Here is a 72089-nt window from a genome sequence, read left to right as displayed (position 1 = left end):
AAATGAATCACTTTGCTATATATATATATATTTACACACACACACACACAGATATATTATTTTCTAGATTCTTTTTCATTACCCCTCATTATAAAATATTGAGTATAGTTCGATGTGATATACAGTAGGTCCTTGTTGATTATCTATTTTATAGACAGTTGTGTAGATATTTTAATCCCAGGCTAATTTATCCCCTTCCTCCCCACTTTTGTAACAATGTTTGTTTTCTATGTCTGTGATGCTATTTCTGTTGTGTAAAAAGTCCATTTGTATCATTTTCTTCTTGTGGTTTTCATTCTGTTGGCCCTCTGATGGATAAGGTTAAGAAGCTTATGGAAGCTTCCTGATGGGAGAGACTGACTGAGGGGGAAACTGGGTCTTGTTCTGATGGGCGGGGCCATGCTCAGTAAATCTTTAATCCAATTTTCTGTTGATGGGTGGGTCTGTGTTCCCTCCCTGTTGTTTGACCTGAGGCCAAACTATGGTGGAGGTAATGAAATAATGGCAATCTCCTTGAAAAGGTTCCATGTATACACTGCTGCACTGAGTGCCCCACCCTGCAGCAAGCCAGGACCCACACCTCTACCACAGACTCCTGGACACTCAGGGTCAAGTCCAGGTCAGCCTTTTTTGGGGTCACTGCTCCTTTCTCCTGGGTCCCAGTGACACAAAGTTTTGTTTGTGCCCTCCAAGAGTCTGCTTCCCCAGTCCTGTGTAAGTTCTGGCGGTTCTATGGTGGGGTTAATGGTGACCTCCTCCAAGACGGCTCATGCCATACCCAGGTCTGCTGCACCCAGAGCCCTTGCCCCTGCAGCAGGCCACTGCTGACCCGTACCTCCACAGGAGACACTCAAACACAGTTCTGGCTCAGTCTCTGTGGGGTCGCTGGGTTCTGGTGTGCACAAGGTTTGTTTGGGCCCTCCGAGTGTCTCTGGTGGGTATGGGGTTTGATTCTAAATGTGCTTTTGCCCCTCCTACCATCTTTCTGGGGCTTCTCCTTTGCCCTTGGACGTGGGCTATCTTTTTTGTGGGATCCAACATTTTCCTGTCGATGGCTGTTCAGCAGTGAGCTGTAATTTTGGCGTTCTCTCAGGAGAAGATGAGCACATGTCTTTCTACTCTGCCATCTTGCTCCGCCATACCTAGATATATTTGTTTTTATTTACTTGGCTGCACCAGGTCTCAGTGGCAGCATGCAGGATCTAGTTCCCAGATGAGGAATGGAACTAGGCTCCCAGCATTGGGAGTGTGGAGTCTTAGCCAGTGGACCACCAGGAAAGTCCCCACTGTACTTTAACATACATGATTGTTTGTCTGTTTTTACTTTCCTAAAATATGGGGATACCATTTACATTTTTTATATTTGTCTTTTTAAACTTAACCGTATAGTTGTGCATTTCTTCCATCTGCACATGTGAATGTAATTGTTCTTAGGTGTGCAGTATTCTATTAATTGGCTAAGCTAGAATTTATTTAACCAGTCTGCTGTTGAAGAACATTTGGGCCATTTCTAGTCTTCCTCTATGATGCCACCATGAAATTCTCTTTCTACAGCGATGCATCAGCCAGAGTCTGAATATATAGGATTAATTTTAAGAAGTAGAAGCACTGCCTAACAGAACATGTACCTTGTAGCACTGACAAGTCTTACCTAATTGCTCACTGAAGTGGCCTCCCGATTTCCTCCCAACCCATCTCAGGAGAGACCTCAGCTGCGTCCTGTCTCCTTCCCCCTCTAACCCCCGCCTCCATCCTTGCCTTTCACTGCCAGTCTTTTGCACATTATTATCATTGCTGCTGCCCTAGGAAACCAGATGCAGTGTGAAGTTATTTTCTCAGTTATGCTTCTTAAGAATGAAGGTGAGATAGAATTCATCCTTTTAATGTATACATATGAGTCAAGGGTTTTCTTTTCTACTATTAAAAAATGTGGGGGTTTGATGCTGAAGTGATCACCACAATCTGTGTTAGAACACTGCAGTTGTCCCTAAAATTGAACAGGGCCCGTCAGTAGTCACTCCTTCTCCTCACCCAGCCTCCAGCTTCAGTTCAGTTCAGTCGCTCAGTTGTGTCCAACTCTTTGTGACCCCATGGACTGCAGCATGCCAGGCTTCCCTGTCCATCACTAACTCCCAGAGCTTGCTCAAACTCATGTCCATAGGGTCAGTGATGCCATCCAACCATCTCATCCTCTGTCACCCCCTTCTCCTCCTGCCCCCAATCCCTCCCAGCATCAGGGTTTTTTCCATTGAGTCCGTTCTTTGCATCAGGTGGCCAAAGTATTGGAGCTTCTGCATCAGCATCAGTCCTTCCAATGAATATTCAGAACTGATTTCCTTTAGGATGGACAGGTTGGATCTCCTTGCTGTCCAAAGGACTCTCAAGAGTCTTCTCCAACACCACAATTCCAAAGCATCTTTCTTCAGTGCTCAGCTTTCTTTATGGTCCAACTCTCACATCCATACATGACTACTTGAAAAACCATAGCTTTGACTAGATGGACCTTTGTTGGTAATGTCATGTCTCTTCTTTTTAATATGCTGTCTGGATTGATCATAACTTTTCTTCCAAGAAGCAAGTGTCTTTTCTTTATTTGTACAGATTTGGCTGCTCTGGATATTCCATATAAATACAATCATTCAATATGTATTTTTTAGTGAATAGCTTCTTGTATTTAGCATAATGTTTTCAAGATAATATTTTATTGTACGGATGCACCACACTTTGTTGATTGCTTCACTAGTTGATGGACATTAGGGTTGTTTCCACATTTGGACAATTGGGAATAATGCTGGTATAAACATTCATGTACAGATTTATGTGTGAACCTATGTTTTTTAGTTCTGTTGCCCATATATGTTGGAGTGGAATTGCTGAACCTTGTGGTAGATCGTGTTTCAATTACCTGATGAACGACTGCCAGGCTGTTTCCCACAGCAGCCTTACCATCATTACTTCCCATCGACACAGTATGAGTGTTCCAATTCCTGCATATCTTTGCCTCCACTTGTCTTCTTGTCACTATGGTCTGAGCCACCCCAGAAGGAATGAAGTGGTTTTGATTTGTGTTTCCCTAATGATTAATGATGTTGAACATTTTTTCAATGAACGTCTTTTCATTGAACATCATTTATTTCCTTGTCGGTCATTTTTATGTCTTTGGAGAAATATGTATTCAAACTGGTTGCCAGTGTTTTAGTTAGGTATTTGCCTACATACTATTTAGCCATAAGGGTTTACATATTCTAGATACAATTTTCTGAGTAGATACATGCTTTGCACTTTCTCCCATTCTGATTGGGGAGGGGGTGGGGGGAGGTGGCTTCAATTTTCTCAGTATTTACTTATTTTTAATTATATGTTTGGCTGCACTGGGTCTTAGTTGTGCCATGTGGGATCTAGTTCCCTGACCAGGGATCAAACCTTGGCCCCCACTGGAGCACGGAGTCTTAGCCACTGGACCGCCAGGGAAGTCCTGGGGGCTTCGATTTGAATGGAAAAACCAATTTACTTTCGTTTCTTATGCAAGTTTTGCATTAGAGTTGCCTTTCAAACTAACTTGATTTAGTATCCGTTTAAAGATAATCACTTTTTTTTCAGTTTATCTACTGACTACAGACAATTAAGAGGTTTATTTTTATCCATAAAAATAGAGTGTAGCCATAACTCTGAAAACAATGTTGTTGAAGCATTACTTACATGTAGACTTTTCTCATTAGTTGAATGGGAGACTTGCTTGTGATTCAAACTATTTTGTGAGGCAAATTGTTTTTCCTGACAATAAGCTCATCATCACAAGAAGAAATATTGCTTGTCAAAGCAAGCTCTTATTTTGTTAGATTACAAAGAATCGGGGCTGTGCAAAGAAAATTAAAAGAAATTAAAAGATGCTTGCTCCTGGGAAGAAAAGCAATGACCAACCTAGACAGCATGTTAAAAAGCAGAGACATTATTTCACCAACAAAGGTCCATCTAGTCAAAGCTATGGTTTTTCCAGTAGTCATGTATGGATGTGACAGTTGGACTATAAAGAAAGCTGAGCACCAAAGAATTGATGCTTTTGAACTGTGGTGCTGGATAAGACTCTTGAGAGTCCCTTGGACTGCAAGGAGATCCAACCAGTCCATCCTAAAGAGATCAGTCCAGTGTGTTCATTGGAAGGACTGATGTTGAAGCTGAAACGCCAATACTTTGGCCACCTGATGTGAAGAACGGACTCACTGGAAAAGACTCCGATGCTGGGAAAGATTAAAGGCAGGAGGAGAAGGGGACAACAGAAGATGAGATGGTTGGATGGCATCAGCGATGTGAAGGACATGAGTGAGTAGTCTCCGGGAGTGGGTGATGGACAGGGAAGCCTGGCATGCTGCAGTCCATGGGGTCGCAAAGAGTCGGACATGCCTGACCGACTGGTCTGAACTGAACTGACTAAACTGAAAAATAAAGTCTCTCACTGTTTCCATTGTTTCCCCATTTGCCATGGCAAATACCATGAAGTGATGGGACCGGATGCCACGATCTTAGTTTTCTGAATGTTGAGTTTTAAGCCAACTTTTTCACTTTCCTCTTTCACTTTCATCAAGAGGCTCTTTGCTGTAAGGGTGGTGTCATCTGCATATCTGAGGTTATTGATGTTTCTCCTGGCAATCTTGATTCCAGCTTGTGCTTTATCCAGCCTGACATTTTGCATGATATACTCTTCATGTAAGTTAAATAAGCAGGGTGACAGTATACAGCCTTGATGTACTCCTTTCCCAATTTGGAACCAGCCTGTTGTTTCATGTCCAGTTCTAACTGTTGCTTCTTGACCTGCATACAGATTTCTCAGGAGTCAGGTCAGGTAGTCTGGTATTCCCATCTCTTGAAGAATTTTCCACAGTTTTTGTGATCCACACAGTCAAAGGCTTTGGCATAGTCAATAAAGCTGAAGTAGATGTTTTTTCTGGAACTCTCTTGCTTTTTCAATGACAGAATATGGGCTTCTTTTTGAAGTGATGCACATGTGCTAAAATTGACCTTGATGATGTTTGCACCTCTGTGCAACTGCATCAATACTTGTGAGTATAATAAAAAAATCCAACTGTACACTTTGAATGAGTGAATTATATGGAATGTGAACTACATATCAATAAATCTATTTTAAAAATATGAAAAGATATTCAACTTCACTCATACGTAGAGAAATGAAAGTTAAAACCAACAGTAGCAACCATTTTTCATCCATCAGATTTGCAAATATTTTCAAGCCTATAATATTTAGGACTCGGTGAGGGTGTGGAGAAGCTGTGCTCTTGTACTGTGGTGGGAGTAGAAATTGAGGCAACCTTCTTGGAAGGAAATCTGGTAAGATCTTTCATGATTTAATATATATATAGATCTTTTGATTTAGTCATTCCACTCCCAGGAATTTATTCCTCTGTACAGTTATCAAGTATAAAAATGATTACTGAAACATCAATTACAATAATAAAATTAAGAAACAACCAAAAGTAAATTAATAAAGAACTGAGCAAAATAAATTATAGATCCATATAAATTATGAATACCATGAAGCATTAGAAGAATAAAAGTATAGAACCTTATACATATATATTATGCTTCTGTTTTATACAAAAAAGGGAAGAAAATAAGAATAAAAAAATACACATATGTGTGTTTGACATAAAGAAGGATACACAATAAACTAATATAAATGTTTACCTGGTTGACTGGGGACTAAGTACATGGTAGATAGAAGCGCATGTGATATTTTTCATTGACTACCTTTCTACATTGTTCTACTTTTGAGGTTTTTGAATATCTAACTTAAAAGAAATTGAATTAAAAATTAAGACTGTGACTGAGATAAAAGAATAAGGCTTATCTACAACAAGTAAATTACAACTTGTACAAGATATGTTAAGTGACAAAAAAGTCGCAGAATAATATGTACAACACTCTTTTCATTTATTTATTTAATTAACAAATACTTTTGGGTCCCTAACTTATGTTCTAGATCCTAGTGATATGGAAGTACATCAGGCAGCCAAAGTTCCTGTTATCATGGAGGTTACATTTTAGTAGTGCATAGACCCTCACAGATGGCTCAATTCTGAAGAATCCACCTGCCAATGCAGGAGACGGGTGTGATCCCTGGGTCTGGAAGATCCCCTGGAGAAGGAAATGGCAGTCCACTCCAGTATTCTTACCTGGGAAATCCTATGGACTGAGAAGCCTGGTGGGCTACAGTCCATGGGGTCACAAAGAGTCTGACATGCCTGAGTAACTAAACAACAATACAGTAGGCAAACATTTAAATAAACAAGGTTAATTTCAAACAGTGATAGAAGCAGAAGGTAAAACTAATGGTGACAGAGAGTGACATGGGCTGGGGAATAGTTACTTGATGGGTATCACAAAGACTGAGAGTCATTTCCTAGGCAGGTTGATAAGGAGTCTAGGGGTCCCCAAGGAGAGAGGGGTCTGGAATTCTCAAGGAGGAAGAAAGGACAAACTTTTTTTCTTTCTCCACATTCCTTAGGATTATATAACAATAATGTATCCTGCCTAAGGACAGTCTTTGGATTCAACCTTCTGTTATCTTAAAATGTAAATTATGGGAGTAGACCTGGTCTTTACAAGGATGTATCCTGCCTGAAGACAGTGTGGTGGATTCATTTTGATATTTGGCAAAACTAATACAATTTGTAAAGTTTAAAAATAAAATAAAATTAAAAAAATGTAAATTATGGGAGTAGGTCTGATGAGGTCTTTACAACTTCCAGACATTCTTTGGATTCATTGGAGAGTATATAACTTCATTGCTAACACTAGCAAGTGGGTACTCTTTCTGCCCCCTTCTGATGCCTATGTCAGAAGCTTTCTCTATCTCCTTTATACTTTAATAAAACTTTATTACACAAAAGCTCTGAGCGATCAAGCCTCGTCTCTGGCCCCGGATTGAATTCTTCTCCTCCGGGGGCCAAGAATCCTGGTGTCTTCGCGTGATTCAACAACAACCTTTCAAGACCTCTCTGAGGAAATGACATATGAACTGAGTCCTGAGTGAGGATAACCTGGGAGAAGTAAGCGGTTCAAAATGATAATGTAGTGAGTGCAAAGGTCCTGGAGCAGATTGGCAAGTTTGAAGATCTAGAATATTGTCTGTACAGCAGGCAGAGCATGGTAGGGGGTGAAATCAAAGTGCTAGTCAGGGGACAAATCATGGGTTTAAATAAAAGAATAATACATATGTTTGTATACAAACTGAAAACATCTGGAAAGAGACACAAAATCTTATTAACATTATTAAGTGGCTATTTTGTGGGGATAATGGTTAGTAGGATTCTAATTTTCTATACCACAGCAGGATCTGGATTTTTTTAAGGGGGAGATGGTATTCTAGCTTTTTAATTTACCCCCTTTTACAGAGAACAAAGTAGAAGAGATAATACAGGAGAATCTGGATTTTTAAAAGTATTTTAAAGTGCAAAAAAAGAATATGTTTCAAGGGAAAAAAATGTTAATAGAGTATTGAGTAAGAATCTAAGAAGGTGAAAATTGTACCCAGAAGCTTGATGATTCCTTTGGTTCTAGTCCCTCTAGCGGCAAGCATGGGGCAGTCCTGGTGACTGAGTACAAAGCACAAACATTCCATTTCCAGCTAACGTATCTTTAACAGAACTCTGAAACACTCAGACGTTTGAATTCTTGAAAGCCTTGCCAAAGGATGAGTGGGAAATATCCCAAAATCTCTACAGTGATTGTTACAGTCATCTACTGTATATCCTAAAGCAATGGACAAGTAGTCTTTAGAGTTCAAAAGTAAACCATGAGGAAAACGCTCCAGTGCAGCAGTCTTACAATGGTTGTGGCTTAAATATTCAGGCCCTGATCACCATCTCTTCCGAGCCTCTGCTCAGGCCTATCTTGCTTTGTCTGTTCTCCATGTGAACAATCTGTATCTTCCACCCATCTTGGTCAGCTCATCCTTCTACAAAGGTTCCCCGACAACTCACCGTGTGTGTGTGTTAGTTGCTTAGTCGTGTCTGAATTTGTGACCCCGTGGACTATAGCCTGCCAAGCTTGTCTGTCCGTGGGATTTTCCAGGCAAGAGTACTAGAGTGGGTTGCCATTTCCTTCTGTGCCCCGTCCTTAACTCATCCCTTGGCATTTCCTAACATAAAAATAACTGATGTTTAGGGAGTTGTCATTGGGTACCAGATATCATGTTAATTAATGTTACCCTGTTCAACCCTCAAATCAACCCTGGGAGGTGGTGCTATGAGCGATTCCCTTGTACAGATGGAGAAGGTAGACCTGAGGCATTGGGCCATACGCCTACGTATGGCTGGTAAGTGGTAGCTTGGAACTGAATCCCTGTCTGACTCAAGACCACAAACATTTAGCTAGTACTTGAATATACCTGAATATAGTTATTTATTTGGATACCGAACATATAATCAGTGTAGATCATGAGGCATAAACTCAGATGTGTATAGGGACCAGGATGTGAAATACGGGGCCTTCTTGCTCTATTTTTTGTTGCTCTACATTTGAAAAATGGGGATCAAAAATATTTCACTTTCCTCTTAACTTTATCATAAAAATATGCGATAACGCCTGGCAACTGATTATTAACTTCAGTATCAGAAAGCAACAGAGAGTATGGAGACTGTGGCAAACTCAGCAGCATGGATCTCACATAAAGGAGGTATTTATTCCCAGCTCAGCTTCAGAAAAATGCTGCCATTGGGAGTGGCAAGTGAGGTGAAAGTCACTCAGTTGTGTCTGACCCTTTGTGACCCCATGGACTACATAGTCCATGGAATTCTCCAGCCTAGAGTGGGTAGCTTTTCCCTTCTCCAGGGAATCTTCTCAACCCAGAGATCAAACCCAGGTCTCCCGCATTGCAGGCAGATTCTTTACCATCTGAGCCATGAGGGAAGCCCAAGAATACTGGAGTGGGTAGCCTATCCCTTCTCCAGCAGATCTTCTGATCCAGGAATTGAACTGGGGTCTCCTGCTTTGCAGGTGGATTCTTAACTAGTTGAGCTACCAGGGACGCAAGTGAATCCCAAGTCATCAGATCTTCCGATTTTTTAAGAGAAGATAGGACCCTGGAGTTTTATGCAAAATCTCCCAATTTTAAAATGTTGGCAATGAATTCACAACATTTTAAGAACATGGTTTGGCAGGACTGATTTGATCAGTGGGTGACAAGTTCATTCTTGTCTCTAATTGCAATGCAAGTTCCTTGTGAGAAACTGCAAAAACAGATTTCTTTTCTGTCTCTCACAGTGGTAGGCACCAGCCAAGTACTCAAAAGATTTTTGCTGAGCTTTGAAACTGTTCATGAGTATTATTCTATATTTAGATTTCAGTTCCTTTTGGCAAACATACACTGTACTGTGAATTTATCAGAGCCAATGGATTCTTTGAATTTACTAAAGAGGATGATGGGGCCTATGACACGAAGTATTCATTAGAAGTTTCTTGTTTTTATTCCATTTGTACTTGGAATAATCCTGGTATCCGATTGATATCCTTAGTCTAGGTCATACCTTGATGCACATTTTAATCTCTGGTGATAGCCTTAAAAAAAAATACCCATGCCTCAACCCCAGGAAGTCCATTTTAATTGCTCTAAAGAAGGGTCTTGGCACTGTTGTGTATGTAAATGTATATACACATATGTGTATAAATATGTGTGTGTATATATATATATATATTCACCAAGTGATTATTTTTGGCCAGGTCACATGGCTTATGGGATTGAACCCGGGCCCCCTGCAGTGGAAGCCCAGAATCCTAACCACTGGATCACCAGGAACTTCCCCACCAAGTGATTTTAATGTGCAGCCAGACTAGAGAGGGTCACTGGTCTGGTATCTGGGAATCAGAACTCATAAGACCAGATAATCTTGATCTTACTGCCAGAAGTTATCTCATGAGTTATTTGGCCCAGTTTCATGCCCTTAAGTCACTATTTTCCTAAAATTGCCGTTATATCTTATTTGACTACTATACTGCTAATATGGCTTCCCTTGTGGCTCAGACAGTAAAGAATCTGCCTGCAACGCAGGAGACCTTGGTTCCATCCCTGGGTCAGGAAGATCCTCTGGAGAAGGGAATGGTTACCCACTCCAGTATTCTTACCTGGAGAATTCCATGTACATAGAGACTGGCAGGCTATAAGTCCATAGGGTTGCAAGAGTTGGACACAACTAAGAGACTAACACTTTCACTTTACTAATATATTTGTCTGTAGTTCTATTTGAGAAGAGGAGGAAAAAGCTGAAACCTCAGGGAGATATTTTAGTGCTTGTTTCCCAAACATAATTGAGTGATTGTTCATGGAATTTCTTTCTGTTTAAAAGAAATCTGTGATAATAACAGGAGGTCTAAACTAAAAACCTGGTGATTTCTGCCTCACTAACAAGTGACATATTAAGCCATTTTTCAATAATTAAAAATGAATTATTTTTTAAAAAGAGAAAGCACACATATAGTGAAATTACAAAAGTTATAGAAGTATAACGTTTACCTTCCATTCCTGTATTTGGATCATCAAGTCTGCTTCCCTGAAGGTAAGTACTCTTATGGGTTTCTTGTGTATCTTTCCAGAGACACTATAGTCTACAGTTATTTTTAATTTTCACATTTTGGCTTCAGATAGGAATCTGTACTTCAGTCATTCTCCTTTTAAACATATCTTTCCATATTTCCTTAAGAGCAAAGGTGCTAAGATTAGAGTGGAAAAGAATGATCCATGCTGAGTGTTAGAATTTAAAAGAATCTCAGAGGTCATTCTGTCCTTTGCTACTCCTGGATTAACAGGGACTTCAGCTGGGGGAGTGTCAGAAATGCAGAATCTCAGACCTCTCCCAGACATCCTGAAGCAGAAGTTGCATCTTCACCAAATCCACGTGATTCATGTGCACTTTTAAGTTTGAGAATCATTGCTCTGGTCTTGAATTCTCCTTCACAAATCGAGGTGGTGTGGCTCAACAAGGAGCCAGTGGAGAGCTGATACTAGAAATCAGGTTTCCTAACAGCCTTGTCAAGTGCATTTTCTGAAATGCTGAAATTCTGGCCAAATAATCTGATGCAGTACTTTTATGCATTATGTTCACTAAGAGCTTTGGAGTCGGACACAGCACAGTTCAATTGCTAGCTTTATTCATGGCATACAGTAGGAGCTCAATAATGGTGATTATTCTTCCTGTTGTTACTGTTATTTTATTTTTAAAATTAATAAGTAACTTTGAAGAGCAGTTTTAGGTTCACAGCCAAATTAAGCAGAGTTCCCTTTTATCCTCTGTCCCTCACTATCAATATCTGCACACATTAACAAGAGGATTACTAGCATTTGTCACTGCACTTTGCACTTGACTGAAGCTTCAAAGCAATGTTTCAACAGCCTTAAACGAATCATTTACAGATTCTATTTTACTTCTGATTTAACAGAAAGACTTTTTCTTTTCTTTTTTTGTTAAAAAATATATCCTTTTCCTGTCTCAGAATGTTCTTTTGCTCTGGCAAGCAGGCCTGAAAGAGTGAGGTTAAGGTCTTGGCAGGTTCCGTTTTCTTTCCACTGAATATTATTACGCTGGAACGGAGCAGCAGATTCTGAAGAAAAGACATTGAGAGGTAGGAGCTAGATAAAAAATGAGATTACGTTTTTAATCAGAGCGCTCAGCTGATGTCCAAACCCCAGCTTGAGAAGGGAGCAGGGGCCCGTGTTGTGGGAAATCAGAACGAATGATTGCAGGCTCTTTCTGGAACTTGGGCTTTGGCGTCTTGGAAGTTCGGGGTCGGAAAGACCGCAAGGGCAAGGTGCCGATTTCATTCTGCATAGCAGAACTTGGCGCTAGACTGGAAGGAAAACGGAGTAGCTGCTAGGAAAGCTGCTAGTCTGAGAACGACTCTCAGAGTTGTCCGCGTGGAGCCCACCTAATTTCTATGGGCTCCCTAATTTCTGTTCTCGCTCGGAGCTCCTAGGGCTTGGAAACTTTTCTAGACTTTCCGTTTGAGCTCTTATATAGCTTTTTTTTCCTCACTTAAAAGCCTCTGAAATCTGTTTTTTTTTTTTTTTTTTAATGCACTTCCGGAGGGACATTTACGGGAGGCCGGAAGTAACTGGGCTTTCCTTTGTCACTCCTTTTACACGCCAATTTCCGCGATGTCTTGTGGGAGCTGTAGTCCTGGGACGGCGATTGCCGCCTGGGTTGTAGGAGACTGGGCGGTTTTTCTGGTTCCGAGGCTGGGCCTCTCACGGGCCACATGCGAAGAGCTTTCGCTAAGTTAAAAATCTCTGTGTGATTTCTATATTTGGTATATGTATTTTTTTTAAGTTAATTTTTTTTTCTTTTTAATCAGCTTGTGTAAATTAAATTGTATTTGTTCTTTTAAAAAGCATCCCAAGGGAATTCCCTGAGGGTGCAGTTGGGTGGGGATCCCTGCTTCCACTGTAGGCGGCCTGGGTTCCATTCCTGGTGGGGGAACTAAGATCTCGAAAGCCGGGCCAGCAAGGAGATAGACACAAATTATTAAATAGAATAAAAAGCATACAGAAAACAAAAGTGGTAGGATGACTATATTGACTTCACACTAACAGTTCTGAGAGATGTAAACTGAAATTAAAGGCTTTCTGTACCTGCTCAGCACCCTCCCTTAAAAGGAATCCGTAATTTGATTTTTAAAGAAAAAAATCAGGTGCAAATGTACATATAGTTGACCCTTGAACAAAATGGTCTTTGAAATGCAGGGATCCACTTATACAGGGAATTTTTTTTTTTTTGGTCAATAAATATATGAATTATGAAAAACTGTGCAAAAGAGGTAATGACATCATACTCTTCTTAAACTTTCTTTTTCATTTGATAATTCATCTTAGAGATCTTTCCATACTGCACAAAAAGAGCTATCTTACTCTTTTTTAAATGCTTGCATGGTATTTCATAACAAAAATACCATAATTTATTCATCCATTGGTCTCTTCTTCACCATCCCATTGAGGGACATTTTGATTATTTCCAACTTTTTTCTGTTGAAAACAATTTTGCAATGACTGCCTGGAACATATTTTGGTGTAAATCCACAGGATAAATTTGTAGAGAAAAATTATCGAGCCAAGGAGATATATGCTTTATAAAAGTTTACAAATATCACCAAATTGCTAAACTGTACCAGTTTACACTGGAATTTCCAGGTGGCTCAGTGGTAAAGAATTCACCTGCCTGTCCGCCATGCAGTGGACACGAGTTCGATCTCTGGGTCAGGAAGATTCCTTGGAGGAGGGCATGGTAAGCCACTACAGTATTCTTGCCTGGGAAATCCCAGGGACAGAGATGCCTGTTGGGCTACAGTTTGTAGGGTTGCAAAGTCAGACACAACTGAGCACGCACACACACACTGATTTATAGTATCCGGCAATGTATGAAGGTGTTTGCTTCCTCCCTTCTATTCTAGCACTGGGTATTATCAACTTTAGAAATTTTGCCTCTCTGAGAAGTAAACAATGTATCTTCTTTGAATGATTAGCAGTTTCATAATTATGAATGAGGCTGCACTTTTCTTGATCCATTTAATGGCTATTTATATTTCTGAAAGTAATCATATCCTTAATCCAGTTTTCTCTTGGGTTGTTAATCTTTTTCTTACTGATTTTTTGGTACTTTTTGTAAAGTAGGGAACTCAGCCTTTTGTCTGTTATGGGAATTGTGAAATTTTTTTCCTTGTACATTATTTACCTACCTTCTGATTTTACATTTGTATTTTTTTTTTTTTTTGCCACTACACATCTGCATAAATTTTGTACAGTCATGTTTATTAATTTTATCCTATGGCTTCTGGGTTATTTGGTTATCTGTAACTTACTTTGGTGTAAGGAGGAATGGCTCTACCATCATCATTTTTTCAAAATACTAGCCAATGGCCCCAACATGATTTTTATTACCTTTATCATTAGAGAGAAAAACCCAGTGAACATGAAAAATATACCCTACCATAAGATGCTGCAGCAAGTTTAGAGGTTAGTTTTGGGGAAAAGAGTGGAAATAAATAAGTGGTACTCTACTTTTCTCCAAATACATACTTACCTTATATTATTGCTTTTTCAAACAATACCCCAAAAAGGTTGCTATTATGTTTATACTATATTTATATAAAGTATTATTTATTTAATATTTATTAAAGTAATGAAGATTTATAATCATTATACAACCTGAAAAATAAAAAATATGAAAATGATTTTTAAAATTATGAATGATTGAAGTAGAATTCCCCAATTGAGAGAGGGTTATGTATGTTCAAATATAAAGGAAACTTTTCCCCCAAATCATCCTTTAGAAGAAAATGTAGATACCTTATACTTGTAACCTTACAGAGTTTCTCATACAGGGAGAACAGCACTATTCTTAATACAGTTTTTCATAATATAGTATTTTAAATATATAGGTTTAAGTAAATTTAAAAAGCTGAATATTATAGGTCATTGGATCATTTTACATATAGCTAAATAATGAAAATTAAGTATTACATGTAAGCATTTGACTATTTTATATAAATGTAGACACTATATTGGAGAAGGAAATGGCAACCTACTATAGTACTCTTGCCTGGGAAATCCCATGGATGGAGGAGCCTGGGGGGCTACAGTTCATGGGGTCTAAAGAGCCGTCGCAACTGAGCAACTAAGCCACCACCACTACCATATATACTACATTCACATGTAATATATACAAATATGACCCCAAAGTCAACCTTTTGGGGGGGGGCAGATTGTCTCACTGGTGAGACTTAGGCTTTTATTCAGGCCTGGATAATGTATTCTTGTCATTTTGCTATTGTCTGATCAAGACTTTAGTGTGGATACAGTGGTGCAATATGTTGAACTTAAAAGAAATTCTGAAGTGTAAACATCATTTAAAAACATGGTGAAAAATACAAGAAGAAATAGCTAAATGTTTTACCATATTTGCCTCTAGGCAGAGGGAGATACGAGGCAAGTCTTCTGTTTTCTGTTAAAACCTTAGAATATTATGTCCTGAGGCATGTGGGCTCAATAGTTGGATTCTCAGGCTCTAGAGCACAGGCTCAATTGTTGTGGTGCATGGGTTTAGTGCTCTGCGGCACGTGGGAACTTCCCAGACCACAGGTCAGACCCGTGTCTCCTGCACTGGCAAGCAGGTAGTTTACCACTGAGCCACCAGGGAAGCCCATTTTTATAATAAGAAAAACATGAGGATGTATGGTTGGGCACTCCCTTTTAAGATTTTCTTTTTCTCTGATTATAAAATCACATTGTATTCATTTTCATCAAGACTTATCAAACTCAACATTTTATGTAAAAATAGGAAAAGGAGTACATCAAGGCTGTATATTGTCACCCTGCTTATTTAACTTATATGCAGAGTACATCATGAGAAATGCTGGGCTGGAAGAAGCACAAGCTGGAATCAAGATTGCTGGGAGAAATATCAATACCTCAGATATGCAGATGACACCACCCTTATGGCAGAAAGTGATGAGGAACTAAAAAGCCTCTTGATGAAGTTAGTGAAAGAGGAGAGTGAAAAAGTTGGCTTAAAACTCAACATTCAGAAAACGAAGATCATGGCATCTGGTCCCACCACTTCATGGGAAATAGATGGGGAAACAGTGGAAAGAGTGTCAGACTTTTATTTTTTGGGGCTCCAAAATCACTGCAGATGGTGATTGCAGCCATGAAATTAAAAGATGCCTACTCCTTGGAAGAAAAGTTATGACCAACCTAGATAGCATACTGAAAAGCAAAGACATTACTTTACCAACAAAGGTCCGTCTAGTCAAGGCTATGGTTTTTCCAGTGGTCGTGTATGGATGTGAGAGTTGGACTGTGAAGAAAGCTGAGCGCCGGAGAATTGATGCTTTTGAACTGTGATGTTGAAGAAGACTCTTGAGAGTCCCTTGGACTGCAAGGAGATCCAACCAGTCCATTCTGAAGGAGATCAGCCCTGGGATTTCTTTGGAAGGAATGATGCTAAAGCTGAAACTCCAGTACTTTGGCCACCTTATGCGAAGAGTTGACTCATTGGAAAAGACTCTGATGCTGGGAGGGATTGGGGGCAGGAGGAGAAGGGGACGCCAGAGGATAAGATGGCTGGATGGCATCACTGACTCGATGGACGTGAGTCTGGGTGAACTCCGGGAGATGGTGATGGACAGGGAGGCCTGGCGTGCTGCGACTCATGGGGTCGCAAAGAGTCGGACACGACTGAGGGACTGAACTGAACTGAATATAGGTGGTGCTAGTGGTAAAGAAACTCTCTGCCAATGCAGGAGACATAAGAGACCAGGGTTTGATCCCTGGGTCAGGAAGATTCCCTGGAGGAGTGTATGGCAACCCACTCCAATATTCTTGCCTGCGGAATTCCATGGACAAAGGAGCCTGGTGGGCTACAGTCCACGGGTCACCAACAGTTGGACACGACTGAAGCAACTAAGAACACATATAAATATACTAATATATATTTAAATATATACAACTAAGTTATTTTACTAATATATATTTAAATATACAGTAAATTATTTGTGACATGCAGTGATATTTAGTTTCAAGTGTACAACATAGTGATTTGACTTTTTTTTTTTTTTACCATACTGTGTGGTTTGTGGCATCTCAGTTCCCCAATCAGGACTGAACCTGGGCCAAGGCAGGGAAAGCACCGAATTCTAACTGCTAGACCACCCGGGAACTCCCATGATTTAATATTTTTATATAATCACCACAGTAAGTCTGCTGCTGCTGCTGCTGCTAAGTCGTTTCAGTCGTGTCCGACTCTGTGCGACCCCAGAGACGGCAGCCCACCAGGCTCTGCCGTCCCTGGGATTCTCCAGGCAAGAACACTGGAGTGGGTTGCCATTTCCTTCTCCACAGTAAGTCTAGTTACCATATATTGCCATGCAAAGTTGTTACAATCAATATTTTTATTTTTGGGATATGATCTTGTAACCAAGTCATTCAGTACTATTATTAATAAAAATAACAAAACCTCAGAGGCTTAAGACAAGATGGGAAGGAGCTTTTCACTGAATTCTGACAGTGAAAATAAATGTGGAAATATAAAAATGAGGAAAATAACCAGTACAGCCATGTAAAACTGTAACCTCACAACATAAAGGACACCTTCAGCTGGGTACTTATTGAATTATGAGCTCTTTTTAATCCTTACCTTTATCCTAAGGGGTGCTGTGAGTTGAGGGCACTAGGGAGGGAACCATTCAGAGCCAAGGTGGCAAACATGTAGGCCACAGTTTAGTAAATAATATGATAAATAACACAATATGATGCAGATGTATTCTATTTGTGCTGCTGCTACTGCTAAGTCGCTTCAGTTGTGTCCGTCTCTGTGAGACCCCATAGATGGCAGCCCACCAGGCTCCCCCGTTCCTGGGATTCTCCAGGCAAGAACACTGGAGTGGGTTGCCATTTCCTTCTCCAATGCATGAAGGTGAAAAATGAAAGTGAAGTCGCTCAGTCGTGTCCGACTCTTCGTGACCCCATGGGACTGCAGCCTACCAGGCTCCTCCATCCATGGGATTTTCCAGGCAAGAGTACTGGAGTGGGGTGCCATTGCCTTCTCCGGTGTTCTATTTGTAGAACTGCTTAATTTTAGGTGATTAAAGAAAGGAATGAAAACCTTTAGTTGATTTTATTCTGCCACATACATTATGCTTACATGAAATAAAAATATTGATAAAACTCAGCTATAGGATGTAGGGAGAATAAAAGAAATTATCAGAGTTCTTTGGAAAAAAAAAAAAGCGCAAAACTACAGGTACTGTATAAGTGTATAGACAATAGGCTCTCAGTAAATCCCTACTGACTTACATATATGTCAGCTTTCTTTTCTAAAAGATGTGCAAACAAGAGTGAAAGAATCTAAGAACAAGAGTATTCAGTGCAGTATTTTTTATTAGAGCTGAAGATTTGAAGTGTCTGACACTAAGGAATTGAGATTAAAAAAATACATATATACATACACACACACACACACACATATATTTACCAAAATGCATATAATGAATGCAAAAACGAGACATTGTTGGCAGTGGTTATCTTGGTTACCTCCAGGGAATAAAACTGGTGGCTGGAAGACCCAAGGAGGGAGGGACACTTACCTTTCATGTCTACCCTTTTATAACTTTAAAACTTTGTTGTATGTGCATGTAGTGCCCATTAAGATCTTCCCAAGTGCCTCAGTGGTAAAGAATCTGCCTGCCAAGCAAAAGATGTGGGTTCAATCCCTGGGTCAAAAAGATCCCCTGGAGAAAGGAAATAGCAACCTGCTCCAGTATTCTTGCCTGGGAGGTCCCATGGACAGAGGAGCCTGGTGGGCTACAGTCCATAGGGTCTCAAAAGAGCTGGACACAGTTTAGAGACTAAATATCAAACAGCAGTGCCCATTAAAAATATATAATTCAATTAAAATTAAATTTAAATTCAAAGTGATGGTTAAGTCATATTTGTCAATGTTTTCCGGTTTTCCTTCCTCCAAATGCACACAGCCACCAGATTAATCTTAAACCTTCACTTTTAACATGTCACATGCTTAAGAAGCTACAGCAGTTCCCTGTTGCCTCCACACTTGTTCAGTGTCCTCTGCCTGATCCTCAAGGCTCTCCATGTTCTGGCCCTCATCTTCAGTACTGGTCTCAAATGTTATTTTCTTCAACACACTCTGCTGTAAAGTTGTTTTCTTCACTTTATCCTGAATATTTTTCCTACAACAGCTTATGCATTTTGTTCCTTCCTCCTTCTCTCCATTTATTCTGGAAATGCTTCTGTGGATTTCTTTTAAGTTTTCCCTCTAAACCGTACAGTTTAACATTTGATTAGGTAATATGCTGGGCTTCCTTGTGGCTCAACTGATAAAGAATCCGCCTGCAATGTGGGAGACCTGGGTTCGATCCGTGGGTTGGGAAGATCCCCTGGAGAAGGGAAAGGCTACCCACTCCAGTATTCTGGTCTGGAGAATTCCATGGGCTGTATAGTCCATGGGGTCGCAAAGAGTCGGACACGACTGAGTGACTTTTACCTCACAGGTAACATGCTAAAGCTTAGTTTGAGTTAATCTTGCATTCTCAGCTAAATTAATTTTCTGATATGTCAGGTGTAATTAGAGCATAGTTCTATTCAAGGAGTAAGGAGCAGGGTTCAGCAATGTCTTCATTGCCCTGTGACTCCTACAAGATCATAGGAAAGGATCACTCAAGACAACAGTTGACCTACAGTGAGCAAGACACACATGAGGGGGGAGTTCTCTGATGGCTGGATTAATTTCCTTCTTTGTCCAACTGCAGCACCGTGTAGGGTGCTTCAAGGGTGAATTGTTCTTGTTGTTTTAGTTTCTGGTTATGTCTGACTCTTTTGCGACCCCATGGACTGTAGCCCACCAGGCTCCTCTGTCCATGGGGTTTCCAGACAAGAATACTAGAGTGAGTTGCCATTTCTTTCTCCAGGGAAACTTCCCGATCCAGGGATCAAACCTGGGTCTCCTGCATTGGCAGGTAGATTCATTACCATTGAGCCACCAGGGAAGCCCTCTTGAAGAGTGAATAAATTGGCTTACAACATGCAGTAGAGCATGCAACAAACCGAACCAACTGAAAAACAAATTCTTGAATAGGGCCCTCTGAATTGTCACCCCTTCTAAATCAGTAAATAATAGCTATGTGATACTTGGCATTTTGCAGTTTTTACTGACTTGTTTTTTGTTGCTTTCTTCTTATTACTAGAATAATATATGTTTATCTTAGAAACTGTAGATGAGGAAAAAGAATAAAAAATCACCTGTGACTCCAAAACCTGGTGTATATGGTTTTGCATGTTTCATAAATATACATACCATATACAGATGGTCCCTAATATACAATAGTTCAATTTAGGATTTTTCAATTTTATGATAGTGCAAAAGAAATATAGTACAATAAAAATGGTACTCTGAATTCTCAATTTGGATCTTTTCCTGGGCCAGGGACATGTGGTATGATATTCAGGTATTTAATAAGTTATATGAAATATTCAACACTTCATTATTAAGTAGGCTTGTGTTAGATGCTGTTTCCCGCTTGTAGGCTAATGTAAGTGTTTTGAGCACATTTAAGGTAGGCTAGGCTAAATTATGATATTCAGTAGGATAGTTAGGTTAAATGCATTTTTGATTTAGGATTAGTTTATGGTGTCAAAACCCCATGCTAAATTGAGGAAGAGCTGTATATTTATAAAACAGGAATCATACCATACTTCTAAAACTTAAAATTTGTATTTTTTCCTTTTTAAATTGAGATATAACTTATGCCCAGTAATTTGCATAAATCTCAATGCTCAGTGAATGTTTACATAATTGCTTGTTACCTTTTTTTCACCTAACAATGTGTGAACATTTCCCAGGTATTAAATATGTTTCTACATTTGAAAAGACCCTGATGCTGGGAAAGATTGAAGGCAGGAGAAGGGGACGACAGAGGATGAGATGTTTGGATGGCATCACCAACTCAACGGACACGGGTTTGGGTGGACTCCGAGAGTTGGTGATGGACAGGGAGGCCTGGTGTGCTGCGGTTGATCGGGTTGCAAAGAGTCGGACACGACTGTGCAACTGAACTCAACTGAACTACATCTTTTAAAATGACTACATGATATACTACTGTATGTGGATCATTATTTAAATGATTGTTGGACAGTTAATTTTTCTACAAAACTTTCATTATTGTTAATTGGTAATGATAACTATCATTATTGCTGTATCTTTATACACATTCTTTTTTTTGGCTCCACCATGCAGTATGTGGGATCTTAGTTTCTGGAGCAGGGATCAAACTCTCTTCTCCTGCATTGGAAGTGCAGTCTTAACCACTGGACTGCCAGGGAAGTCCCACAAGTCACTGTTTTAAATAATCCTGTTTGTGTCTTGTCTGCCTCTCTCCGTTGCACTGTAAGCTCCCTAAGAACTGTTTACCACATCTTTTTCTACAATCATGCTGAGCACAAAATAGGTCCTCAATAAATATTTGTTGAATGAATAGATTATCAAATGAATTATCAAATGATCTCTTAGTCTATTTCTTTCTACTCTCGTGTATGTTAATTGCTTAATCGTGTCTGATTCTTTGTGACTCCATGGACTGTAGCTCTCTAGGCTCCTCTGTCCATGGGATTTTCCAGGCAAGAATACTGGAATGGATTGCTATTTCCTTCTCCAGGGGATCTTCCCGACTCAAGGATTGAACCCCATCTCCTGCATTGCAGGCAGATTCTTTACTGTCTGAGCCACCATGGAAGTCTGTCTACTCTTAAGCTGTTTTAAAAATTATGAAATATTCTTAACACTCAGGAAAGTGCTCACTACTCATATTTAACAAATGCTAAGATTTTACCATAATGCTTCAAATTTTTTTCTATTCCTTAAAAAAAAAAAAGAGGTAAAAATATATCAGAGGTGAAAAAATGGCCAATTTGAGGAGTATGTAAAAATGGATATTGTTTATCAACTTCTAAAAGGAATGGTTCATTTACATCACTTACATAAACTCAAACTACAGATCCCAGCCAGCACTGCAACAGTTCCGCATGTGGGCTATTCTTTTCTCTTGTATAAACAGCCAATGAAAACTAGAGTTTACAAAGGTCTAGGATGACAGCTGGTGTGTTGACTGTGGCCAGCCTTAAATCTAGTTAACTGCCGTTTGGAACGCGCTGCTGTAAACCAGATCTCAAAAGGCGTTTCCTGTTAATTCTCAGTTCATTGTGCCTCTTGTTTCAAAGGGAAGAAAAACTGGTTTAGTCATCTCAATGGATGCGATACTGAATTACAAGTCGGAAGATACTGAAGATTACTACACATTACTGGGATGTGATGAACTGTCTTCGGTAAGCAATGAATAGTGCTGTTCTTTTTCACAACAGTATTTCAAGTTTTATTTAAGGTTTTAAAATTTTGAACTTTAAGTCACATTGCCTAAAAACCTAATCATGTATTATTTTAAAGCTCTTTTGGCTCAGAGAAAGTTAAGGACTTAAAATAGAGTGTTGGGTCTTTACTTGAATAGTGTCCTCTTTCAATTTTCTGGACACTTCTGATTGAATATGTGTATTCTGACACATGGTCATAGACTGTTTTTCAAATATACTAAAAATGTATATTTGAAATTTTATTGTAATTGCTATTGGCAGTGTTTCATAGTATATACATAAGCTATATCTTTATTATGGTAATGTACACTGTAATTGAGATGAAATTTAATTTTCTAGTAATGATTTAAAAATGTTTCATGAAAATATGTAGTCTTACATGAACTTAAATTATTTAAACCAAGAAACATCCTTTTGGGTTAATAATTCAAATTGTGTAACAGGAATTACTTCTTTAAACTGTGGCTTCTGGAACAAAATATGTGACAACTCTGTAATTGTTCATTTGATCTACAATGGAACAATGTTTTAAAGGTCCCTATGGATAATTATAAGGTCATAAAAATTTTTCACATTATGAAAAGTTCATTTATAATTTTACCTCCCAAAGGTAACATTCTTAATGTTTGGTAAATTAGTCTCCAGACTCTTTCCTATGTATGTATTTTTGAAGAACATGTTTACTTTTTACCAATTAATATTATAATAAGGATTTCTCCATGCTACTAAAGGTTCTTCATATGTGGGTTAATGATTGCATAATATTTTATTTTACTATTGTACCAAAACTGATTAGTCTCTTATTGTTAAACATTTCATTTACAGTTTTTTTAGTATTTTAAATATTGTTTAGATGAGTATGAAATATATTTTATTACATTATTAAATATATTCACATTGTTTTATATTTATGTAAGTATTAAAATATTTATTTTATTACTAAAATATAGCTATTAATATTAAATGCTTTAAAGCGAATTAGTTTTCTATTTATCTTTGTTTTATAAGGCTGGAGTTAAGTAATAAAATGTACTTAGTTTTGTTTGGCAAATAGAATGCAGTATTGGACACAAAGATTAAAATCTCTATCTTCATCAACCTGAGGAAGTTAGCTTAGGTACCTTGTAGTTAAACACCCACACACAAAAGAGGTTATAATATTCTCTTAATTGCATATTTCTTCTTTAGGGTAATATGTTACTTTTGTTTTCTTTAGGGGTGGTTTACTTATATTAATTGAGAAAGCTTATCATGTGTTATTCATACTTTGAATTATACTCTTGCCAAATAATTTTTTGAAGGAACTATTTAAATCAAAGGAACATAATTTAATTTGAAAAGTTTCACAATTCGGATTTTTAAAAAATATTGTTATGCTAGGTTATAAAGTAAAGGTTGTAATATCCCTTAAATAAATCTCTTTAGTCAGGCTTTTGTAGTTATGTTATTGTCTTTTCAGTTTACAAAAAATGATCCCATTGTTTATTTATAATGTTTATAACAATTTCATTTTGTCGTGACCAGTTATAATCATACTTCTCTGTGTATACTGTGGCATATATTAAAAGAAGAATATGTCAAAAAAAAAAAAAAGGTGAATGAGAGCTCTTGACATTCCTTCTTCTGGATATATTTTACTAATTCTGTCGTTGCATAGTATTTGTAGATAACAGTCACTTATCTAAAATGAAATGACCTGTCGCAATTTTATCCATTCCTTTTATACATTATCTTTCTCCTCTTTTTATATGTATCCTTCTCATTTACAAACATCTTAATGCTTTTCGGAGAAGGCAATGGCAACCCACTCCAGTACTCTTGCCTGGAAAATCCCGTGGACGGAGGAGCCTGGTAGGCTGGAGTCCATGGGATCGCTAGGAGTCGGACATGACTGAGCGACTTCACTTTCACTTTTCACTTTCATGCATTGGAGAAGGAAATGGCGACCCACTCCAGTGTTCTTGCCTGGAGAATCCCAGGGATGGGGGCGCCTGGCGGGCTGCCGTCTATGGGGTTGCACAGAGTCGGACACAACTGAAGTGACTTATGAGTAATGGTTTTTTAAACTATTATTGTGACATTTCCTTTACTTGATTTGTGTTGTCTGGATTTTCTTTACTTCAAATATTCCTTGATTTGATACTCTAAAAAATTAACCAGAACTGTTTCTATCCAAAAGCAATTTAGCAGTTATAATTTCAAAGCAACTTGATATTTTGATACTACTTAAAACAATTGAGACACACACATAATTCTTTTGCTTAGTATACAAAGTTCTTACACTTTAAAGCTTGTGTTGGAAATTAATAAATGACATAAGTAAGGCCATGGAAGAATTTCCATGCTGTTGAGTAGAAAACAAATACTCCCTGTTCAGAAACATTTACCAAAATTTAAGGAAAGAATATCTGAAAAGACTTCGGAGAAGAGATGGGGTGTGCAGTCAGAATGGCTGCAATCCAAAAGTCTACAAATAATAAATGCTGGAGAAGGTGTGGAGAAAAGGGAACCCTCTTACACTGTTGGTGGGAATGCAAACTAGTACAGCCACTATGGAGAACAGTGTGGAGATTCCTTAAAAAACTGGAAATAGAAATGCCTTATGATCCAGCAATCCCACTGCTAGGCATACACACTGAGGAAACCAGAAGGGAAAGAGACACGTGTACCCCAATGTTCATCGCAGCACTGTTTATAATAGCCAGGACATGGAAGCAACCTAGATGCCCATCAGCAGATGAATAGATAAGAAAGCTGTGGTACATATACACAATGGAGTATTACTCAGCCATTAAAAAGAATACATTTGAATCAGTTCTAATGAGGTGGATGAAACTGGAGCCTATTATACAGGGTGAAGTAAGCCAGAAGGAAAAACACCAATACAGTATACTAACGCATATATATGGAATTTAGAAAGCTGGTAACAATAACCCTGTGAACGAGACAGCAAAAGAGACAGTGATGTATAGAACAGTCTTATGGACTCTGTGGGAGAGGGAGAGGGTGGGAAGATTTGGGAGAATGGCATTGAAACACGTAAAATATCATATATGAAACAAGATGCCAGTCCAGGTTTGATGGACGCTTGGGGCTAGTGCACTGGGACGACCCAGAGGGATGGTATGGGGAGGGAGGAGGGAGGAGGGTTCAGGATGGGGAACACATGTATACCTGTGGTGGATTCATTTTGATATTTGGCAAAACTAATACAATTATGTAAAGTTTAAAAATTAAATAAAATTTTAAAAAATTAAAAAATTTAAAAAAATAAAATAGCTCAAAAATAAAGAGAAAAATGGACTTATAAAAAATAAATAAAACTATTTTTAATTAAAAAAAAAAAGAGATGGGGTGTGAAACGATTCTGCATCAAAATTTAGATGCATGGAGGGAGACACAGAGGGCATTTGAGTGGCCAGGGTAAAGCTGGAGAAGATCCTTTCAAGTGGGAATCAAATTAGTCCCTATTGCACATGAGTATTTCCTGGCGCAGAGCAAAATACTATGCTATTAGGATATGCAAAAGATAAGCTTTTAAGTTTTAAAATTTAATTTCTAAAATTATATATGTTCAATAAGGACATGAGGAGTATAAAGAGAGCATAGGGAAAAATGCCAACCCAAACGCTTAATGTTTGAGACTATGATATATGCATGCCATTTTATGCATGCATATATATATATAATTTTGTATAAATAAGTACATGTACATATGTATACATATTTATATGTTTATCTTTATATGTGGGTTCCCCATGGCTCAGGTGGTAAGAATTTGCCCGCAATGTGGGAGACCTAGGTTTGATCCCTGGGTTGGGAAGATCCCCTGGAGAAGGGAAAGGCTACCCACTCCAGTATTCTGGCCTGGAGAATTCCAGGGACTCTAGTATAGTCCATGGGGTCCTGTGTCTGGAGTCAGACAGCCTGAGTTGAAATCCTGGCTCTGCAACTTACTAGCTCTGTGACTGGGAAAATTACTTTCCTATGTTTCGTTTCCCTAATCTGCAAAATGGGAATGATGATAGCACCCACCTCATAGAGTTGCTGTGGGAATTGAAAGACATGCTATATTTAAAGTACTTAGAACAGTACCTGGCACACAATAGGTCTCAATAAACCTTAGCCATTAGTTATAATTATTTTATTTTATTTATTTGGTGTAGCTCACAGAATCCTAGTTCCCCAACCAGCGACTGAACCCAGGCCCATGGCAGTGAAAGCATGGAGTCCTAATTACGGGACTGCCAGAGAATTTCCTCATTGTTTTACATATACACACATATACACATATGTTACATAATTCCTTTTGAGTAAAACATTAAGATTTTATACCTCACACAATGCTGTGTAGCTTACCTTTTTCTCATAGGATGTTTTATATAAAATTTCTCAGATTATTAAAAATCTTCTACTACAAGAAGATTTTTTTAATGACTGCAAAGTATGCCATCCTATAGCCCTATTACAATTAACTTTAGCAATATCCTATTACTAGGCACCCAGGTTTTTGTTTAAAATGTATAACTTTTTATTCATTGAACCTTCTTATAACTAAATCCATTCCCTACCTTCAATTATCCTCTTAGCCAAATTCCTATAATTGAAATGGTTGGATTGAAAAGTATGAAAAAAATTAAAGGATTTATATATTTTGTTGTTGTTGTTCAGTCGCTAAGTCATGTCTGACTCTCTGTGACCCCGTGGGGTATAGCATGCTAAGCTCCTCTGTCCTTTACTATCTCCTGGAGTTTGCTCAAACTCATGTCTATTGAGTAAATGATGCTAACTAACCATCTCATCCTTTTCCACCTCCTTCTCCTTTTGCTTTCAATCTTTCCCAGCATCAGGGTCTTTTCCAATGAGTTGACTCTTTGCATCAAGAGGCCAAAGTATTGGAGCTTTAGCATCAGTCTTCCAATGGATATTTAGGGTTGATTTCCTTTAGGATTGACTGGTTTGATCTCCTTGCTGTCCAAGGGACTCTCAAGAATCTTCTCTAGCACCATAATTTGAAAGCATCCATTCTTTGGTGCTCAGTTTGCTTTATGGTCCAACTGTCACATCTGTACATGACTACTGGAAAAATCATAGCTTTGAGTATATGGACCTTTGTCAGCAAAGTGATGTCTCTGCTTTTTAATATCCTGTCTACATTTATCATAGCTTTATATATGTATATCTCAATTGATTTATAGAAAATTTGCTAAAAATGTTAAAAGAACATTTAAATTCTTCACAGGAAAGCACAGGTGACTTCATTTCCTTGTACCCTCAGTGACACTGGTTATAATAATTCATGGATGTTTTGACTTTTTGATTATGAGTAAAGTTGATATTTATTGTATATTATTGGCCAGTAGAATAGACAGCTTTCCAGATCATTGGACATTGTGTCAGAAACGCAAAATTCAGTGGACTTTGACATGAAGGGCCTCAGTTGTCCATGAGCTGCACTTGGCACCAGGAACATGGGGTGGTGATGCCAGGAGATAAATAGAATGTGCCCAAGACAAACTAAGCCACTTTATTGGTTAGTTTTCCCAGAACCAGCCCTACACAGAAGATCTGTAATTAATTCTGTGGTAGTAAAATATGAAAAGTAATGATAGACTGATATGCACTTTTCTTAACTTTTAAAAATTGGATAGGAATGAAATAAACAACAACAAACCCCCCAAACTCTCTACTTTTGATATATAGGTATAGTTTTTATCCATTTGTGCTATTAATTTCCCCGAGATAGATACATAAATATGTAATGTGTATAAAAATGTGTTTTGAAGGATTCTATCATCTTAGGGGAAAAGGAGAAAAAGTGTTTTTAAAATTTTATTATGTTATGTTTGGCTGCACTGGATCTTCGTTGCTTTTTGGGGTCTTTTTCCAGTTGCGGTGAGCAGAGTCTACTCTTTGTTGTGGTTCAAGGACTTCTCATTACTGTGGCTGCTCTTGTTGAGAAGCGCAGGCTCTAGGCATGTGGGCTTCAGTATTTGTGGCACACAGGCTCAGTAGTTGTGGTTTGCAGGCCCTAGGGCATGGGCTCAGAAGCTGTGGTACACCGCCTTAGTTGGTCTGAGGTATGTGGAATCTTCTCCAATCAGATATCGAATTGGCAGGCAGATTCTTATCCATTGCACCACCAGGAAAGTCCAGGAATAAAGGTTTCTTAAAAAATATTCTGTATTGATGGAAATCTTTTCAAAGAGAGTTTGTGAGTACTTATAAATTACTTGTTAATTAAAAAATGCTATTAGATTCTTTAAAATATTTAATATTTAAAAAATTTAAAATCTCAATTTTCTTTGTTTTATTAGCAGGTTATGGTGACAGGTAAAGGGAGCACCCAGGAAGAGGAAACATAACTCTAGTTCTTACTAGGAAATCTATCTCTTCCTGTTATTCCAAGGGTCTCCCAGAACATACTTAACAAGGAAGAGAACAGAGATATCAATCTGGGCTTTAAACATACTCATATCTAATACTGTCTTTGATTGTAAAAGTGAAGATTTTTTTTATGAGAGTTGATTAAGGATGACAATAGAGCTGATAAAAATATTTCTCCCATGATTCTTATGACAATATTGAACTGAACTGCTTGAGAATTTAATTCTCAAACGAGGTAATTTGCTATCATGAATTTGTGCATAGTAAATGTGGAACTTGTTAATAGGTCCTAAACCTGAAGAACTGGCCCATGTAAAACAGTGGTTAAAATGATGGGATTTGGGGATTTCCCTGGCAGTTCAGTGGTTAGGACTCCTCAATTTCATTTCATGGTTTGATCCTTGGTTGAGGAACTAAGATCCCACAAGCTGTACAGCCAGCCAAAAACCAAAAAGAATTATTGGATTTGAATTCCAACTGCTTAGTTAACAAAAAACTCAGCTTTTTTTCCAGTAACAAGTTAAATGAGTTCAAGGAACTTAACCACTGATGCTTAATTAATAGCTATTAAGTTCTTACTGTGATCAGGTTTTGTGTTAAGTGCTAGAGTTACATTATTCATGAAATGTAAAGATGAGGAAATCTAAGCACATGGAAATTATATAACTTGCCTACACTGACAGGGCAGAACTGGGATTTAAAACAAAGCAATCAGATAGTCGGACATGACTTAGCGACTAAACAACAACAAAAAGTCAGATACTAAGAGCCACGTAACCACTTTTGCATTCTGCTGTTGACATTACAATTATAATTAATAAAGCCAAGTCTTGATAATTCATGATAATAAGGATTAGATGGGTGAGTGAAACCCAATAAAATCATAGATGGCCCTCAAACCTCATTTAGTTTGGGCGGAAATCTCTGTTTTTTCAATCAAAATGTCTAACCAAACTGTTTACTGGTAACATAATGATCAAGTTTATCCTTTTTTTTTTTTTCTAAATTGTGAAAATTTTTTTTCTTTCCAACTTTATGGAGATATAATTGACATACAGTACTGTAAGTTTGAGGTGCAGATTACCACAAGTTTACTGAACATCCCTCATCGATATAAATAACAAATAAAATAGAAAATTTTTCCTTGTGATGAGAACTCTTAGGATTTACTCTTTTAACACCCTTCATATACTACACATAGTAGTGTTAATTATATGTATCATTTTTTACATCACTAATACTTATTTAACTGGAAATTTGTATCTTTTGACTACCTTTATTTAACCCCTCCATCCCCAATTGTGAAATTCTTTGTGTGTGTGTGAAATTCTTAATAAAAAAGAAAAGGACAAAAAAAGAAGAAAGAACTTTATAATGGGTAATTTATAAACTGGACAATCATCTTGAATAACAGAGGTGGCTAAACATCCTTTGAAGAACTCAGGTGTGTAAACACACCTTTTATATATTGTTAGGATAAACCTATATGACCACTTTTAATGTTTAAATATACTGAACTCATAGGTGTCTTGGGCCATCATCTGAATACAGTAGCAAGTTCAATTGTCATTACATACTACTATGTGAATAGGAATGTTTATTGGATACTTTCTGAATTTTGTGATTGAGAAAATAATTTCTTAGACTAAAAAGTCAAAATACAAATAGGAATCAAAATAAAAAGGTAAGTGTTCATGGTGGCTTTTTTTGGGACGGACTGACACCCTACTTTTCCCTTTATGCCATTCAAGTTGGATTCTTCATTTTAAACATTAATTTCTGTTTTAGGTTGAACAAATCCTTGCAGAATTTAAGGTCAGGGCCCTGGAATGTCACCCTGACAAGCATCCTGAAAATTCCAAAGCTGGTAAGTATTGAATAATGGTTGCTTTTCGTGAAAAAGTATAGCATATAGACCTAAAAAGCCAGTGAATAGTAGCTTCATTTTCTTTTATCTATTTATGTTCAAAATTATTCTTTCATTTAATGCCAAAGAGTGTTTTTGCACTATTGGATGGAGGCTGAAGAGGAAACCGGGTAGGGTCTTTTTTCTAATAGCGGTCATTTAACATTCATTTATCTTTCTGCTATAATGTGCTGCTTCACGGTTTACAATTTGTCCAGTTGGGACTTCCCTAGTGGTCCAGTGGTTAAGACTCCATGCTTCCAATGCAGAGGGTGTGGGTTTGATCCCTGGTTGGGGAACTAAGATCCCACATGCCAAAATAAATAAATAAATAAATAAAATAACAATAAGAATAAAAAAAGTGTGTCCAGTTTTATGCTTCCTTTCACCAATTTTTAAATGTTAACAGTGACTTCCATTTGTAACTAGGTGATTATCTTAATGAGAACCTTGCTGTGTTTTCTTCTGAATAGGTCTGTATATATTATATAATAATATATTCATACATTTGTTTTTTCTTTATCATATTTTAAATGTCATGACCATAAATTTATATGTAAATGCTTTTGTGTATCTCAGCTTGAAAAAATACAGACAAAACAATAATCCTTTCTTAACCTGTCTCCCTCCTGCTTCTTCTCTATCACTGTACTTCCCTTTAGAGCCAGTTTTCCTGAAAAAGAAGGTCACAGTTGGTATCGCTACTTCCCTTTCAGCCAGTTTTCAGTTTATCCCATTTTGACTTCCTCCTCACCTTTCTAGGAAATGGCTCTTGTAATAGTCACCAAGAACTTCTTGGCTGCCAACTCCTTTTAGTCCTTATCTTCCCTGAGCTCGCATCAGAATTTGAAACTGTTGATCATGCTCATCTTCTTGACACTCCTTTTTCTTAGCTACCAGGATATGCCCTTATGCTTTTCCTCCTACTTCTTGGGCTACTCTTTCTGTCTCTTTTGTGACGTCTTCCCTTCTGTCCTAAGGTTCCCTTCTAAAATCTCTTCTGAGGACTTCCCTGGTGGTCCTGTGGTTAAGACTTGGCTTTCCAATGCATGGGGTATAGATTTGAGGCCTGACTGGGGAACTAAGATCCCATATCCCTTGCAGCCAAAAAAAGCAAAACATAAAACAGAAACAATATTGTAACACATTTAGTACAGACTTTAAAAATGGAACACATAAAAAATCTTTAAAAAAGTTTTAAACTCTCTTCTGGGCTTACTCCCTACTTTTTCTCTAGAATTTTGTTGAAGTCTGTGGTTTTCAATCATCAGTTATTTGTTGATGGCTTCCCATTTTATCCTTAACTCAGTTCTCATTCCTCAGTTTCAGACTGTGGCTTTGCTGCTTTTTGAAAATATCCTTTTGAGCACATTTCAATGTCACTCTGTCAAAAACTGGCCTCATTATTCATCCTTCTCTCACCTCTTATGTGCATGCTCAGTCGCTCAGTCGTGTCCATGTATGTACCACCCAGCTTAAAACTTCACCAATGCAGTTCAAGTCTTTTGTATATTCCTACCCTGATTTTATTCTCAGAGTAGGTAATACTATCTAAAACTTGATGACTATGGTTACTATAATATATGTGTATACTATTGGTATATGTCTAGTATGTGTATACCTATGATTTTTTTTTTTTTTGCCGTGTCTTGGAACATATGGGATCTTCCCTGGGCAGGGATTGAACCCTCACTCCTCTGTAGTGGAAGAGTGGAGTCTTAACCACTGGACCATCAGGGAAGTACTATATGTGATTTTTCTGTAAGGAAAATATGATTAAGACATGTCTGCTGCTGTTTAGTCACTAAGTTGTGTCCAACTCTTTGCAACCCCATGGAGTGTAGCCTGCCAGGCTCCTCTGCCCATGGGATGTCCCAGGCAAGAATACTGGAGTGGATTGCCATTTCCTTCTCCAGGAGATCTTCCTGACCCAGGGATTGAACCTGCATCTCCTGTATTAGCAGGCAGATTCTTTACCCTTGGAGCCACCAAGAAAGCCCATTAAGACTTATCTTTAACTCCACATTTCACAAATGGTAAAACTCAATTCCTTTTCATTAAAAAAAAAAACTTCCCTTATCTTAAAGCTCTTAATTAATTTTCTCTAGAAACCACTGATCCCTTTGATTGTATAAATGGGTTATTTTCCAATGTTTAGAGTCATCTTTTGTTAGATACTTAACTATTACCATTGCACATTTGATTTTTCCCCTTTTTATTAAGACATAACTTACTTAAAGCAAATGTGAAAAAACCATAAGTATAAACTTGATAAATTTTTGTCTACATATAACCAGTTTAACCACTGCCCAGATGAAGATGTAGAACATTTCTACCACTCCAGGAAAACTCCCTTTTCATGTCCCCTTCAGTGTCAGCACCCTTTCCCATTGTTGGATCTTTATTATCATGGATTAGTTTTGCCTAGTTTAAATTTTATATACATGGAATCATATGGTATGTACTCTTTTGTGAAGCTTCTTTTGCTTTACCTTATGTCTGTAATATTTACACCTTGATTGTACATGTAACAGTGGTTCATTCTTTGTCATTGCTGGGCCTTGAAGCATAAGCCCCTTCATGTTGTGCCCCTCCCCACATCTCCAGTCTCATTTTCTCTTCACCACCATGCTTACAACCCTATGTTTCAGCCACTCAGCACTACTTTGGCTCCTAGGGACATTCCTGGTGGTCCAGTGGTTAATAATCTGACTTCCAGTCTTATGGACTCTGTGGGAGAGGGAGAGGGTGGGAAGATTTGGGAGAATGACATTGAAACATGTATAATATCATATATGAAATGAGTCGCCAGTCCAGGTTCGATATACGATACTGGATGCTTGGGGCTGGTGCACTGGGATGACCCAGAGGGATGATATGGGGAGGCAGGAGGGAGGAGGGTTCAGGATGGGGAACACATGTATACCTGTGGCGGATTCATTTCAATATTTGGCAAAACCAATACAATATTGTAAAGTTTAAAAAAAAAAATTCCTGAAAAATTAAAAAAAAAAAAAAAAAGAATCTGATTTCCAATGCAGGGGACATGGGCTCAATCCCTGGTCGGGGAACTAAGATCCCACATGCCACAGAACAACTAAGCCCGAGTGCCTCAACTAGAGAGTCTGTGTGCTGCAAACCAAAGAGCCCACATGCTCTGGAGCCTGCATACCACAAATAAAGGGAAGCCCATGTGTCACAGTGAAGAGCCTGGGTACTGTAACTAAGACTCGACTCAGCCAAAAATAAATATTTTAAAATATCCCAGGATTTAAAGAATTATTTAAAAGAAAAAAAAAAAAAAAAAGAACTACCTTGGCTCTTTAATGTATCCTGCTGTCTACTCTCTAAACCTTTATACTTATTGCTTTTTCTGCCTGGAACATTCCTGAGGCCTGCTTACCTCCCCGCCCTGCTTTTGATTGGCTGGGTCGTGCTCCCAAGTCAGGTCTCAGCTTGGCCATCACTTCCTCTGGGATTCATGTGTGCTCCAGCTACCCAGAGCTCCCTATACATATGTCAGGTGGCCGACTGTATATTATATTGTTAGCTTGTTAACTGTTTGCTTATTAGTTATACTGGAGGCTCTGTGAAGCTGGTCTTGCTTATCTCATTCAAAATGGTATGCCTTGCACCCAAAATAGTATGAACAGCACCTGCCATGGAGGACAGCTACTTTGTGCACAAACTTTCTTGAATGAGTGGAAGAATGAATTCATGAACATTTCTGTAGGAGACATATATTAGTTACCCTTCTAGAATTAATATTAAGATAGTTATCCTAGCATAAAACTGTAAAAATTTGATAAACACTTAAAAAAATCACCACTACAGATTATTCTTTAACTGGGTTCTCTCCCAGTGAAGCATGGCGTTGAGTTGTTTTTCTGTCACGGCAAATGATTTCCATTAAGGATACATGATGAATCATTGTGCAGTCATTGCCATTCTAGTTGCCATAGTGATGGGAGTTTTCATGTACGGGTGTCTGAAGGTTTCTTGTTCAGAGAAACACTGGACTGTGTAAATACTGTTTAAAATGAAAAGATACACAGACATTAATATCTTCCTTTGTCAGGCTTGCAATAGATAGATGATTCAACCTTTGGATAGAAATTGTTTTCAAACATGTTCAAGCATCTGTTTACTTAATTTGGATGAACATGACTTCCTGAAAATTTAAGTTGTTCTTTACATACTTGCAGAAGGGTTAAGGTTACTGATAAAAATACTTTAAAATGTGAAACAAAAATTCACCCTGATGCTGGTTTTAGCTTGACTGAAATCCAGAATATATTGGACAGATTTTGAAACACATTTCATTAAGGTAAAAAGCTAAGCCTGTAGAGCAACTGCAGGTAGAAGAAATTAAACTTGTGTAATATGCCTTTTTGGCTTGCTAAATGTAGTCTCAACCATTGCCATTGAAATGACTGATTTGGTAGTATGATGGAGTAGTAGATAAGAACACAGGTCTGTCTGTCTGCATTGCTTCTAGCTCCTATTTATGAACTAGTTGATTTTTGGCAACCTTTTTGAGCCTCAGCATTCTCCTAGGCAGAATGGGAGACGAATAGCATATTATCACCTCTTCTGTCTCTTTGTGCTCAGTTGCTCAGTCGTGTCCAACTCTTTGTGACCCCATTGCCTGTAGCCCGCCAGGCTCCTCTGTCCATGGGATTCTTCAGGCAAGAATACTGGAGTGGGTTGCCATGCCCTCCTCCAAGGGATCTTCCTGACCCAGGGATCAAACCTGAGTCTCCTGCATCTCCTGCCTTGACAGGCAGATTCTTTACCATTGCGCCACCTGGGAAGCCCATGTATCTGCTGTGAGGATTAGAGGTATTTTGCATGTGGGAAGAACTCAATGGATGTCGGCAATTATGATTCAGTGTACTTTTCTTTTCTATGAAGCACTGCAAGATAAAAATCTAACAAAATGGGACATTTTTTTGTAAATAAACATTAGCTATTTCTCTCATTAAAAAAAATCTAAACCTAAGGCTTTTTGAGATCCTCCTTTTGCAGTAGGTGATGCAGGCAGGACTGGTCGTGCTATAGAAATTGAGTCACTGAGATCAAAAGCCGCTGGTTGGTGCTCATGCCAGTCCTGTGTGTGTGTGTGTGTGTGTGTATGTGTGACAGCAGTGGTTTCAAGTCAACCCTTTATTAACTTCCCTTTGACCCTGAAGAGATTTCAGACTAACTTAAGGACCTGTGAAATGGTATTTTTGTTATTGATTTACAGGCTTCAGAGACATCTGAATATTTGAAGAAGGGAAACTCTTTGTCTTTTACTAATTGACATCTTTCAATGTCTCAATGTTTTCCTACTTTAAAAACTCTTTATTGCTTTTTTTTCCCCTTAGAATAAAAATAACATACAGTATTAAATAATGTTGAAAGTGAAAGTCTGCTCTTATCTCTTTGCCAGAGAAACACTGTTAACAGTGGATATATTTTCCTCCAGATTGTTTTCAAAGCATGTCCTGACTTCTTCTCATTATTATTTCTCAAGTAATTTTAAGTGGCCTACAGTTAAAATGTGGCTATTATAATAATATAATTTTTATTGTGAAATATGAATTAAGAGGACCTCTGTATTTTCAAAGCAGACCTGGAGTTAAATTGGAATGTTTCTTAAGTATTCCATCATCATTTTCTCGTATAAGCTTATAAAATGAAATCTCTCTTCCCAGAACTGGTACATGTTTATCTTGTATGATTCATTTGATTAGCTGGTATATTAAAGGACAAATATAAATCCAAGCACATTTTTTATTAAATGTGGTGAAGGTGTGGAACAAAGAAAAGGCCACCTAACAGGAAAGGTAAGGTCTCTTTTGCTTTCTGCTTATCATCTGCTGTTGAGGGATTGACATAAGAATAATTTCTTTCATTCCGGAAACTCTGAAAAATGAGGCCAACAATAATGTGCAAAGAGAAGGTGAATTGTAGATAAAAATGTAAATTTTTACAACCTCTGCTCTAGTAGTCACTGGTGTGTGCATCCATGGTAATAATTTAACGAGCTTTTTATTTCTGTTGGAAAAAGTGACATCTCATTTATACACTGGTACATTTACATTGTCGTCAGCAACAGGAAGGATTACTCACTCAAGCTGGCAGCTATTGCAAGATGTTTTTTATGTATTTGTTTTCCTTCGCTTTCAATAGCCCCACCTTTAGGATTTTCCTTTTAATCCATCGATTGCTACTACCTCCAGCGGTGATATCAAATATTTAATGATATATTAAGCACCTGTGCTGCCCAGCTTTGGACAGGGCCCAGGAGGAACCCTGCCATGCTGGGCAGTATCTCTGGTTGCTGAAGGAATAGTTGAAGTAGTGGTTTTGGGGGATGAGAGCTCAGGAACAGTAGCCCTTTACCAACTGGGGAACAGAAGTATTTCAGTAGTTTCACGATTGGGATGGTGGTACCATCAGTACTGACTGTACATTGTCCTAACGTCTTTTGTTTCAGAGGATATTGACTACTTCTCATGAGCTATTTTTAAGCACTGTCAGGATAATTTTAATTATTTTTCCCACTAACACTATTAAAAGGTGCCTAATTCACAAACTGTTTTAAGGGTATGTCACTTTTTTGGTGCTTGGAGCTCAGGTAACAGCATTCCATGAACATCTTTATATTCACATTCAAATTGGAAGCATTCGCTCATTCATTCATTGAACAAATACTTTTTGAGCACCTGCTACACTGCTTTAGTACAAGGGATGCAGCAGAAAACAAAAGTCTCTGCCCTCATGGAGTTTGTATGCTCATGGAGGATTATAAACAAATAACTGTACATAATGTCAGGGGGTAGGTGCCAGGGGGCTTCCCAGGTGGCATTAGAGGTAAAGGACCCCCCCTGCCATTGCAGGTTAGACATAAAAGATGCCGGTTCAATCCCTGGGTTGGGAAGATCCCCTGGAGGAGGAAATGGCAACCCACTCCAGTATTCCTGCCTGGAGAATCCCATGGACAAAGGAGCCTGGCAGGCTATAGTCCATAATGTTGCACAAAGTCAGACATGAGTGAAGTGACTTAGCACACACTCAGGTACCATGAAGAAAAGTAAAGCAGAGTGAGGGAGATAAAGGAATGGGGCTGATGGGGTGGGCAGCTATTTTATGTAGAAGGTTGGAGAAAACTCCATCAACAAGACAATACCCAAGCTGACATCTGGAAGAAGTAAGCTGTGTGAGTGCTTAGGGTAAAGTATTCTTGGCAGAAATGACAGCAAGTTCCAAGTCCTGGGGCTGCAGTGTGCTTGGTGTACTCAAGGAACATCAGGGCGGCTACTATGGCTGTAGCGAAGGAGATGGGAAAAGTAGGAGGAAATGAAGTTGGAGAAGGAAGAGAAGGCTAGAGAGCAGGCAGAGCATGCCAGACCTAATAGCCATGATGAGAATTTTCAGTTTAATTCCAACAAAAATGAAAAGTAAAAATGGAAGTGATTTTGAGTAGAAGAGTGATATTATGTGACTTCTTTTACTTTCTTTTTTCTTTAAGATCATTTAAAAAAATATTTAATTTTATTTATTTATTTGGCTGTGCTGGGTGTTAGACGCAGCACACAGGATCTTTAGTTGCAGCATGTGAACTCTTGGTTGTGGCATGTGGGATCTAGTTCCCTGGTCAGGGAATGATCCCAGCCTCCTCCATTGGGAATGTGGAGTTTTAGCCACAGACCACCAGTGAAGTCCTTCTTCCTTTTTTTTTCTCTCTTTTTTGGCCATGCTGTGTGGCTTGCAGAGTCTTAGTTGAACCCAGGCCCTCAGCTATGAAAGCGTAGAGTCCCAATAATCAGACTACCAGTGAATCCCCTATGTAAATTATTTTTGAAAAGACCACTCTGACTGCTGTGTAGAAGAAAAAGCAAGGCAAAGGCAGGGAGTTGAGCAGCTAATATAATCATCCAGCCAAGAGAGGATGGTGGCTTGGACTAGAGTGACGGCCGTGGAGGTAGGGGCAAGAGGTCAAAGCTTGGGGATAGTTTAAAGATATACTGACTCCACAGATAGAGTCAACAGGACTTGATGAATTAGAAATGAGATGTGAAAGAAAGAGAAGAATCAAGGATGACCCCAAGTGTAGAGGAAACTAGTGAAGTATTTCCTGAGTCCTCAAGCACAATCAATCTTACTTCTGTATTTCTCTTTAGCACACTGTATTGAAATGATTTGTGTATATGTCTGCTTCCTTACTAGACTCTAAGTTTCTCAAGGGCACAACCTGCATCTTAGTGATGAATGTTGACATTTTCATTATCCTCAGAGATGAAGGAGAAAGTGGGGATTCGAGGGTAACATGTACTGTAGGAAAATGGAAGGGGCAGGAGGCAGGCAAGTGTAGCCTGGTGAGCACCAGCTGGGGAGCCTGGCAGGCTTGGGTTTGAATCGTGGCTCCATCACTTGTACCTTAGGACAAGTCACATTAACCTCCTTTAGCTTTAGACCATGTAAAATGTGAATAATACTAATATTAATAATATCCACTTGATAAGGTTGTTGTGAACAAGAAACTATACTCATCCTGCCCCTCTACGTAGTCACAGAGTAGTCACCAGAGTCCTGGTTTGAGTTCCAAGTCACACAGCAAATTCACACTGGCTATTTATTTTACATATGGGAGTGTGTATGTTTCCACGCTACTCACTCCATTCATCCCACCGTCTCCTTCCCCTGTCCCCTGAGGGTGTCCATAAGTCTGTTCTCTATGTTTGCACCTCCATTGCTGCTCTGCAAATAGGTTCCTCAGTACCATCTTTCTAGATTCCATGCTGCTGCTACTTAGTCGTGTCCGACTCTGTGCGACCCTATGGACTACAGCCTGCCAGGTTCCTCTGTCCATGGGATTCTCTAGGCAAGAGTACTGGAGTGGGTTGCCATGCCCTCCTCCAGGGAATTGTTCCAGACCCAGGGGTTGAACCTGGATCTCCTGCATTGCAGGCAGATTCTTTACTGCTTTCCAGTATCCTTGCCTGGAAAATTCCATGGACAGAGGAGCCTGGCGGGCTACAGTCTAGGGGGTCACAAAGATTCAGAGATGACTGAGTGGCTGAACACACACACACACACACACACACACACACACAGAAAAGACTGTAACTTATCCAATGTTTGTAAATGTCTATCCCATGAGATAAATTATGTCTGTTGCTCATATCTGCATCATCAGCACCTGGGATAGCACCTGTCACATCACTGGAGCTCAGTAAAGGGAGTGGATAAACTGTGAGCCAGGTACTTTGCATACATTATCTCACTTGTCCTTACAGTACACTTTATAAATGAGGAAAAGAAAGCTTGATGAAGTGAATTGGCCCAAGGTTACATAGCTGGTAAATAACAGACACCTATTTCAGTGAGATCAGTTTGGGCGTTTAAAATAACTCCTCCAGGGCATGCTCATTTTTTGATTTGTTTTTCAGTGGAGACTTTTCAGAAACTGCAGAAGGCAAAGGACATTTTGACTAATGAAGCAAGTCGAGCCCGCTATGACCACTGGCGAAGGAGCCAGATGTCAATGTCATTCCAGCAGTGGGAAGCTTTGAGTGACTCGGTGAAAATGGTAGGTTTCTCTCTGGGATGAAGGGAATTTATGAAGCTCAGGCTGCCCTGGATTAGACTCACATAGTAGCTTAAAGGGGCTTCCCTGGTGGCTCAGATGGTAAAGAATCCACCTGCAATGTGGGACACCTGGTTTCGATCCCTGGGTTGGGAAGATCCCCTGGAGGAGGGCATGGCAACCCACTCCAATATTCTTGCCTGGAGAATTCCCATAGACAGAGGAACCTGGCAGGCTACAGTCCATGGGGTCGCAAAGAGTTGGACATGGCTGAGCAACTAAGCACAGCACACAGCACAGCAGCTCAAAGTATCAACAGACAAGAGGAGAGAGAAGACCAAGAAGCTGGTAGAATCTGGATACAATGCAGTATCCACAAAATCTTGTGAAAGGAAATTCAATACATCAGGGTCAGAAGAATCTCCGACTGTGCTTTTCAGTCTCTGGCTGTTTGTATATGTATATGTAGATATGTATACATGTATATATATATACATATGCTTCCTGTTAGCATCTACTGTTTGATACATTCTGATAACTGTGCTTCTCAAGTTGCTCATATAACACTGCTGAATTTTGAACCAATGCATATTCATATGCTCCATCTTTTTAGTTCATATGAGCCTGTTCTCTTCTCAAAGCTTAATAAAGTCAATAAAAACAGGACCTGATTAATCAAAGAAATCTGTACATTATTCCTGTTATTAATTTTGGTAAAAGAATTATTGGATAGATGCAGAGAGACTTTTAAAACCATCCTGTTATTTTCTTCCATGCCATTAAAAAACCAAATATAAAATAATCTCTATAATTTTTATGTTATATATTTATTTTGTTCTTCCATGGACCATTGTAGATTGCAGAGAGAATGTAATTTTAAAGGTTTCTACATTCTTAGGCATAATTTACAGGATTTTTAAAATCTGCTTTATTTTTTTCCCTACAGGGATACTTTTCTATAACATGAAACTTAAAAATGGAGAAGTTACCTTATAAGGAAGTGTTCAGGGACATGTTAGAATAAGTGTATAAAGTGATTCACATCTCTTAAATTCTGGTTCTTCAGGTTTCTTCTTAATAGTTTTTATTTAAACAATACTTGATCAAATTATTTTTTCACTGATATATGACCTGTACCAGTGAGGGAGGATCTTTGAAGTAATGGGGAAGAACAATGCAAAACTCTCAAAGTATATAGTTAAAGCCACTCTACATAACATATAAATGCTTTTCTTCATTTCATTTTAGAATGCAGTATATATTCATATGATTTGTTTACGGTTGGTTAATTATTTATGAAGGACTAACTATAAGACTGTTGAATATACATACAGAATAACTAGAGAGAATCTTTAAAAAAATAGTGACTTAGCTTCACATACTCAAAAATAGGATTTTTCTTCTACATTGTGTATATCCAAAATTCCTTAACTCTGACTAAACATTGTTCTGCCACCTCTATATAACCATATTTCTATTCTCTTGAGTATTACACACTGTAACTGCTACTGAATTAGTGACCCTTGCTATTTTAATGCCTTTCGATTTATAGTTCATTTTTCTTGATGATCCACTGAACTGTATTACTTAATTTTAACTGCTAATATCAAGTTAGTTGTGGATTTTTCAAAAAGTCTTCTCCAAGTCCCTGTTCTAATTTATATTGCAGATGTCTTTCCATTAAATACTAATGTCCTATCTCCAAACACATCATTTCTGCTTAGAATTTAGTTTAATTATGAACTGTTTGAGGGCTTACAATAATAACATTTCACATCTTCAGTTCAGTTCAGTTCAGTCGCTCAGTCGTGTCCGACTCTTCGTGACCCCATGAATCACAGCATGCCAGGCCTCCCTGTCCATCACCAACTCCTGGAGTTCACTCAAACTCATGTCTATCGAGTCAGTGATGCCATCCAGCCATCTCATCCTCTGTCGTCCCCTTCTCCTCCTGCCCCCAATCCCTCCTAGCATCAGAGTCTTTTCCAATGAGTCAACTTACTGGCTGCATTATTGGTCTTGTCAGCAATGTTGAAATACTATGCTGGGCTAGCGTTTGGTTTGGGATTTATTTTTATTAGTAGTACAAAAATGATGAAATGCATATCTTTCCACTTTAAATCAGCAGTGATATTTTTCCTTGCACAGTCTTCTTTGTTTGGGCTCAACCATGCTGTTTCTGTGTTTCTTCCTCAGTGAACTTTGAAATCCCTACACCAAGTTTCATGTGTTTTGTACCTCACTGGATAGACTTTCTTTTTTAAAAAATTTTTTATTTATTTATTTATTTTTGGCTGCACTGGTCTTTGTTGCTGTGTGTGGACTTTCTCTAGTTGTGGAGCACGGGCTTTGGGGCATATGGGCTTCAGTAGTTGAGGCACATGGGCTCAGTGACTGCGGCACACAAGTTCAGTTGCCATGTAGCACCTGCGATCTTTCTGGACCAGAAATTGAACTCGTGTCCTCTGCTTTGGCAGGCGGATTCTTGACCACTGCACCACTAGGGAAGTCCCAGATAGACTTTCTGTAACTTCCTTTCATTCCTTTTTGTTCTAATTCTCATAGTGATTTCTGCACGTGAAAACATCACAGCAGAAGGAAGGTTCTCTATAACATTTTAGTTGTCGTTTTTTGTGTGTGTGTGCATTTTTTTATCCATCCTTTCACACTCACTACTCTAGAGAAATTAAAACAATTGTCATACCTAGTTTTGTTCACCACCTATTAGATCACTACCATTGTGTAGATAAATATCATCATTAGGGTATTTGGACTAGATATACTACATATGCCATTCTGACAATAAAATGGTTATAATTCAGGACTTGAAATCTTAGGTGACATTTATCTGAAACACATCTGCATGTTTCCTTGCCCTAAGGACAAATCACAATGCACTTTTGCAGCATCACACAGGTTCCTAACATGAGAATCTCCTAGAGCAAATTCCTCACACAGCTTCAGGGATGATACATTTCTATCATTCAACGGTGATGAAACTCTAATTTGTATTTTTTTCCCCCACTGCAAGTCCTTGTCACTTAACCAGCTATTGATTTTACTTTTTCCTTTTTAGAAGCTCCTCCTGATAGTTTAATTTGTAAAACTTTTGATAAATCAATCACCAAGAGGGAGGGGATGTATAGGTATGAATGGCTCTTTCATTTTTCTGTACAGTAGAAACAAACACAACATTGTAAAGCAACTATACAACTAAAAAAGTGTTCGATCAGGTCAATGAGTATGTTGGAAATTTAAGTCTAGATATGTAATATAGGTTTAAAAAAGGGAAATTTAAATCTAGATATGTAATGTTGGTTTAAAAAAGGGAATATGAAGTGGGGACTTCAGTAACTGTGGCCTTCAGATCTTGGAATAACTTGAAAACAGATACCTTTCCGGCTTAAAGAATCTTAGGGAAATCATTGCTATCTTGTTAAATGGTTTTACCCCAAGGAATCCACGGTGTGAATGGTTCTTCCTCCAAAATGGCTTGAGGATGGTTCTGGGGAAAGGGTTACAGCGAAGCCACAGTGAAAATAAAATTCTGAGAAAAACATTCTCATAAGCTGTTAAAAATGTCCCATGCTGTATCAGTTACTACAAATGCTTTCAGAGTATTTACTATAGGTCAGTCATTAATCCTCACCCTGTCATCTAAGGCAGACTGTAGGCGCTTTTATTCTGAGAGAGAAGTACTGAGACAGAGAGTCAAGATATGGTATACAGGCCACCTAGCTGACCTGTGACACATACAGCTCACGTTTTCAGTTCTCTGAGCCCTGAAAGCTTGCATTTCTTACTCTCAGTCTTTCACTAAGTTTCTCAGTATCCTTTGCCCTCCACAGACAAAGCCACTGGCCAGCCTCCTCTATTCCTTGCACATGCAAAAAACCCAAGAAACTAAGCAAATAAAACAATAACAACAGACTCAACCCAACCAAACTAAAACTAGATTATATTTTACACCAGCTGAAGCCATTGCCTCTTTTTAAAATTAACACTTTTATTTTGAAATAAAACCTACAGAAAAATGCTCAACACCTGCATTTATAATTTAGCAAACAGTTGTGAAGTGTATACTTGTAACCTCTCCTCTCCCCAACACACATATTACTGGTACCCAGAAACTCCCTCCTTAATATATTTTGGCAATCATAACTCCATCTAATTTTTATTTTGTTAATTTTTTATTTTTGGCCACACCCTTTGGCATGCCATATCTTAATTCCCCAACCTGGGATCAAATTTGTGTCTCCTGCAATGGAAGTGCGAAGTCTTAACCACTGCACCACTGGGGAAGTCCTTAATTAAAATTTTAAAACCTAGTTGTACATATATATAGACTTGTCAGAGAAAATTTAGAAGACACCAAAATATAAAAAGAAAAAAAAAAGACTTTATAATGCTGCCATGCCAAGATAACCCCATTAGTATTTTGATGCATTTCCTTCCAGTGTTTTCTGCCCATCATTTGTTAGTGTGAGAGCCAGTTACATTGAATGATGACTTTGCTTTATTGGTTCTTTCTTTGGGGAAGAGGAATTAGGATGATGCTCCTTTGCAGTTGAGGAGAGACAGGTTGAATGTGGAAAGAAGTGAGTTCTCTGGTTGGATCAAGGCAGAAGGCTTGAATATCGTTATGGTTTTAGGGTGTGCACAAGGCTATATTGCCCTCTAGTATGTATATTTTATGTATGTGTATCTACATATATATTTATTTATCTATATTTGAATGTATCTTTGTACCTTTTAATTTAGTTGAGATCATCCATTTGTCATCATGTGTGTGCTCAGTCACTTCAGTCATGTCTGACTCTTTGTGGCCCCATGGATTGTAGCCCACCAGGCTCCTCTGTCCATGAGATTCCCCAGCAAGAGTCCTGGAGTGTGTTGTCATGCCCTTTTCCCAGCATCTTCCTGACCCGAGGATTGAACCTGCACCTCCTAAGTCTCCTGCATTGGCAGGCAGGCTCTTTACCACTAGCGTCATCTGGGAAGCCCATTTGTGATCATGTTGGCTGCTATTCATAAACACCATATTATTAGCATTTCTAAATTCTCTTAAAAAATGATGATGAACAGATTTATTTAAGATTCCAAGGAAGCATTTTACCAGTTTGTACTTTCCCTTTCTTCTGATGAGGTGCTTCTCCTGGTTCCTGTCTATGTGGTCAGTGTTAGTGCTCCTGAGACAAGTGGTAAGAAATTATGGTATCACTCTAAGTTCTGTAAGATGCTGATGATCCCTGCTGCTTCCCCGCCCCATCCCCCTCACGTTGCTTGGGTAAGCAAACATGGCCAAGTCCACATGTAATGGGCCACTGCCTCCCCATGTTGCTTTGTTCAAACTGGCAAATAAAGTGGTGCTCTGGGAAGGAGTTGGCAGCTGCAGTATTTTGAGAGAGTTCAGACTTCAGTGCATTGCAGATGAAAAGCCTGAAGTCCCTTGCATCATGGGATGTGTGTGTAGCAGAGGCAGTGGCCCCTTCTGTGAGTTTTGGCACAATTTTTAAATGTCACAACTTCTGAATTTATTCACTAAGCCTTGGACTTCAGAAAATCAATGTTTTTGTTTTGTGCTCTTGCTCTGCTTTTATTCTTTTTTTTTTTTTTAGCACAGGAAAACAATATCCTCATTATTAGGAAAATAATTTATTCTGTGGTTTTAATTTGCCCCAATACATGGCTTTTGGGTTTTTCTTGGGTTTCTGAGTAACAGAGGTTACTGTTCAGTAGTGCTTTAGGAACAGCATCCCACAGTATCAGATGAGATTTCAAGAAACAGTTATGTTTATTGTTTTGCTTATGCCACAGCTAATTATTCTACTTGAATATTCTTGATACAGCAAACTCTCTCTCTTTCTTACTCTGTATTCATCTATTCTGCCTTTAATTTATCTACTCATCCATCCAGTTTTAAGCATCTTAATAGGAAATACAGAGAGTTCCCTGAAAGTCCCAAGGTTAGGACTGGACACTTTCACTGCCATGGTCCAGCTTCAATCCCTGGCCAAGGAAATAAGATCTCAAAAGTCATGTAGCTCGGCCAAAAAAAAAAAAAAAAAAAAAGAAGGAAATACATATGTGGGACATATGTGAAAAGGGTCCAAAAGTATGCATGGGTAAAAGTAATGGTTTCTTACCTTTGCTCCATTTGGAAGATCCATTTTTCATTTTTTCCTCACTCCTGACATCACCATCAGTAGCCCGAGCTAGGTTGGAAAAATTACACAGTTAAATTATTTGGCAAAGGACCACTATCAAGTATATTGGACACCATTCTAGGATATCAGGTATCTGGGGAGAGTTTTCAAGTGTTTTGAATCTTGTGTTTGTCTAAAAATATAAAAGTTTTAATATAGATGTCAATGAGGAAATGCCCAACATTTGATTTATGGTCCCTGATTTTTCTGAAACTGTAACTTAAAAAATAATAAAACACTTTTGTTTTTTAAAAAACAAACTAGTACAATAGAATATGTAATAAAAAGTGAGTCCATCTTTATTTCATACCTCAGTGCTACTTCCCTCTCCCAGAAAGCCACCATTGTAGTTTCTTGTGTTTTCTTTCAGAAACCTTCCATAATGTATACAGACACATTCCATAAAAAGTCTCCAGAATAATTCTATTAATGAATAGGAGGAAAGTGCAGTCACTCAGTCGTGTCCGACTCTTTGCGGCCCCATGGACTGTAGCCCTACCAGGCTCCTCCATCCATGGGACTTTCCAGGCAAGAATACTGGAGTGGGTTGCCATTTTCTTCCTCCAGGAGATCTTCCCGACCCAGGGATTGAACCTGGGTCTCCTGCATTGTAGGCAGATACTTTACCATCTGAGCTACCAGGGAAGTCCATGTTGCTGCTGCTGCTGCTAAGTCACTTCAGTCGTGTCCGACTCTCTGTGACCCCATGGACGGCAGCCCACCAGGCTCCCCCATCCCTGGAATTCTCCAGGCAAAAACACTGGAGTGGGTTGCCATTTCCTTCTCCAATGCATGAAAGTGAAAAGTGAAAGTGAAGTAACTCAGTCGTGTCCAACTCCTTGCGACCCCATGGACTGCAGCCTACCAGGCTTCTCCATCCATGGGATTTTCCAGGCAAGAGTACTGGAGTGGGGTGCCATCGCCTTCTCTGAGGGAAGTCCACAGTATCATTAGAAAAATCAAATGGAAAGATATTTTAAAAGTTCTAGTTATTTGATGGTAACTGGACTTGAAGTGAATTCTCTTAAAATTAGGACAGATATTTCACAATAAATATTGACTAATTTCCTGCTTTGTGCCATGAGTTTTCTTAAAGAAAACTCCTCCAAAACATGTATGCAGGTCAAGAAGCAACAGTTAGAACCAGACCTGGAACAACAGGATGGTTCAAAATTGGGAAAGGAGTACGTCAAAGCTATATTTGTCACCTGGCTTATTTAACTTATATGCAGAGTACATATTGTGAAATACCTGGCTGGATGGAGCACAAACTGGAATCAAGATTGCAGGGAGAAATATCAATAACCTCAGATATGTAGATGATACTACCCTTATGGCAGAAAGTGAAGAGGAACTCAAGAGCCTCTTGAAGGTGAAAGAGGAGAGTCAAAAAGCTGACTTAAAACTCAACATTCAAAAAACTAAGATCATGGATTCAGTCCCATCACCTTATGACAAATAGATGGTGAAACAATGAAAACAGTGACAGAATTTATTTTCTTGGGCTCCAAAATCACTGCAGATGGTAACTGCAGCCATGAAATTAAAAGATGCTTGCTTCTTGGAAGAAAAGCTATGACAAACCTAGACAGCATATTAAAAAGCAGAGACATTACTTTGCCAACAAATGTCCATAGGGTCAAACCAATGGTTTTTTCCAGTAGTCATGCATGGATGTGAGAGTTAGACTATAAAGAAAGCTGAGCACTGAAGAATTGATGCTTTTGAACTGTGGTGTTGGAGAGGACTCTTGAGAGTCCCATGGACTGCAAGGAGATCAAACCAGTCGATCCTAAAGGAAATCAACCCTGAATATTCATTGGAAGAACTGATACTGAAGATACAATACTTTGGTCACTGATGTGAAGACCTGACTCATTAGAAAAGATCCTGATGCTGGGAAAGATTGAAGGCAGGAGGAGGAGGGGACGACAGAGGATGAGGTGGTTGGATGGCATCACTGACTCAATGGACATGAGTTCGAGTGAGCTCCAGGAGATGGAGAAGGACAGAGAAACCTGGCGTGCTGCAGTCCATGGGGTCGCAAAAAGTTGGACACGACTGAGTGACTGAACAACAACTGCTTGTGCCGTGAGTTTTCTTAAAGAGAAGATGTATAACCCAGAATTCTAATATTTGCCAGCTCTGCATTGATCATGGCTGGAAGGAAGGTCACAACAGTAGTAGGTTTAATCTCTGGCACGGCTCAAGGTACACAGTCCAGTTGTTTGTTTTTTGATAGTAAAATACACATAAAACCTACCATTTAACCATTTTAAAGTGTACAGTTCAGTGGCACTAAGTACATTCCCAATGATGTTCACCCACCATCACTATCTAGTTTGATATCTTTTTCATCACCCCAAAAGGAAACCCCTGTCCTTGTTAGCAATCATTTCCTATTCCCCTCTCACCCAGCCTCTGGTAACCACTAATCTGCTTTCTATCTGTATGAATTTGTCTATTCTGGAATTATATAAAATGTGGCTTTTTATGTTTGACTTCTTTTACTAAGCATAATATTTATAAGGTTTATCCATATTGTAGTATTTTCTTCCTTTCTTATGATCAAATAGTATTTCATTGCATGGATGTGCCACATTTTTGTTTATCCAATGAATTGATGGACATTTGGATTATTTCCATGACTGCTATGAATATTTGTGTCTAAGTTTTTCTTTGAACACCTGTTTTCAATTCTTTATATCTAGGAACTGAATTTCTTGGACATATGGTAATTTTATGGCTAATTTTCTGGGTAAACATCATTATTTTAATTTATCTGATGCTGGTCCCTTTCCTTTATACTAGGATACAAATTTCTTCTCATAGTCTTAGTTTTCCAAATCAGTGAGGATTAATTGATTAATATCTGAATTAGTTGATTACTATCTGGCTAATAGTCAAGTCTAACATTTTGTTAATCGGCACTATAATAGTAGGTTAATTGTTACTACATATTGAACTTTAAATATAGAAACTATATAATATGGATGTTATATTATACATCTGCTTTCAATTAATGTAGTCAATGCACTGGGCTGTCAGAGGAAAAAAGGATCTGATGTTGGAAGAATCTGACCAGACTCCTACTGACAAAATTGAAAATGAGGAACAGGATGAGCAAAAAGAGATAAAGAAAGAGGAGTTTGGTTCAACCACAGAGAAAATGGAGCAGAAAGAATCCAAATCTGTGGAGAAGTCATTCTCCCCACAAAATCCAGATTCTCCAGGTAAGTCATGTCATGTAGTTTATAGAACAGCTGCTGCTACTGCTGCTAAGTTGCTTCAGTCATGTCTGACTCTGTGTGACCCCATAGACAGCAGCCCACGAGGCTCCTCTGTCCCTGGGATTCTCCAGGCAAGAACACTGGAGTGGGTTGCCATTTTCTTCTCCAATGCATGAAAGTGAAAAGTGAAAGTGAAGTCGCTCAGTCGTGTCCGACTCTTAGCGACCCCATGGACTACAGCCCACCAGGCTCCTCCATCCATGGGATTCTCCAGGCAAGAGTACTAGAGTAGGGTGCCATTGCCTTCTCCATTGTAGAACAGAGAAGGTCTGAAATTAAAAGGCCCATTTTATATCGTATGTATTCTCAACCTTTCCAATTACTTAGTAGTACCAACTATAAATGTTGTTTCGGCACCTTGAAAGATACTTAGCATCGACACAGAAACTAGATATATTCCTTAACACATTCCTTGCAAGCGAAAACTTGAGACATTTCTGGGATCATCTTCTGGTTTACTGAAATAACACTAGCTAGCTTGTGTTGGGTATATATGTATATATTTATTTATTTTAAAACTTTTTAAAAATTTTTTGATGTGGGACCATTTTTAAAGTCTTTATTGAATTTGTTACAATATTGCTTCTGTTTTATGTTTTGATTTTGTGGCCTTGAGGCATGTTGGATATTAGCTCCTCAACCAGGAACTGAACCACACCCCCTACATTGGAAGGCAAAGTCTTAACCACTGGACCACCAGGGAAATCCCTGTGCTGGGTATTTACTGTGTGCAGTTCTTTATGTATATTACTTAAAATCTATCATCTTACTTAATATTAATTTTACATGAGTTAATTTATTTAATCCTCATTACAAGTATTATTCTCATTTTACAGATGAGAAAACTGAAGCCTTGGGAGGCTGAATAATTTTCTCAAGGTTATCCAGCTTGTATGTGGCAGGGAAGGGGTCTGAGATGAGACAGTTTGACTGCAGAGTCTGCATTCTAAGGCACTGCACTATCCTCAGAAGATACATTATCTGTAGGTAGCTCTGTAGACATCTGACCCACGTATAGGTCCACTGAAGCAGGGTATTACAGAGGTTAAACTCTTGGCTCCTAAGCTAACCCACCTGGGTTCACATTCTGTGCTAAGTTGCTTCAGTTGTTGTCCACCTTTTTGTGATCCGACGGACTGTAGCCCTGTAGGCTCCTCTGTCCAGGGGATTCTCCAGGCAAGAATACTGGAGCGGGTTGCCATTTCCTCCTCCAGGGGATCTTCCCAATCCAGGGATCAAACCCAGGTCTCCTGCGTTGCAGGCAGATTCTATACTGTCTGAGCCATGAGAGAAGCCCCTAAAAATCCAGATGCACATGAAAGAGCTCAAGCAGCAAGGACCAAGTTGGGTGCCAGGTGGTGGTCCAAAGGCCCAGAGCCATGCATGCATCCAGAGGCCCAAAGTCCTTGGCTAGAGACACCGAAGGAGACCATGTCAGCTCACATTCTAGCTCTACCATTTATTATTTATATTACTTGGAATCAAGATTGCTGGGAGAACTATCGATAACCTCAGATATGCAGATGACACCACCCTATGGCAGAAAGTGAAGAACTAAAGAGCCTCTTGATGAAAGTGAAAGAGGAGAGTGAAAAAGTTGGCTTAAACTCAACATTCAGAAAACCAAGATCATGGCATCTGGTCCCATCACTTCATGGTAAATAGATGAGGAAACAGTGGAAACAGTGTCAGACTTTATTTTTCTGGGCTCCAAAATCACTGCAGATGGTGATTGCAGCCATGAAATTAAAAGATGCTTACTCCTTGGAAGTAAAGTTATAACCAACCTAAACAGCATATTAAAAAGTAGAGACACCACTTTGTCAACAAAGATCTGTCTAGTCAAGGCTATGGTTTTTCCAGTGGTCCTGTATGGATGTGAGAGTTGGACTGTGAAGAAGGCTGAGCACCGAAGAATTGATGCTTTTGAACTGTGGTGTTGGAGAAGACTCTTGAGAGTCCCTTGGACTGCAAGGAGATCTAACCAGTCCATCCTAAAGGAGATCAGTCCTGGGTGTTCATTGGAAGGACTGATGTTGAAGCTGAAACTCCAACACTTTGGCCACCTGATGCGAAGAGCTGACTCATTGGAAAAGACCCTGATGCTGGGAAGGATTAAGGGCAGGAGGAGAGGGGGATGACAGAGGAAGAGATGGTTGGATGGCATCACTGACTCAATGGACATGGGTTTGGGTGAACTCCGGGAGTTGGTGATGGACAGGGAGGCCTAGCGTGCTGCGGTTCATGGGGTCTCAAAGAGTCGGACATGACTGAGTGACTGAAGTGAAGGGAAGTGAAAGTTATTTAACTCCTTCACACTTTAGTTTCCTCATCTACAAAACAGAGATCTAAGTGGTACCTTCTTATAGAGTTACCAAGAGGATTAAATGAGGTGATCCACGCAAAATGCTTATGACAGTGATTTGCCTATACCAAGCCCTGGGCAATTGTTAGCTATGGTTATCATTTCTTTGTCTATCTGGCCATCCCACTGTGTTTATCTTGTATAGGTGTGTTGTGTATCCACACTCTAACTACCTTCAACACCCCAGTAGGATTTAGCCTTTAAGTACAATATTGCTTCTGTTTTATGCTTTGGATTTTTGGTCATGTGGGATCTTAGCTCCCCCACTAAGGATCGAACCCACACCCCTGCATCGGAAGGCAAAGTCTTAGTCACTGGACTGCCAGGGAAGTCCCTAGCCTTTAAGTAGAAGTTTCCTGAATGTCCTCAAACACTTCTTATAAAAAAGAAGGTAATTAGATAGGTTATGGTAAACTATAGTCTTTCTAGAAATAGTCACTTCTAAACTCTCTTTGGTGAGAATTTTTACATGCTAATTTCTTGTTGGGAATAAAGATTCTTGGTGCTTCATTCAGGTGCCTCTGCTGGTTTTCCAAGAGATCCTTTCGTAGAGCCTGCAGTTGATTGCATCAGCCTCATAACTGGCAACGGTTATAATATAACAAACGGATCAAAGCAGAAGGCCAGATGTCCCAAGAAGTGTTTCAGGGAAACATACACATATAAACACCCCCCCTGCCCCCCAATAGTTTGCATATACAGGCAAACACGTGACTGCTTCCCCATTTATCCTTGGAATATTCAGATTTGTGCTTCCTGAACCTCTAGGCCCTCCCTGTGACTTTTTATTTCAGATTCAGGCCTATTCTGAGTTCACCAGACTTGAGGGGGTTGATCATGTCAGAGCCTCACACTAAGGCCACACTTAAATCCCTTTCATAAGATTCTATAAAATTTTCTCTTTTTTTTAAAAAAAGTTATTTAGATATTTAAAAGCCTCAAAGTAATATGAGCTTACCATTGAAAATTCAAAGAATCAGGACATCCCTGGTGCTCCAGTGGTTAAGACTCCCCACTTCCAGGGGGCAGGGGGCTCAGGTCTGATCCCTGGTCTGGGAATTAAGGTCCCACATCTCGAGCAGTGCAGCCAAAAAATAAAAAAATTTTTAAAAATTCAAAGAATCATACATAGACAATAACTTAGTGTCTACCCTAGTGTCTCATCCTTCTCTGCTTCTACTTCTTGAAAAAACAGTGCAAATGCCCAGGTGTGTCTCCTTCTACACTGGTTCTCTATGTTAACAAAGGCATGCATAAGCATATGTTCGTTTGTGAGGGTTATACTGTGCACATTCCTCTCTGTTATACAGTAACTAAGAGTACAGACTCTGTAACCAGAGCCTGGCTTTTTCCACTGCTGAGTTGTGTGACCTTGGGCAAGCAAATTAACCTCTCTGTATTTATATCTTCTTATCTCTCTATAATGGTTAAAATATTAGTGTCTACCTTATAAGGTCTTTTTGAGAAGTAAATAATATAAGTAAACTATTTGGACCTGGTACATGGCCAGTGCTTCTTTAGTGTTAGCTTTTATTACTATGGGGTTTCTCCTTAGACCCTTATATTTAGGATGAACTCACTGGTTTTAACAATTGATAAATATTCCATAGTGTAGATATATTGTAATTGACTCTAAACAAGTTGTGATGCCAGTTTTGATACCCTCACATCATGAAGTATATTATACTATGGTTGAGGAAGGAAGTGAAGGGGGTGAGAGGGGGAGAGGATCACTGTTCTTAAAGCTACTACTGAAGAATAAGAATTAGGAAATTTTGCTGAAGGCTGCATATACCAGTATTTTATTAATGTTATTTAAGAGATTATTGGCTGTTCTGAGTAGTGCCTTAAAGTTGGGTTTTCATATGCCAAAGTACAGTTGCATGCTTATTTATAACTTCATTTGACGGCAATGAAAATTTTTATAATGTCAGCATTTAAGAAATATTATTCATGTCAGCTTTACCAAGTCCCAAGTGGCTTCCCACATAACTTTTCAGCATTTTTGTTGATTTCCTTAAGCAGTGCTTGGTATTTACTTTGAAGTTTGCCTTATGATGCCTCTTCTGTCATAAACATCCATCAAATAGCCCCCATCATTTCCGACTCTTCACTGCAACCAGGAAAAAAAGAAGCACAGCATCTGAAAACCCACATGCGAGACAATCTAATATTTACTTTATTTTCATTTAAATATGCAATAAATGTGCCTTCTGATAAATACAGTTCTAGAATCAAATAGTATTGCATAACATCCTGGAGTTAAAAAAAAAATCAAACATAGCAGATGCTGTTGATGTGCCAACATATCCTCTGGGCATCTGCCTTCCCAGGCATTGCCAACCATACGGCTCCCACCAGAGGGCTTTCGCTGGCAGTGAATCTGGTTTGGCAGCAAGTGAGCGGGCAGTTAAGTGCCAGGGAGTAAACACCCTGTGGATGTAGCCATCAGATAATGAATGTGAGTGGGAGGATAAGTTCTCCAATACCTTCACCCCTCAAGTGGAACAACTCTGGAGTTTTTTTTTTTTTTTTTTAATATTGTCTCCCAGGGCTCCCCAGGGGATCAAACCCTAGTTGTCCAGAGTAGTAACTTCCTGAAAATGTACCTTTTATAGACGTGGCTCCTTTCCCTACTTCCCTACCAGAGTCTCTTGGGATCATCTCCCAGATTAGCCACTTGCATTCAAATTCTTGTCTGGGGTCTATTTCTAGGGTAACCCAAATGTGAAAACATCTTTTTTAAACTCCAAAAATAACACATATTGAATGTAGAAACATGAGGAAAATACAGTCAAGCAAATAACTTGCAGGCTTACCACTTAGGGAAATATTTATTACTGCTATTTTGGTATATTTTTAAGATATGTTAGTATACCTAACTGAGGAGGCAATGGCACCCCACTCCAGTACTCTTGCCTGGAAAATCTCATGGATGGAGGAGCCTGGTGGACTGCAGTCCATGGGGTCGCTAAGAGTCGGGCATGACTGAGTGACTTCACTTTCACTTTTTACTTTCATGCATTGGAGAAGGAAATGGCAACCCACTCCAGTGTTCTTGCCTGGAGAATCCCAGGGACAGAGGAACCTGATGGGCTGCACAGAGGAGCCTGATGGGCTGTCTGTGGGGTCGCACAGAGTCGGACATGACTGAAGCGACTTAGCAGCAGCAGCAGCAGCAGCAGCAGTATACCTAAAATGAAAAGAATATCACTGTACATATTTTTTGTGTGTCTTTCAATTACAGGTTGTCAGAAACAATTTTCTTTTTGCCTTTTCCCCCAAATGGAAATTCTTCAGATTTTTTTATCTGATAATTCTGAGGAAAGTGCAGATCCTATTTTCCTGGGATAATCACTGTCAACTATTCTGTGTATATTTTTCCTGCTAGATATTTAGATAATATTTTAAATATCAGTGAAGTATGTATTATTTATTATTCTGTATTTTATGTATTATTCTGTAACCTGTTTTATTGGAAATATTTTAAACATAAAAAATAATATAAAGCATACTTGTTCATTGTAGAAAAATAAGAAAATACAGATGAACAGAAAAAGAGTATAAAGAATGAAAATCATATGTATTGCAACTCTTCAGGAATAGCTACTATCAACATTTAGGGGTAATTCCTTGTAGACTTAAAAAAGCTTTTATATAAATATCCGTGTAAATAATGAATTTATGAATGAGATCATGCCGTCTAAATTATTTCCTGCTGCTGCTGCTGCTAAGTCAATTCAGTCGTGTCCGACTCTGTGCGACCCCATAGATGGCAGCTCACCAGGCTCCCCCATCCCTGGGATTCTCCAGGCAAGAACACTGGAGTGGGTTGCCATTTCCTTCTCCAATGCATGAAAGTGAAAAGTGAAAGTGAAGTCGCTCAGTCATGCCTGACTCTTAGCGACCCCATGGACTGCAGCCTACCAGGCTCCTCCGTCCATGGGATTTTCCAGGCAAGAGTACTGGAGTGGGGTGCCATTGGCTTCTCTAAAATTATTTCCTAACTACTAGTTACTTAGCAATATATTATGAACATTTTTCTATAATGATAAATATTAAAAAATTGTTAATGACTATATCAAAGCCTTTTAATCAATTTTCTGTTACTAAAGATTTAGATTGTTTCTTTGAAACATTTATAAATGGTATCACAATAAAATCCTTATAGTTAAACTCTTGGGCACATCATGATTATTTCATTAAGAGAAATTTCTACAAGTAGAATTACTGGTTTAAAGGTTTATACATTTTAATGAGTCTGATAAATATTGCCAAATTACCTGCTAGAAGAATTTTGCCAATTTACCCTTCCTGTAGTAGAGAATGAACATAACTTTTTTCTAGTTTTCAACACAGTTGTTTATTAAAATAAAAAAATCTTACTGTTGTAGAATAAATTATTTGTATTTCCAGGGATTCTTTCCATTGACCTTTTACTTTTGGCAGCTGTTTGAAAGTAGTTTCCAATTTCTTTGCAGGTGAATTGTCAAAATTCCTACCACTGGAAGCATCTATAAATATCCTTTTATTCTTAAGCATTTAAACATGTGAACTCCTCTCATCCATATAAACCAATTCCTGTTCATAAGGATTCAAAAGTCTGCTTATCCATTTATGTAAGATATTAAAAACTGATACCAAAGACTCACCCTTACATTCATTTATTGTTAGGAAATCTTTACTATGATAAGCTTGACTTTTCCTACCTTTGATTTTAAAATATCCCCTTCTCTCTTCTACAGGTTTTGCAGATGTGAACTGTTGGCACCTTCGTTTCCGCTGGTCTGGGGATGCTCCTTCAGAACTCCTGAGGAAATTCAGAAACTATGAAATATGAAATATCCGTGTTCCATAGAGGAGAGACAGAGAGAGAAAGAGAGATCATTTCTTGTGCTGCCAACTTGCAGTCTTTCTTCAGATCTTAAAAATGTCATATTTGTGAATTGCTGAGTACCAAATCATTCTTCCATCCTTGAACCCATTCTCTCAATGTGTTTTTTAAATGAGAAAATCTTCAGACTAGTTTCTTTCAATATTGAAGTAAATTAAGGCCCTTAGATCCAGAGTAGATTGTATTATGTGTATTTTCCTGTTAATGTTATTTATAGAGATCTATTAAAAATCAATCCCTGTTGTTAAATATTTCATTGATGTACCATGATCTTTATTAGTGCTGGATATACAAGAAATGTTTTGTGACTCTGAACTTAAAATGAAATGTGAAATTACTTGTGTAAATTGAATGAAATAAATAATCTTTCCAAAGTTCATAATGAATTTTTTGCTTAAAAATTTTATTTATTTGGCTGGATCAGGCCTTATCCCTTGGAGAAGGGAATGGCAACTCACTCCAGTATTCTTGGTTGGAGAATTCCATGAGCAGAGGAAGCTGGCAGGCTACAGTCCATGGGGTTGTGGAGTTGGACATGATTGAAGTGACTGATCATGCACACACATTGGGCCTTAGTTGCATCATGAGAGATCTTTTGTTGCAGCACTCAGATTCTCTAGTTGCGGCAGACGGGCTCTCTAGTTGTGGTGCTTGGGCTTAGTGCTCTGAGGCATGTGAGATCTTAGTTCCCTGACCAGGAATTGAACTCGCCTCCCCTGCATTGTAAAGTGAAAGTGAAAGTGAAGTCGCTCAGTCGTGTCCGACTCTTTGCGACCCCACGGACTGTAGCCTATCAGGATCCTCCGTCCATGGGATTTTCCAGGCAAGAGTGCTGGAGTGGATTGCCATTTCCTTCTCCAGGGGATCTTCCCAACCCAGGAATCAGAACCCGGGTCTCCCGCATTGCGGGCAGACGCTTTACCGTCTCAGCTATCAGGGTTAAGGCTGATTGTTAATCACTGAACCACCAGGCAAGTCCCCATAATGAATTTATAATTCAGTTGTATTCTGAAAATAATTTAAAAAAATATTTCTACTTCAAGTTTAATAATTATAAATTTAAAACATTATTCATTTGAGAAAACATTTTTACAAGATTTCTTTTATTATATAGCAGGTGATACATTTATAAACTATATTCTAACTATGAAAATGGACCTATGAGGTAATATGTCCTTTTTAGGTTGGAATTACTAGGTTTATCATGAGTGTAGTTGATGGTTACTTTTTATTGTGGAAAAAAGTGAATGAAAAATTAAGAAGAAAAATGATTTTAGAGCAGGAGTTCTTTGTTCAAAACAGAATTTTCACTGTTCTATAGCAAAGTGAAAAAAAAAAATTTAGGAAGATTTTTTTTAAAGCAAAATAATTTAGAAATTATGTCCTTCCTACCTTTGTGATTTAAAATGTGCTTTCCTTTTATGAAATAATGTCATAGTAGATTGTATTGGTTTGTTGGGATGCCATAACAAAATATGACAGACTGGGTGGCTTAAACAATAATTCTCAGGGTTCTGGAGGTTAGAAGTCCAAGGTCAAGGTGTATGCATATTTGGTTTCTTTTGAGGCTTCTCCCTTGCCTAGCAGATGGCTGCTTTATCCTCACAAAAGCCTTTCTTCTTATGAGCATTAGTCATATTCGATTAGCACCCCATATTCGAAAGGAGGCCTAAAAGCATCCTTTAACTTCATCCCTTTAAAGAGCTCATCTCCAAATAAGGTTACACTCTGAGCTACTGGGAGTTGGGACTTCAATAAATGAATTTTAAGGGAACATAATTCAGTACCTAACATAGATGAAAACTTTTTTTTTTAAACAAATACAAACCTGTATTGGTTCCCTTAATATTATTTGAAGTTCTGTTGTTTTGTCAAATCCAAAAATCAGGGCCATCCATTTAAATAATTATTTCTATCAACATTTACCACTTCAGTAAAATGTATTTTGACATTGTTAACATATCTACAAAGTTTATTTCAAAAACAGTAAATTCAAAAGAGGATGCATGTTAAATTAATAAAATGAGTTTTTGGACTATAGTTGCCTGTCATAATGCCTGCCTGGCCCAAATAGGCACTCGAATAAATACCAGATTGAATAACTGAATTTTTGAATCTAAAGAATCAGGGTTTTAATTTTTTCCTCTTTTTCTCGCCTAGACTGTCTGATTTACAGCACTGATAGCTTTTAATGACTTGTGGAAGGGAAAAACATTCTTACTCACCCGGTCTGCTCTGCTTTTGTCACAGACATATTTCCCAACTGTTGATAAGACTGAGCATTAGCTCTTGTTTACTTTCCTCTCCCATGATGTTTGAAGCCTCTAAATAAGAAATAGCCTCTAAAGAAAGAGTGCCACTTGAATAGGGATTTCGGATAGGTCAGCCTTGTGCTAAGCACTTTATTTACTTGATTCCATCTAACTTAGTAGGAGATCTTTCACATTAAAACAGTTAAGAATTCTCCTGAACTCAAGACTTAAAAAGGGAGGTGACTATACTTTGATAATACAATCAAAAGAAAGAGTGTTTCTCTTTGAATAAAAAGTAAGAAGAAAACTGGACAACTTTCCTCAGTAATTTGTTTGAATTCCCCAGTGTGTCCAGCACAATCACAATTGTATGTATGTGTAACAGCACATTTTCAAAGCCACTTATTACTGGATTATGGCTTGAATTCATGGCATAGCAAAATGATTATGAAAAGATAATTTTACATAAAAGTGATTAAGCTCTTAAGTCATCTCTAAATGGTAAAGATAATTAGTTTCTCTTATATTTGATATTGAATGAGTGAATGAATGAGGCACATATTTCTTGAGAAAATTATTATGTTATGTACTAGCAATTGGGGCTTCCCTGATAGCTCGGTTGGTAAAGAATCCACCCGCAATGCAGGAGACCTTGGTTTGATTCCTGGGTTGGGAAGATCTGCTGGAGAAGGGATAGGCTACTCATTCCAGTATTCTGGCCTGGAGGGGAGTCACAAAGAGTCAGATACAATTGAGCAACTTTCACTTTGTGTAGGATATAAAAATACTTTAGGTGGTGCTAGTGATAAAGAACCCGCCTGCCAACAGGAGATGTAAGAGACATGGGTTTGATCCTTGGGTCGGGAAAATCCCCTGGAAAAGGAAATGGCAACCGACTCCAGTATTCTTGCCTAGAGAATCCCATGGACAGAGGAACCTGGAAGGCTACCGTCCATGAGTTTGCAGAGTCAGACATGACTGAAACAACTTAGCACACTGAGCACAGTTGATAATTTAGTGAAGTAAGACAGATATTGGACTATCTCGTAGTTTAAAAGGGGCATGCTGTATTAGTTTAGGTATGTCATGTGATTAGTACATGCCTGGCACATAGTAAGCACCAAGTGTACTATTACTATTCTTACATATTAAACCTTTTGATAATCAGTTAACAGAATTGTGGCCTCTTTCTCTCCTCGTTACCTTTCCTCCACTTCTCCATCTCAGAAGCACTGTTTCTTGTATATCCTTCCAGATATCCTGTGCATTACACACATACATGTGTTTCTGTTCTTTTCTCTACTCAAATGGGAACACTATCCTGTGGTATGCTGCTGCTGCTGCTGCTAAGTCGCTTCAGTTGTGTCCCACTCTGTGCGACCCCATAGACGGCAGCCCACTAGGCTTCCCCATCCCTGGGATTCTCCAGGCAAGAACACTGGAGTGGGTTGCCATTTCCTTCTCCAATGCATGAAAGTGAAAAGTGAAAAAAAGTGAAGTCGCTCAGTCGTGTCCGACTCCTAGTGACCCCATTGACTGCAGCCCACCAGGCTCCTTTGTCCATGGGATTTTCCAGGCAAGAGTACTGGAGTGGGGTGCCATTACTTTCTCCATCCTGTGTCATACTTTTCATTTATTCAGTTTCTATGTCTTGGAGATTTTTCCATGTTTAGTATGTAAATTCTACCCTTTTTTTTTCTTAATCTGCTACATGGTTTTCATTGTGTGAACCATAATTTATTTAATTTGCTCTACTTGAGCCTTTCCAGGTTATTTCAGTTTTCCCTTGAAACACAAAGAGCAATGTAGTGAATAGCTTTACATACAGTTTCTTGTATGTGAAATATACTGTAAGATAAATACTTCTTATTGGAATGGATCAAAGAGTGTATATGTACATTTAGAATTAGATTGGGTTTCTCTGGTGGCTCAGATGGTAAAAAATCCACCAGCAATGTGGGAGACCCTGGTCTGGGAAGGTCCCCTGGAGAACGGAAGGAACAGCTACCCACTCCAGTATTCTGGCCTGGAGAATTCCATGGACAGAGAAGCCTGGTAGGCTACAGTCTATGGGGTTATAAAGACATGACTTAGTGATTTTCACACACACATAATTAGATTATCATATAGTTCAGCAAACAACAGATGCAATTTGGTAAGTTGCAGATCTTAGGGCCATTGAATTGTAAAACCCAGAAAATAGTTCATGTTCATTGGGATTCTTGTGTTTAGTCTTTTCCACTCTAGGATAGACTTTGTTGAGTACCTCAGTTTGAAGCTTATAGAACAATTTACCAGCTGTCTGTGACCCCCTGCCATACCAGGGATTGCCCAAGATATAAAGCAAAAATAAAATCAGAGTGTACTTTTCTTCTAGTATCTTCCACAGAGACAGGATGAGCTCAGGATATTCTTTTCAGTGTTATGGCTTCTGGGTGTCCTGAAATGTTGAAATACAATTCTAAAACATTTTTGCTCTTTTAAGTAAAGGGCAACTCAACAGAGCAAATCTCGAAAACTTGGGCAGAATTCATAATTTCCTATGATCCCCAATAGTTCCTAGTCGCCCATGGACATATACCAGCCTGTCAAAAACATGCCCTTTGATGAGCAAATTAGAAACCCAAAAAAAAAACCTTTGCAGATATTTCTCGTAAAGAGAGAGCCAGATCAGGGGAAGATAAGGTTGCTTTCCCGCTTATGAATTTTCATATCCTTTCCGTGCCCAGATCTGATTGTGGTTACAAGATCAATCATAGCAGCAAGTGTGGATGACTAATGCAGTTATTGAGAGGGGTCTTTAATTTCCTGAAGGCAAACACCATTACCTACCACCTCCATATCACAGACGAGGAGATGCCAGGGCTACTGGGGACTCAGTGATGGAAGAAATTATAAAACTGATGCAATTACTGAGAAAATGATGAAATGTCTCACAAGAAAGGCTTCAATTCCCTTCAATTTGAGGTTTTGTGATACGAATCAGTGTGGCTGTGTGTTTAGTATTATTCTCAGCTCCCTCTGTCGTCTTACCCTCATGGTGGAGAACATTTTGCATCAGGCAGGTCATCCTCACACTTTCTCCTCCCACCTTGGCTCTCATGTATTCCAGTGTTTCTGTTTTGATGACTTTTGTATTAATTAGCAGCCAAGAGTAAATGTTTTCACAGCGGAATCTAGGTTAGGTTGAAGGAGAATTAGATCTTTCTCTGGTTCTAACCTATCGTGAGATTTAGGGTAAATGACTTGAATTCTCTGATCCAGTTTTTTCTCCCTGAGGCTGGAATTAAGCATCTCCCCTTTATAGAACATAGACTCTTGGCTCAGGACCAGGTTCAGAGTTGGCCTGTCCAGGGCTCTGGTGGGAGCCAGGAGAGTGTGGAAACATATGAAGTGTGTAGTCCAGAAGAGGAAGTCAAAGATTAGTGAGGACAGGAAAGGCAGAGGAGAATGTTCCTTCTCCGTCATTTTTTCTAATAACTCTTCCTTTCTGACTGTTCATTTAAGTAAAAGGGCAGAGATAGAAAAGGAGAGATTACAATTAAGTATGTATTAATATATCTATCTATATGTACAGCCTCGAACACCTCAATTATTTTTTTTTACATTCATTTGAGTTCAATGCCATTCTTGATAACATCCCATCTCTGAAGACAATGGTGACTTGTTTTCAGAGTATATTAAAGTATTTAAATACTTTTCAGCCACTAGACTATCAGGGGAGGTTCTAATAACAACAATAATAATAACTCTTATCTTTACCAGTTTCCAAGGCATTTTCTCATGTGTCGTGTTTAAATCTCACAACGAATTCCATTTTCTGGAGGAATTTGTAACTTTTTTATATCCTAAAAACTACAATAAAATGGAAAACAGATTTTTAAATTTAATTATTTTTTTGTGTGTGTGTGTGTGTGTATGAAATCATTTTTGTCAGTCTTGCAATCTGCCTTGGGAATATGCACCCCTCGATGTCTGGGTCTCAAACTCAGAGGCTCTGACTTAACTGGCCTCTATGTCTATCCCAAGGGCGCTGGGTTTTCACAGCTCCAGGTAATACTAAAGTGCCACGTGTTGAGGACCACATAGCTTAAATAGGTTACAGATGAAATGATTAACATCTTGATGGCTCTACCTGCATACAGGAGATTAGAGTTCTCCTTTCCGTGTCACTGGTCATTTTTTGGGTTCCCCTGGCCCCAGAAGCACTTCATTTGGGCTCCCAACAGGTCTGTGAGAGGCAGTCACCGTCGAAGGCAGTTGCCTTCGCCAGGGTTCTCTCTGGTTTTCACCTCCAGCCGAGGAGGCTGCTTGGAGCGCCCCCTGCTGCCGCTGCCGCGCGTTGAGTACCTGCTGGCGGGAAGACGGGCCTCCTGGGGGCCTGTTCCGGAGGCTTGTTCTCTCTAGGCTCCTTTTAAACAATTCCTCAGCTGCTGAGACTTGCCCTCGCCTGACTGCGAGCACAGAACTGGCTCTCCCAAGACCGTCCTTCTCCTCTTTCACCTTGGCCTCACCCCCAATGCCTTTCCTCTGCCAGCGGGAGAGGAGTGGGTGAGGGACCGGCAGGGGGAGCCGTGGGTTCAGAGGTCTATGGCTCTTGCTTCAACAGTGTTTGGACAGAACAGATCAAGGGACACCCCTTCAAGCCTCGACCCCCTCCAACCTATTTTCCAGTCGCAAGCTTTGGAATCAGTTATTTGGCTATCCTCAGCCGCCAGGACATGCTAACACCATTTTTTTTTGTTTGTTTTTTAGCTTAACTCTTTATTACCGATCAACCGTGAGCTCCCAGATACCTCAGAATTATCCCACTGAGATGGCGTTGTCTTCAGCCGCCTGGTCAACAGGAATCTGCGGGCCTCCTATACCTCTCTCTCTGGGCTTGTATTTCTACCATGAAGGATATGGCTCTGAGAACTTGGAACACTATTTTATGGAAATTGGCTCAGGAGAAGCACGAGCGTCAACCTCTCTTGAAAATGCAAAACCAGCGGCAGTAGCCACTTGCTGGAGTTGGGTAAAACCCAGGACTGTGTGGAAGCCGCCATTCTGATTGTCTGTCCGCGCAGACTCCCACCTCTGTGACTTCCTGGCGACCGGCTTCCTAGACAAGAAGGTGAAACTCATCAAGAAAATGGGCAGCTACCTGACCAACCTTCACAGGCTGGCTGGTTCCCAGGCGGGGCAGGGCGAGTATCTCTTCCAAAGGCTCACCTCCATCATGACTAGTAGCCTCCGAAGCCCAGCAGCCTTTGAGGAGCCCCTCTGGTGACAGCGCTTCTGCCTGAAGCCCCTCTCTGCAGCCACTAAGTAGCTTTTTAAGCACTCTGGAGCTCTCTCCCAAGCCTTGGACCATATGGAAACTGTAAAGCTTTTTGCAGAAAAAACAGAAGGAAAGGAAAGAAAAAAAGCCTGCATGAAGGTTATTTATCAGATCATACTTAAAGGGAAGTGATTAGCTGTGTGGCCTCAGGCAAGTCCTTTACTTCTCTGAACCCATTTCCTTTCTTAAAATGAGATGGGTAGGAAAGCAGGAAAATTGGGAATCCAAAGTAGACCGTTCTGCTTTTGATGCTTATCTTCTAGTTTAAATTCAAGGAATTATGAAGTCTTTACATCAAGGCAGGGACAGTACACGGGGCAACATCCATGGTGGCATCATCCATGGTGAGAAAGGTGTGGTTAAGAAGGTCGTTCTGGAGAGAGCAGTTACCTTCACAGTAAGCTTAGGTAAGTTCATTACCCTCCCTGTGCCTCAGTTTCCTCATCAGTAAAATGGGATAATAAATATCAAACACAGATATTAACTATTAATAGTAATGACTGGGGAAGAAAATCAGAAAGTGACTAAAAAGATATTTTGCCAACACCATCCCATTCCTTTGGTAGTCCAGCATCACCCAGTTGCTTGTTACCAATGCAAACTATTGGACCTCACCCCAAACCTACTCAGTCAGAAACTATGAGCGGCAGGGCCTAGGAATATGTTTTGGAATCTTTCTGGAATCTCCAGGTGCATGCTAAAGTTTGAGGAGCACCGTTCTAAAATCTTCCTTCCCAAAGTGTGGACCAAACCCCAGAATCATTAGCATCATTTATGAACTTATTAGATAGATAGTCAGAATCTTGGGCTTCACTCTGGAGCTGCTAAATTATCATCTGTGTTTTAACAAGATCTCCAGGTTTGTTTGTTTGTTTTTTTGGCCACACCAAGCAACTTGTGGGATCTTCGTTCCCTGACCAGAAATTGAACCTATGCCCTCAGCAGTGGGAGCTCAGAGTCCTAACCACTGGACCGCCAGAGGTTTCTTGCTCCCAGATGCCCCCTCCCTCCCCAGGGTATTTCTATGCAAGTTAAATCTCAAGAAGCTCTGCCCTAGAACCGCATCTCTAATACAGTAGTCACTGGCCATTAAAATGAAATTAATTAAAATGAAATAACATTAGAAATGCAATTCTTCAGTCACACTAGCCATATTTCAAGTGTACAAGAGCCACATGTGGCCAGTGGTTACAGTATTACAGTATTGGACACTGCAGATTATAGAACATTTCCATCATCTCAGAATGTTCTATTGGACAGTGATGCTCTAGAATAATTATTGTTATGTAATTATTATTATTTTTTGTAGCCACAGAGCATCTAGATGAAGCAGATTACCTGGGACAAGGGTGACAGACTCTAAAAGTCAAGCAAGTGACATAAATGAATGAAGCAGGCCAATTATAAGAGAATCAACAGCACAAGTGCAATGGTAAGTGGCCAGTGATACTCCAGGTCCGTGGCAGGACTCCAATTGGGAGTGCTGGGGACTGTGGTAACTTGAGAAAAGCATATTCAGATTCAGCCAACGTTGCCGTGGAAGAGGCTAAGCCTAGGCTAGGATAATTGTTTCATTTTTGTTTAAAAATCTAGACATCTGGATTTTATGTGATTCATAAATTTTGATTACTAGCCACGCATGGCTCTTATGCACTTGAAATATAGCTAGTGTGACTGATGAACTGTGTTTCAATGAAATATTATTTCATTTTAATTAACTTTAAGTCAAAATTTAAAAAATGTTTTGCTTCCCTGGTGGTTTAGTGGCTTCCGTGGTGGTCCTCTGGCTAAGACTCTGCACTCCCTATGCTGAAGGCCTGGGTTCAATCCCTAGTCAGAGAACTAGATCCCATATGCTGCAGCTAAAAGGTCCCACATGCCACAACAAAGATCGAAGGTCCTGTGTGTACCTCGACTAAGACCTGGTGCAGCCAAATAAATACATAAAAATTAATATTAAAAAAAGATGAATTCAGTTCTGAGGATCCAAGTATAGTATGGTGATTATAGTTAATAATACTGTATTATATACTTGAAAGTATATGAGAGTAGATCCTACATTGGATCTACTCTCTAATGTAGAATTGGAGAGTAGAACTGGCAGTTGTGTGAGTTGGTGGAGGTATCAGTTCAGTTCAGTTCAGTTCAGTCGCTCAGTCGTGTCCAACTCTTTGCGACCCCATGAATCGCAGCATGCCAGGCCTCCCTGTCCATCACCAACTCCCGGAGTTCACCCAGACTCACGTCCATAGAGTCAGTGATGCCATCCAGCCATCTCATCCTCTGTCATCCCCTTCTCCTCCTGCCCCCAATCCCTCCCAGCATCAGAGTCTTTTCCAATGAGTCAACTCTTCGAATGAGATAACTGGAGTTTCAGCTTGAGCATCATTCCTTCCAAAGAAATCCCAGGGCTGATCTCCTTCAGAATGGACTGGTTGGATCTCCTTGCAGTCCAAGGGACTCTCAAGAGTCTTCTCCAACACCACAGTTCAAAAGCATCAATTCTTCCATGCTCAGCCTTCTTCACAGTCCAACTCTCACATCCATACATGACCACAGGAAAACCCATAGCCTTGACTAGATGAACCTTTGTTGGCAAAGTAATGTCTCTGCTTTTGAATATGCTATCTAGGTTGGTCATAACTTTCCTTCCAAGCAGTAAGCGTTTTTTAATTTCATGGCTGCAGTCACCATCTGCAGTGATTTTGGAGCCCCCCAAAATAAAGTCTGACACTGTTTCCACTGTTTCCCCATCTATTTCCCATGAAGTGATGGGACCAGATGCCATGATCTTCGTTTTCTGAATGTTGAGCTTTAAAGCCAACTTTTTCACTCCTCCCCACTTTCACTTTCATCAAGAGGCTCTTTACTTTCTGCCATAAGCTAATGCAAAATGATGGTAATCATTTTGCAGTGTATAAATGTATCCAGTCAACTCTTTGTACACCTTAAACTTTCACAGTGTTATACCTCAGTTATATTCAGTAAAGCTTGGAAAAAAAAGGAAAAGGGGAATTTGGATGGAGACACTTAGGGGAAATGCCATGTGACTGGCAGAGGCAGAGACCAGAGTGGTACAACTGCAAACCAAGAAACACCAAGGATTGACGGCTATCCCCAGACTAGACAGAGGCAAGGAAGGATTCTCATCTGATGACTCATCAGAGGGAGCATGATCCTAATAACACCTTGATTTCTGGCCTCCAGGACCACGGGACAATAAATGTTTTTGTTGGCTCAAGTTATCTACTCTCTGGTTCTTTGTTTTGGCATCTCTAGGAAGCGAATGCATTCCATACTAAAAAGTCAAAAGAGTAAATCTTTAACTTAAACTCTTCTTTTTTGTCTTTGCTTCTTTTTTCTACCACAACATAATCTAAACATCTTCAGTATATGTTCATCTTGGGAACGATCTTCTGAATAAGGAGAATGACAGAGAACTGTCATTCTAAACAAGAGGGAGAGGTTGAGGTGGAGGGAAGGAAGGTGGGATTAGAAATCTAGACAAATGCATACGCTGCCTTACCAATCAACACAGCCTTATGAGACATCGTTGAATTTCCTGAACAAGCCAAGCTTCTGGGCCATTGTTAGTTCCTTCTTGGGAATCACGGACGTGGCTTTTGGTCTTGGAGCTGCCGTTTACTAACTCAGAAACATTGGGCAAACCATTATATACAGATGATTTAGTGAGTTGGCCAAAGAATTTGTTTGGGTTTTCATAAAATGTGATGGAAAAATATGAATGAACTTTTTGGTCAACTGAATATTTTTCTCCTCAGTAAAGTGAGGGAGTTGGGTTATACCAGGAAGCTTCCCTTGCTTGCCCTGCACTGAACAGCATCTGAACCAATCTGCACCTGCTGTAGCGCGTATCAGTCACTTGCTTGTTCTTGGTTATTGCGTATGGCTGCCATAAGACTGTGAGCTCCTTGAAGCAGGGACTGTCTTGTTCACCACCAGATCTTGTTGAGCCCCTGACGTCACACACAGTGGATCAACAAAAAGTAGTCTGTTACAATAACACTGTATTTATGATAATCCTGTACAAATCTATGGTAAAAATTTTCTTTCAGAGAGCTAGAAGAAAAAAAATCTGTGTGCATGTAACTGTTTAACTCTTTACTGTGAGAGCTGCCAGGGACTGCTCTTCCATTTTCTATTTGGCAATCAGTCTCTGAGAGTCCCCCTCCCCGCGGTGGCTTCCTCACTGAGCTCTGACACTATTTGTGCATTTGGTACAGTGCCCAAAGCTGTGCTGAGGACAAGTGAAGTGCTTGCTCAGGGTAGATTTTTGTATATATGTGTGCTTGATGTTTTGTGCTTTTCAATGATGAGAGTAAAGCCTTACAAGTAGTTTCAGAGAGGAAACAAGAAAGTGACACAGTACTGGAGGTGTTTAACAAGGGTTTGGAAACAAGGATTTTTCCTTTGCTCAAGGGAAGACATCAGAACTGTAGATATGCATGTATAGTTGAAGCCCTAAAGAAAAACGAGCCAGGGAGAGCACTTCAAACACAGGAAGTTGGTTTCTGCAATGAGTATCAAATGAAATCTTTCCTTAGGAGTGATTTCATTTCAGGATAAAGAGGAATTTCACGATACACAGTTACTGTGTGAAAAATGTATAATGTGGTCTTTAGCGATTTTTGCAGAGTGATAGACACATCAAGGTGTTGGCATTTTGGTGAACTAGTTTTACAAAAAGCAAGGCTATTTCTTCATAAGGTGATTTCTAAAATCTTTTCTATTCTAAATTTCTATGCTTATCTGAGTAGGTTTTTTTCTACTTTCAGAATTATTCAAAGTAGATTTTATCCAAGCTAAAATTTTATAGAAGATGTGAGAAGAAAATGTAAAGGCTTCTTCCAGGGGACCAATGTATTCACATCCTCCCCTAAAACAAAAGTTCTTAAAATCTATGAGCTTGCATCGCCATTCCTTAGATGGCCACAAGATGGCAGCCTTGGGCCAGGAGTAGGAGACAGGTCCCCGCGCCCCCCGCCCCGCCCCAAATGTATTTGCTAGTTGCTGTGCTGTTGGAAAAGACACCAGATTTGGCTGTTTCTTTGCTTCTGCACCTCTACAGTGTGGTTAGCTGGTATCTTTGTCCACCACTGACATTTCATGAATATAACCTAGAAGAAATCTTAAACAATCCTGCAATTTTGAAAGTTGCTCTGGGTGTACTTTGACAACCTCCACCCAATTCTGGCCTTATTTGCAGTTTCCTCCACATTGACACTTTTGGAGAACGGGCCCAGAGGGAGCTCTTAATGGACTATACTCCCCAATCTCCCCACTGCTAGCCTCTTTTCTGCATCTATATTGAATATTTTCAATATAAATTTACTTCCTATCTCAAGGATTTATGCCAGTGTTTTTTGGTCATTAGACTCCTCTCCTTCTCAATCATTAAAAAAAGTGTAGATTCCTGGGGTCACCTCAAATCTATTGAATCTGAATTTCCAACAATGAAGTGCAAGGGTCGTGATTTTAGTAATCTGTCATAGGTGATTCTTCTAATTTTTGAGAATCTCTGATATAATAAGAACCCCTTCACTGCCCTGGATTCTGGTGGGTCAATGAAGATTCTTCTTCAAATAACCTGTGAAATAAGGAAAGAGAGAAGAAGATGATTGATAATGATGATAATAATATGGTCTATGCCATAATAGACCCATATATATCTCAGAATCAGTCTGTCAAGGCCAGTATCTCCTGGGATGGATGCTGGATTATCATATTGCCAATAAAGAACAGAAAGTAACATGATTGGCTACTGCAGTCATTCAGACTGAATTTAGTTTTGCAAAAATTCGTTTAAGTGGTGAAACAAGGGGCAAGAAGGGTACTAGGGGAGAGGTGGATATATCTTGTAATCCAATAGAGTTAAATAATAAACTTCCCAGAAAAGTAGATGTTAAGACCATAAACCCTTGACTTGAAATTCATTAGCCTCTTTCCTTTGAAATTACTGTCTTATCACCATGATGCTCAATTGTTTTCGGTGAGATTCCTCCAAGAGTCAATTTCAGCAGCAGTTTTAGGGACTGGCCACTGATTCAGTATAAAGTCAGAAACTGAGCAGCAAGTACAACTAGTAAACAAAGATACAGTAAAATATAGAAACAATAATAGTAATTAAAAAAAAGCAAATTAATAAAAATGAGGAGCATGCCACCTGTTAAATTAGCAAAAAAAAAAAGTTGCAAGTGATAACATTTAATGTAGATAAGTATTTTATGATCACAGCTTTCTTATGCATTACGGGTAGCACTAGGCATTGGCACAACTCTTTAGCAATGTAATTTAGGAATATGTATTTGGAGCTACAAAAATGTTCATATCCTTAGCTTCAATATTCTCATTCCTGGAGCTGTAGATCCTAAAGAAATAAAATATGGAAAAAACTTCTATCTCAGGGATGTACATTACATTATTTAACATTGCTGTTTAGCAAAAATTAAAAAAGGAAGCAGCCACAGTGTATCATTGCTTCATTAAATTTGATGCAGCTACTGTTTAGTACTTCCTGTTACTTTAGTACTGTTTAGTACTGTTTAGGACTTCCCTGGTGGCTCAGATGGTAAAGCGTCTGTCTACAATGAGGGAGACCCGGGTTCAATCCCTGGGTTGGGAAAATCCCCTGGAGAAGGAAATGGCAATCCACTCCAGTACTATTGCCTGGAAAATCCCATGGACAGAGGAGCCTGGTAGGCTACAGTCCATGGGGTCGCAAAGAGTCAGACACGACTGAGTGACTTCACTTTCACTTTTCACTGTTTAGTTTATTACAGAGGCATTAAAAATCATGATTATGAAGACAAAGGAGAGCAAAAACCTTATGAAATAATTGTAATGAAAAATATAAAATATACTATTGTTACAAAAGAAGCAACAGGCCTCTAATGAAGTCATGAGTGCTAAGCCCACATCACCAAACTGAAACTTAGAACCTAGTCTAGTTGCAGTTTCAGTCTCTTCCAGGAATGTAGTTTTAACTGCTCAGTTTGGAATTTTCTGGTCAGCACCGTGAGGCTATCTGCCACAGGAGGCTTTTCCATCCTCCAAAGGAAGATGAGGTAACCCAGTCTTTCCTTATCTCTTCCCCCTTTTGCCTATAAAAACTTTCCATCTTATATAGCTTCTCAGAGCTCCTTTCTCTTTGCTAGATGGATTGCTGCCCAATTCATGAATTGTTCAATAAAGTCAATTAGGTCTTTAAAATTTACTTGGTCGAATTTTGTTTCTTAATACTATATTAAATTGCTGTAGTCTCTCCCATCAGGAAGCTTCCATAAGCCTTTTATCCTTATCCATCAGAGGGCAGACACAATGAAAACTGCAATCCCAGAAAACTAATCAAACCGATCACATGGACCACAGCCTTGTCTAACTATGAGCCATCCGTGTCAGGCCACCCATGACGGCTGGGTCATGGTGGAGAGTTCTGACAAAATATGGTCCACTGGAGAAGGGAATGGCAAACCACTTCAATATTCTTGCCTTGAGAATCCCGTAAACACTATAAAAAGGCAAAAAGGTATTACACTGAAAGATGAACTCCCCAGGTTGGCAGGTGCCCAATATGTTACTAGAGAAGAGTGGAGAAATAACTCCAGAAAGAATGAAGAGATGGAGCCAAAGTAAAAACAACACTCAGTTGTGGATGTGACTGGTGATGGAAGTAAAGTCCGATGCTGTAGAGAGCAATATTGCATAGGAACTTGGAATGTTAGATCCATGAATCAAGGTAAATTAAGAGTGGTCAAACAGGAGACGGCAAGAGTGAACATCGACATTTTAGGAATCAGTGAACTAAAATGGACTGGAATGGGCGAATTTAATTCAGATGACCTTTATATCTACTACTGTAGGCAAGAATCCCTTAGAAGAAATGGAGTAGCCCTCATAGTCAACAAAAGAGTCTGAATTGCAGTACTTGGATG

At 39.1% G+C, this 72089-nt stretch overlaps 1 protein-coding gene and 1 pseudogene across 2 annotated transcripts; both read left to right on the top strand.

The window, feature by feature from the left end:
- The first annotated feature begins 11510 nt into the window (after window positions 1–11510).
- DNAJC12 (DnaJ heat shock protein family (Hsp40) member C12) lies at window positions 11511–56941 on the top strand. Of its 2 annotated transcripts, XM_027530626.1 has the most exons (6): window positions 11511–11631; window positions 21791–21895; window positions 30113–30191; window positions 39671–39810; window positions 49042–49246; window positions 56414–56939. In XM_027530626.1, the coding sequence occupies exons 2-6, from the start codon at window positions 21818–21820 to the stop codon at window positions 56506–56508; spliced, it is 597 nt and encodes a 198-aa protein (XP_027386427.1). In that variant the 5' UTR covers window positions 11511–11631; window positions 21791–21817; the 3' UTR covers window positions 56509–56939. The 2 variants fall into 2 exon arrangements, with proteins under 2 accessions (XP_027386427.1, XP_027386426.1); XM_027530625.1 differs by lacking the exon at window positions 11511–11631 and having other exon boundaries at window positions 21062–21895; window positions 56414–56941.
- Window positions 56942–60959: 4018 nt separating this feature from the next.
- On the top strand, window positions 60960–64086 carry LOC113885228 (annotated as a pseudogene).
- The last annotated feature ends 8003 nt before the right edge of the window (window positions 64087–72089 follow it).

This window comes from Bos indicus x Bos taurus, chromosome 28 (genome assembly GCF_003369695.1).
Source record: "Bos indicus x Bos taurus breed Angus x Brahman F1 hybrid chromosome 28, Bos_hybrid_MaternalHap_v2.0, whole genome shotgun sequence".
Classification (NCBI taxonomy): domain Eukaryota; kingdom Metazoa; phylum Chordata; class Mammalia; order Artiodactyla; family Bovidae; genus Bos; species Bos indicus x Bos taurus.
Note: the sequence above shows the minus strand (reverse complement) of the source record. Positions and strands in the feature narration are given on the sequence as shown.

What these genes read in the sequence shown, in the direction of transcription:
- DNAJC12 (XM_027530625.1), top strand. Translation starts at nt 21,818, where the DNA reads ATGGATGCGATACTGAATTACAAGTCGGAAGATACTGAAGATTACTAC. An exon ending in TCCTGAAAATTCCAAAGCTG is followed by an intron (nt 30,192 to 39,670) that starts GTAAGTATTGAA and finishes TTTGTTTTTCAG; the next exon opens with TGGAGACTTTTCAGAAACTG. An exon ending in ACAAAATCCAGATTCTCCAG is followed by an intron (nt 49,247 to 56,413) that starts GTAAGTCATGTC and finishes TCTCTTCTACAG; the next exon opens with GTTTTGCAGATGTGAACTGT.